This window comes from Nematolebias whitei, chromosome 9, assembly GCF_014905685.2.
Source record: "Nematolebias whitei isolate Nwh7 chromosome 9, NemWhi1, whole genome shotgun sequence".
Taxonomy (NCBI): domain Eukaryota; kingdom Metazoa; phylum Chordata; class Actinopteri; order Cyprinodontiformes; family Rivulidae; genus Nematolebias; species Nematolebias whitei.
In genome coordinates this window covers 32,072,695-32,144,628 of record NC_056506.1, presented here as the reverse complement: position 1 = coordinate 32,144,628, position 71,934 = coordinate 32,072,695, and the positions used below count along the sequence as shown (strand labels likewise).

The following is a 71,934-nucleotide window of genomic DNA, read 5'->3' as shown; positions in this document are numbered from 1 at the left end:
TTTATGTATTTATTTATTTATTAGCACTCCTAAACTTTCAGTTCTTCTTGTAACAGTTCAATGTGGATTTTGTTCAATGTGGATTTTGTTCAATGTGGATTTTGTGGTGTGGTTGTTGTTTTTTTTTATTTTACAAACGAAAACCAAGCTTAGAGCGATAATGATGTTTTTAAATTATGCTTTACTTCAATTTAAGACACAACCAGTAAGTGCTACAGAGATGTGAGTGTGGTTCTTGTTACGAACAAGAGATTTTCTGTGTATGTTGTTGCAGAAAAGTGACATAAATGTGCTCAGCACAAACACTCAGCTCGTCATTACAAAGTAAGCTGCGTGTGTTTTTGTCTCTTGCTGTTGTCATAATTCTGAAAGCATTCACTTAAGGCGTCCCTGCCATCGATCTTTTTGTAGGTATAAGGTTCATCTGGGAGCATCTGGAGGAGGAGAGGCACTTAAATGATTATTTTGCATCTGACAGAAGAAGTCTTGACCCAAACGGATGAATCGATTGTCATTCTACGTAACTATTGCAACTCATATGGTCTCAACAGGCAACGACGCTCTGAATGGATGTTTATGTGTCAGAACAACGTTAAAAAGGATCTGCAAGCAGCTGCTTAAAACATTTGGACCATTTTTCTAGTCATTTGCAAATAAACTTAATATGAGGAAAATGTGAACCCATTTTGCCCCATTAGTTTAGCCCATTTCCAACAAAAGGACCTTGATATGACTCATTCTAGAATGAAAATAATGGTCGGTCAATCACAAGAACAGACTGTGCAAATGGCTGCTGCGGGAAGCATTCAAACTGAAAATGCACTTATTATATCTAATCCTGAATGACAGATCTGGCAGTAAATGGTGCCAGCAGGCTTTAAAACGGATATTCAGAGAGCCCACTAGTGGTCTAGCGAGGGATTTTGACAACCTGTAATCAAGATGGAGCGCTGTCATTATACAGTATATCACGAAAGGAGCAAAAGAACTGCTGCAAATGTGTAAAATAAAATGGATGGAAAGGAATGGTGTCCAAATGTGTAAAAAAAAAATTAAGACAAATGAGAATGAAAGGAAAAAAGAGAGGAAATGGTCATGTGCGTGTGCTACAGTGGTTATTGGTCAACCTTGTGGTGGCTGATGAAGGACAAAGTATTGACAGAGGCAGCACTCTGCCCACAGGCAGCCAGAAAGGGGAACACACACACTGACACAAAAACGGGCCTCTGCATTAATTAAATTCGCTGATGTCAAAGCTCTGATCACAAACGCAAATCCCTCTCCTCCCTCCTGTCACTCATGTTCCCGTGTGTCCCAGGTACACGAGGACGGCTCTGAGCGGAGCGACGGGTAATGTCAAACAGAAACACATTCCCCAGCGCTCTCTCACCACAGTGTTTTACGACACATACAAGCAAGATTTCATTTACTATCTCTCTCACACACACACACACACACACACGCTGGGAGACGTGATTCCAGATATCTATTGATCTGTCATGTGTCTGATGGGACAGTAATCAACCTCCCATGGAACAAATGGCCTCCTGAAGAGAGGATTCTTCTCTGCATGTCCCTGGATCTTTAACATTCTCTCACTGACGGTTTTAAAAGTTTTTATGTCTTCAATTTATTTCAGGTTATTTGTAGCACCAAGTCACAACAGAGTTGCCTCAGGGAACTGTACAAAAACATTCACTTACATTAAAAAAGCCAATTAGCAAAAGTATCTAAGGAAGACAACATATCTCTTAGAGGTTTGTGTAGCCCCCAAAAGAAATGCTGAACAGCTCCAATGGAGACATTCATCCATCCATCCATCCATTTTCTTCCGCTTATTCGGGGTCGGGTCGCAGGAGTAGCAGCCTAAGTAGGGAGACCCAGGCTTCCCTCTCCCCAGCCACTTGGGCCAGCTCCTCCAGGGGAATCCCAAGGCGACTTGAGAGAACATTCTCTCAAGTGAGAGAATGTTCTCTCAAGTCTCTCAAGTGAGAGAATGTTCTCTCAAGTTCCCTCAAGACCTAGGACACTCTGGAGGAACATGGAGGCGTCCAGGAGGCATCCTAACCAGATGCCTGAGCCACCTCATCTGGCTCCACCAACGGAGCCATTTTAGTGACAGTTGTTCACAACGAAGCATCCATCCATTATCTTTACCCACTTCTTCTTTTCCTGGTTGCAGCAGTCATTGGTGCACATATCAGGTAGTCACTGTGCAAGAAGCAGGAGACACCATGGACAGATGGCAAGTCTCTCACAGGGAGACATAGACACAAGCAACCAGGGACGATTTAGAGTTACCAATTAGCCTAACACATGTTTTTGGCATGAGAGGAGACCACAGTTCCTGGAGAAAACCCATACATGAACAGAGAACATGCAAACTCTTCCCAGAAATGTCCACTACCAGGACTTGATCCAGCAACTGAGGTGCAACAGCTCTACCCACTTCACCACCATGCCACCACAACAACGCAAATAAGATGTTTAAACTGAATATATATTTAAGAATTTGACCATTTCCTAACTAACACAGATCGTGTTTCATATGTATGACTGTGTAACCCCCTCATGACAGTAAACCTTTACTTCAGTGCTGCTTTAATGAACGCTGCTCCTGCTTCAGTCCCTGTTTTGGGTTTGTTTGGATTATCACACAGCACCTATACAGAACCTGTCTGTCTCCATACAAATCTGAACAGAGACTCATTTACTCTATTCTCAGATCTTCCTTATCCTTGTTCTTTTGTTGTTATCTTTTTTTTATTATTTTATTTTACAGCAGCTGACAAGTGAAAAGTTGTTTTATATACTTTTATTTGTATGGATACGATGTCTGCACCTTAAAAGCTCAGACGTCTCCTGGATCACGTCTGGACAGTAATTTATGACATTTATTTATTCACAATTTATTTAATGTTTACTTAATAGATTATTAATGGTCATAGATTAGTTGAAGCCAAATTTATAACATCCATTAATGTCAGTTTTAGCAACATTATACATTTCTTGCTAAATTACATTATATATATATATATATTAAATTAAAAAAAGGAACTTTTTACAGACCAGTTTTGTTTGTTTTTTTAACAAAATTTGCACAAAACCCCCATACAAATCCAAAAAGAGGTTATGCATTTCATCACTTTAAACAGTGTATCCTATGGAAAAGTTACAGCAGCAGAGGAAAAATATTTTTTTAATTGGCGGTAAGAATTTGTTACGAGCCAACAAAACCAAAAACTTAGCAAAGTTGTGCCTAATTTCATCCATGAGTTTATTATGATTTGATTAAATTGTCAGTGACTGGTCTGTTGAACTGCTTGCACCTTTTCCTGCTTGCAGATGTATTTTCTACACTATTTATATGCTGTCTCTTGTAAGAAGGTTAGTAAGCTCAATCAATTACAGATTGTCAAAGCTAGTCTCTTTGGATTCCACAGAGGGCTGGCTTGAAACGCATCAAGAAGGTGCTATTTGTGAGACAGATCTGGGTTGGCAGGCCTCAGACTGAAGAAGTCTTTCAGATGACCTTTCTCCCTTAAAGAAACTTATCCAGATGACATGACTTAACCTTTTTTGTTGCTATCTCTTGTAATTTTTCAATTCGTTTTCCAATAACTTCTACTTATTCTGGTAAATGTTTATTATTTCTTTACTTTCGCTTGTTTGTTTCTTACTCTTTACTGGTTGTATATTTAACACTTAGCAGTTTCACTTGCCACATTTTAAAAGCACATCCACATTGACAAAAACACTTTGTACGCTAAATGTTCTTTACAGTTTTATTCATGCGTAAATGTCAGAATTTACCAGCACAGAAAGAAGTTAAACATTATGCAGGAGATGCCAACAAAACTAAAAAAAAAAAATGAAGCCATAAGATTGAACTTGATGTTCTCGGTCTTTTCATCATTAGGCTGAAAGTGTCTGCAGACCGCAGCAGACTGAACATATAGCGTTCCCTCATCCAGAACGTTTGAGGATGAAGGGTCACGTTGGCTCCATGTACAACAAGTCAGCCACTTACATGGATGACCTGAAGTGCTGAAAGGATCATTAAACCCTCTGAAAGTTACCAAAGGATCATGAAATACAACGGTTAGTGCCGACCTTGCGTTTCCTCATTTTAACAGTGCAAGGGAACCACTTCTCTTTGTTTCGTTCTACGCTGTCGTCTGTTCGTCCGACCGCTCCCCCCGACCCCACTGAATCACCGTTTAGGTAATGGAGCTGCTATAGTTGGAGTGTGCGTGTTGCAGAGATGCAGAAAGAGAACATGTGCCCTACATGCCTTCCAGAACTCCACTTGAATTTCAAAACGAGCCAAATAATCTTTATGTTTGGCTCCAGATCGTGGGGACCAAAGTAGCTGTGGATGTAAAGGTGTGTGTGTATGGGGGGGGGGGGGATGTGAACCTCTGTTAAAAACAATGGGATGTAATGCAGGGATGGCATCTTCTTTCATTTTCTACTTCCATCCTGTACCTATGCTTCATCTTTGACATTTTCTTCACATTTCCTGCAGAAAAGCCCATGATTTCTAACTCTGTGACAGATGTGCTTCAGTTAATGCTTCGCCCTGGGCAGCACCTCGACATAAATCTGAAATATTTCTGTGGGATATACATCCAAAGAGGGTTCAAAAGTTGGAAAGTGAGGCTGAATTTGTTTCACAACTCTGTATGATAAAGCCAAAGCCGACTGAATCTTAAATGTATTAATTTTGCCTGCCTCCATCCTCCATCGTTTTTTTTTCTTCTTAGTTGAAAAACAACCTCCAACAAGTCATTTTTAACTTGTCGGGGATCATAGAATTAAACCAACAAATAAAACCCACGCATGTAAAACCCATGTGAACACGTTGTGTCAATCCAACGTGTGCACACGTCAACGTGACATGCAGTTTCACGAGGAGTGTTTGAAGCTTAGGAAAGGATTTACCTTCAGGATTTATCACAAGAGCCCTGTAATAAGACAGAGACAGAGAAGAAAATAGCAAATAGTAAACTGTAAGCAGCACTGAGCTCCAGGCTCTACACTGCTCCACGAGCGGAGAAAACTAAATTATAATTTCAAATATTGCTTCTATATTCTTCCCCTACTCCACTCGATCTTGTGTCCCTCCTGTCTCTCCTCTCCAGTCTGGGTAGATCTCTGCAGCGGGGAGTTCTTTAAAAATGACATCTGTGGGCAGGAAAAGTTGAAGCAACACTCATAGAAGCGTGCAAAAGTCTGAAGGTCCTAAAGGTGGAAGGTGAAGCAGAGGTTTGGGCACCTGCATGTCAGCGCTGAGTGGCAGTCACTTTGGGAGATTTCACAACATTTTGTAGTGAGCTGAAAGACTTCCAGTTCTTATTTGGACAAAAGGCTAGATTTGGAGACACCCCTGAGTTGTGTTGCTTGCAATGCTCTTTTGTCATCTAAAAGACTTTCAATTATGTTGGGACTGTGAGAGCAACAGCCAAACTTTAAAGGGATATAGTTCAAATCTTTTGAAAGTCTGTAAAAAGAATATGAGTAGTTGCCATCTTACCTGTTGTAGATGGTGCTTTGAATGGCTTCAGCTTGAGCAATTTAATTGACAGGATTAACAAAGTGAAGGGTAGTAACGTGGTGGCCAAAGCCAAAGTGAAGCGTGACTGACTCATATGAGTCAAGTGAGCCAGATCTCTTTAATGAGCTCACCAGAGTTACCAGCTCACCTGGCTTCTTTCATGGCGGAGGAACAGAGGCTCTATCTGAGCTCCCCCTGGATGATGGAGCTACTTGCCTTTTATGATCACTGTAGATTACACAAAAAAAAGCACCATTTGTGTTCTTCAAGATAAATGAGTCTATTGTATCTTTATTCACCAAAGTTGATGCGCAATAATAAAGATATAAAATCCAACAATGTTCAGTCAGGTCCTCTGGATGGTTTCTTGTTTGTGCTGAGATGTTTCGTCCATCATTCAAAGGACTTCTTAAATCTGAGGAACCACCAAACAAAACTGATTCTCCACCAACAGCATATTCCAAAGTGGAAAAAAAAACAGTTTGCTGGTGTTAAGATGGCCTCCGGGGCCCCCCCTCTCCCTCGTCAACTGCTCTGAGACAGTCATGTCAAAGCGGTTCAAAACATAAAAGTTCATGCTCAACATCCAATAATGTTAAGTTTTTTTTCTACTTTGGAGTATGCTGTTGGTGGAGAATCAGTTTTGTTTGGTGGTTCCTCAGACTGATCAAGTCCGTTGGATGACGGATGAAACGTCTCAGCTAGGCCTGTCACGATAAACAATAAATCAATACATCGCACGATGAAGGAAAATCGTCGACCTCATTTTCATTTATCGGCTTTATCGTTTCTTCGAGTCTCTCGTTCTACTGAAGACACTGGATGACAAAAGGCTCAACTCCAGTGTTCTTAACTGACCCCCTCCCTGTCTCTTTTCTTAAAAATCTGTTTTAATCATTCAAAATCAAGTTTTTGGATTGTTAAAAGCAGCTAAGCTGAGAAGCTAAGCTACAAGCTAAGCTAACAGGTCAACCTCGGGTAAAAAAAAAAACTCTGTCTTGTCGAAGCTAAAACGTTCATGGTTGAAACCAGTGCCTTTGTGTAAAAAGTTGTTTTTCTTTGCAAAAAGAAGCTGAGAACTTGTTTACTGATTTTTTTTATTAAAAGCTTTGTGTGACAAATGCTACGCTAAATAGCTCAAAACATTCCGAGCGTCCGCCATTTTTAAAACCGAAAAACAAGAACAGAGACAGCCCATGTCACAAGGGGCCTCCCTCCCATTTTTCTTAAAGAGACACGCTGCTGCTTGCTCCCTCACTATCATGAATCCTTCGGTTTAAACAGTCTTATACTGCCATTGAGTGGTCAAAAAAGGTACTACACAGAAATTAACCTATTTTTCGTCTTAAATTTGATCATTACTAATGTCAAATGCCAAACAATATTATCGTTTATCGCAATAATTTCTGAGGCAATTAATCGCCCAGCAAAATTTGATATTGTGACAGGCCTAGTCTCAGCACAAACAAGACACCGTCCAGATGGCTGACTGAACATTGTTGGATTGTATCATTATTGTTTCATCAGACATTAACTTAAAGGAGTTTTAACAGGCTTTAAAATATTTTAGTTTTTTTTTTTTTTTACTTGCCCTAATTGAATTTTCTGTACCTGTAACTGTTTCCTGTACTAACGGTACTAAATAAGTTTAGAAGATTTATTTTTTTTAAACTGAAGTCACAGTTTATACGATGTGCATGGCATGACCCATTTACTCTGAAACTGAAACCCAGCGTTAAATCACAGTTTGTCTCTGCAGTCCAACCCAGTATTATGCCAACAAGGCCACAGTGGGCCAGCGGTGATCATTTTAAAGGACTTATCAAACCCCATTACACACACCATATATCCATTTATATGATCTGTGAATGAACTTTACTGAGGAGGATGCCTACTTTGTCCTTGCTCTAATGGTGTTGTAAGTTGATAGAGTTGCAGCCACAGAGACTATAATGTCCCTGATGTATCATGCTCTCCTCTTGCCTCCTCAGCACACGGGGACTGCAGCATCCATACACCGTGTAAGGTCATCATCGTGACTCAGCTGTGGGTTTGTTTCAAGGAAACGACCCGCAGACATTTAGAAAGTGCCTCTAGGCTTTTGAAAACATTCAGGCCATGATTGAAATTAATCATTTTGACAGCATAGACTGCCAACTTTTATTTTATTTTTTTTACCACACCTATTTTTTTTGTGTCATAACTAATCTTATTCAAAGGCAAACCATTAAAGACGTTTCTTACTGGTTAAAGAAGGTAAGACTCCTAAAGGTTACCTTGAGAATTTTCAACATTTGATCAATGCCCTCTTCTCCAAATATTATTGGCCTCTAAAATGAGAGCAAGAATGCTCTAAAGCAGGAACATCAGCAGAAATATGGCAGAGGTTGAATTTTTATCTTTTATTTTTGGAGGTTATTATACACAGCATATATCGAGTGATGGCAATGAGATGGAAAGAAATCCCTGTCACTTTCTGCACTTTTATCTGTACTCAGCGGAGGTATTTTGCCTGGCAAGTCCTTGTTTGAACGCATATTATATTTTATACATATTCATGATTCCCTTATCCTGTATGTGACCTCTTGAGTTGCTAAATCATCTGCAGACACATGGAGCCTCTGTCTGGGTAGCATGTGCTGTCTCGAGCATTTCAGCCCACAAATATCTACTTTTTTCCAACAAATCTTATTACATCACGTGCGGCTGGTAAAGATGTGGGATTGAATAAAGAGTGAGGTGCATTAGCTGGTGAGGGAATGAAATCATAGAAAAGAGGCAGGCTGCACAAACGTAGGTTAAAAGCCTGAAAAGAAGGCAGGGACAACACGGGGAGAAAGAGAATGAGGGACAGAACCAAAAGAGCTGGGTGTGAAACTGGAAAAATATGAAGCAAAGCAGACAGAGTCCAACACAGACAGAAGGTTCTGCTTGACTCTTACGCAGTTAAAGAGAAATGTGAATTCTTCACGAACTTAAAGCACGTTTTTCTGTACTATGGCCCAGTTTCACTGGTCACAACATTGTACCTTCTTGTGTCAAGTTATTGTGAAAATTGCATAATGTAATGGTCAAAAAACATCATAAAAACTCATAAAAAAATATATTGCAGATGAGCTCTAATATTGTACCAGCTGACAAAATATATGTGGCATGCATGATTTAGTCTTTTTAAAAATTGACTTTTTTTTCTTTTTGCAGGGAGAATAACTTCTCCTGTCATAACTGAAGCATGGATACATTCAGATGTAAAACTGCTGGCTGCTACTAAGTTTTTATTTGTTTTAAACTTTGTTGCATATTTAAACAATAATATAAGATATTTTGGTCGGAACTAAAATAAGCACTCGTCAAACAACATGTCTAAATTTCAGCTTATAAAAAATGAGAAAATTATAGGTATCAAATGTTTTTAATTTGAAGCAGACGCATGCATATACGGATGTATACGCGTCATCTACATGATCAATTTCGACGTAACACCTGTTTTTATTCTAGAATAAGAATATATGGCATTTAATAAACAGAGTCATCCATCCACCTATTTTACTAACACACTTGTCCCCATTCAGGATCATGAGGAACTCTCCAAGGGTCATTGGGCGAGAGGCAGGATGCACCCTATACAGCTCTCCAGTCCATAATAATTCAGTTCAATTCAATTCAGTTTATAGCACCAAGTCACAACAGAAGTCATCTCAGGGCACTGAAACATTCACATATAAAAATAATAAGTTAAAATTATTTATCTGAGGAGCAGACTGCTTTGAATTTAGCTTAATCGCAGAACTCTCATCTTGAGCAAGAAAGGCAAAAGTGGAAAGGAACAATTCTCTCATGAGGAAAACAACTCCAGCAGAAGGACAAGCGGCCATCTGCTTCGACCGTCTGGGTTTGAGAAAACAGGAAGGAGGAACAGATACACAATGGCAGGTCAAGAATCACATGTCAAGATAGAAATAACATCAAATGAAAACTATTCAATTTTAACAATTCATTTAAGGAAATTGGGTCAGTTTGTCCTCCAGTAGTCTAAGCCTATAGCAGCATAACAAGCCAACCCTAACTATAGGATTTATCAAAAAGGAAAGTCTTAATCCCAGTCTTAAAACTGGACAATGTGTCAGCCTCACGGACAGAAACTGGAAGTTGGTTCCACAAGAGAGAAGCCTGATAACTGGAAGGTCTTCCTCCCATTCTGCTTTTGGAAACTCTAGGAACTGCAAGTAAACCTGCAGTCTGAGAGCAAAAAGTGCTCTGTTAGGAAAATATGGAACAATAAAATACCTAAAATAAGGGGAGTGGTGGCATAGAGGCTACAGAATGTGGGCCTGTGATCAGAAGATCGCTGGTTCAACTCTCGGTACTGACAACATCAAAAATGTGGGTGGAATAGGTGAAGCACCCACACCTCTCTTTATACAGTCATTGTTAATTGTTAGTTCGAAATTGTTTTTACCATTTAAGAAACATTTCAAAACTACGATGTATTGTATCACTGAAGGAACTAGAGATGATTGTTCATGCTTTTATTTCCTCTCGTTTAGATTACGGTAACAGCCTTTTAATGGGTCTGAATAAATCTTCCCTAGCTCGCCTTCAGTCCGTGCAGAATGCTGCAGCAAGGCTGCTAACTAGAACCCACATAACTCCTGTTCTGGCCTCTCTGCATTGGCTCCCCGTGCATTTCAGGAATCTTTTTAAATTTTTGGTCCTAACTTTTAGGGCACTTCATGGTCTTAAATATTTATTGGACCTTTTAAAGCCTCTCTGTCCCACCAGGACTTTGAGATCTTCAAATCAAATGTTGCTGATGGTACCAAGAACTTACTTTAAAACATGTGGAGACAGAGCATTCCAAGTGGTGGCCCCATGCAGAGGCTTTGGAACGCTCTCCCTCTGTCACTGCGCTGCTCAGATTCCAGTGACTCTTTTAAAAAAGATCTTAAGACTTATTTATTCAGACTGGTTTTAGTTACATTTTGTTTACTTTTTTCTTTTTTGTTTTGCTTGTGAAGCATTTTGTGATGTTATTGTCTGTGAAAGGTGCTATATAAAAAAAATTACTTACTTACTTGCCTGCCTCCACCCTCATTTGCCTCACTCTGGGCCCTTGAGCAAGGCTCTTAACCTCCACCATCTGCTCCCCCAGGGCGCCCTAGATAGCAGCTCTCTGCTCCACACAGAGGGCTGTGGTGCTCGGTGGTCTGTGGTTGCATCAGGAAGGACATCCGGCGTAAAAACAATTGCCATGTCTTTGTGCGACTTAATTCGCTGTGGCGACCCCTAACACAGGGAGCAGCCAAAAGAAAGAAAGAAAAACAAGATCTCTAATATAAGATGGAGCTAGGTTGTTGAGAGCTTTGTAGGTTAGAAGCAAGATTTTGAATATGACCAATACAGACATAGCAACGGTTTAGAGTTGCCTCTTAACTTAACATGAAGGTTTCTAACGTGGGTGACGAAACTGGAACACTCGGAGAAAATCCACACATGCACAGGGAGAACATGCAAACACCACGCAGAATAACCCCAGCCAGCTGGAAATATAACCTGCGACATTCTTGCTGCAAGGAAACAGTGCTAACCAACTGTTCCATCATGCAGCTCTGAACAATTTGTCTGGTGTGCTGGTAAATTAAGCCGCCACATAAACGCAGTGACTTAAATATAAAACTGCTGTAATTCAGTGACATATAAACCAAAGATCAAGAAACAAAAACTGGTATAAAGACACTGGACACCAGCATCACTTGTCAGTTGCTCTGGTTTAGCGTCTGTTTTGTTTATTTGAATTCAAGGAAAAATAGCAAGTGCATCAATGTCAACTTACAGTGTATTCATCAGAACAAACGTACAAAATGTGTACAGACAGAAAGCTAGTTTGCTGAGAAGAATACACAGTTTAAAATATTACTAACACCTTTTGTGCATGCATGGAAGGTGATTAAAGTAACTGAGCATTAAATCAGATTTATGATCCACAGGGCAATGTCTTGCATCTGTGCAACATTGGTCTTTGGGTAATCTCCATCTATTATATCTCAAAATAAATGTACAAGCCGAATGTTACATATACTTGTTCACTTTACTGTGGCAATGTTTGAACATGTGTGGTATCCAGAGGGATGTGTGAATCTCCTGAGAGACAGGCAACATATGAAACACCGTGTTGATTTGACTACAGTAGCCATGTTCAGACAACCTGTCTTTGACTCGGGCTGGCAGTGTCAGACTCTTGGGGTTTTCTGTCTCCTCTGATATCCCAGAGTGCTGCTGCACACATGTGCAACAAAATGAATTCAAGGCTTCTGTCTTTGCTCAACAATGTGACACAAATTCTGTTAGATTTTATATTAAATTTGAAGAACTACAGGTCACTTGGTAGGTCTTAAATAACCCTGTTCCCTGAACACATCTCAGACTTACTGAACTGGTATACAGCCACTGAGTGCACTTTTCCCAGGTCACAGTATTTAAAAAAAAAAGGGCTGGACCTACAAACATTTTTATATGAGACATCTGAATCAGCAGGATATAAAAAATGTAAAGCAGATACCTCTGCATTACTCACCTCATCTTTAAATTCATGCAAACTAGTTTGTCTCTCGGCTTATTTCATAGATTGTATTCATACTCACGCCTCTTAATGTCTTTATATCATGAATAAGGTGGATCTAGCTCAGATACAGTTCTATTTTCTCTATCAGTATACTCTCTTATCTGCAGGAGTCGGAGGGTTTTTATCCCTGCTGAGGTGAGCAACAGGCGAAAGGATGCTGAATAAATGCAGCTGATATTACCTGTCAGATATTATTAGTTTTACGGATACTTGCAGTTAAAGAACATTGAAAGTGTAGGCAACAATCAGAGTAGGGCTGGACAATGAAACTTCAAATGATTCTGGCATCTTTAACATATGCTGCAACAAGTATTTCCAGTGACACAAATGCATGTGATTAGATGCAAAATGAACACCTGAGGACAGCAAAAGTTTGAAAGCTTGTCAAACCTTTTCCTTATATTTATATAGATGTTATTTATATGTTCAGTCAGTGTAGTGCTGCCAGTACTGAGACTAGCTTTCCCCAGTACCTATGCATATATATATATGTCTGTTGACAAGGAAATGCATGCTCAACAGTATATATTTAGATGCATTTGTGTTATTGGCATCATGTGTGAATATAAAAAATCTTGACAGTATGGATTTTCAAGTCCCTCTCCCATAAACCTTTTGCTCATCTCTGAGATCAAACACATCCCGAGCTAAAAGAGAAGCCTTGCTGACATCTTTGATACTCGGTCCCTGCTGTTTTGAACTGACAATGCCTCAGCTACTGTTTGTGTTAGAGTGAGCGAGCATACGTACCACTCATCCTGGCAGAACAGAGGAAGTGATATTGATGGGAGTAATTCTGCATAAAGAGGAGAGCAGCGAGTGAGGGGGTTGGATAAACAACACAATATAAAGGCTTTTGTGTGAGAAATATGGTATGACAGCAGTCTGTCATTTCTCTTCATAAGGGCAGCACCTGACACTGACAACAAAAACTGAAAAATCAGTCAACAGTATGGATATTTTCCTACAGTCTGGACTTTTAATACAAATTTCTGCACTTATCAGATTTCCTAAAGAAATATGTCAAAGTTGTGGAGCTACAAAGTATTTTGGTTTGCTTGTTTATTTTATAAAAATGGTTGCCATGTGTGACATCAGCTAGATGGTTAGCTTTGTATGTAATCTCGTATAAAGTATGATTAAAAGTAAAGTTAAAGTATAAATCTGGAATGCACAATCAGTTAATTATAAAACCAAAGAAATTAAAAAAAAAAAAAAAATGAATGTCCTAAACAAACAGACAGCTGCAGGGAAGGAGAACAGTCAAAAGGCTAAATGTTTTTCAGTGAACAGGCAAGTTGTCTGAACTGGTGTGAGAAAATGTCACCAGGCCCAGGTGGATGCCAGTCTGTCTGGCTAATGGTGTTTGATGCTCATTTAGGTTCCTGTGTGGGGAAAACAAACCAAAATACCTGTCATGGGGCTTTAGTTTCTTGTGGATCTGCTCCAGTTTCAGCTCTTTTTATTTAATTCTGTCCTCTAAGGTTCTCATCATGTACTGTGGACAGAATCAATGAGAATGCAGGGTGTCTACACTGCCCAATATCCACCTGATTAAATTCATGCTCCCACACTGACAGCGCTACCACTTCAAAACTGCTTTCCCCCTCTGTTCAGGATCTGTAGAATCACTCAAGTTATTAAAATAGGGCAAGCTTTAAATCATTGCACATCAAGATTGAGGCTTAGAAAGAGAGAGTTGATAAACTACATACTGAACAGAGAAGAGTCTGGAGAGGAAAGACTAATGAAAACATAAGGGGGGAGAAGCATATGCAAAGATGTCGGCGTGACGATTTAAATGACAGGCTGCATGAATTGTGCCAGCATCAGCATTTCATACTGACAAGGGCATTTTGCTACCATGCAATTTCAGCCCTTGGATATCTGCAAAACCAGGTGGGCAATGGAGTGGGAGTGCGGTCCTAAAATAACCTTAGTTTTCAAAAGGCAAACAAAGAAAAGAAGAGGAAGGAGGTAGGTCAGCTCCGGCCTCAAAGCATCACTAAACGTTACCATAGTAATTTTACAGAAAGGATGTACTGGGTTTTTAAAATGAGTCAGTATCTGTAGCACTTGGGCGACATCTAGTGGTTATCTACTGATCAGCAGGGCACTGAATGCCTGGTAAACTGGGTTTCACTAAACTGATTGCCTGAAGCTATTAACAGGACAGACAGGCATCCATCTGGACCTGATGACAACTAACCATCAGAGACTTTAAATATCCATAATACCATTGTTCATTGCAAAAAGTGACTAATGTCTATGATAAAATCGAAAAGAGTATGAAAACATTTAATATAAAAAGTCACAATAAATGTATGATGTGAATTCAAGTGCAGTGAACTTGTTTAAAAATTAACTTAGTAGTTTATTATTAGTATTATTTTTATATATAATTGCTGGGTTAAAAACCTACCCAGTGTGTAACCCAGTGCAGGGTTAAACTGTCCAAACCTTCATAGTTTTAACGCTGGTTATCAAACAAAGTTAAGTTTTCTACAAAAAGCTGGGTTCAAATGATCAACATAAACTTAAAAGTTCAGTTTAAAAAAAAAAACTCTACCATATTAGATAATTACAAGTTGAGTTGGCGCTGTAGTACCAAATATTATTAACGTCATCTAGCTATAAACTAACTTATTTTAGGAACCCAAACTGAGCAGCTGGTGCAAACGAAAGTTGTTGAAAACAACCAGGTTAATATAGTCTTGTTGTTTCTATATTCTTATCTTTACTTGTTACAGCCTAAAGCAGAGGTTCAGACGGGTCTGATTTTGAAATTACCTCTCAGATCGAAGGCTTCAACATAACGGTATTTCTTCCAGTTATTTAACTGTCAACAGTGTACCACAAGGCTCAGTCGTAGCATCGAGCCGTCGATGATGAAGCCTTCCGGATCGAAGGCGAAACGTTTCAGCACAAATAAAAAAAGAAACTGTCCAGATGACCGGATTGAAAAATATTGGATCCCAGCAGACAGTGGTTTGTTATGTGAGGCTGCGTTTAAGTAGGACCTTGTTAAGTACATTCACCGCAGACGGAACAAATGTCTTTTTGTACCCATTTTTCTTTGCTAAAGGAAACAGCAGTCTTCTACCAGATGGTACCAACTCTTGCATATGTGGATGACCAGTTCCTATAGGTTAAATCACTTATTGGTTTGCTGACTTCATATATCTCCTTGCATGTCACGTCGTCCATGCAGCTACAGCGTGCACTCTCAAGACATGATGACATGCAGCGTCCTCTCAGTGTGGACTGAATTTGGCAAAAAGGCCTTCTCCTACTCCGCTCCTGTTTCCTGGAACAACTTGCAAAAAGAACTGAAGCTCTCGACCTTGACCTCTCTAAAGGATTTTTAAACAATTGTTAAGTTCAATCAATGCAGACTTGTTCCTGTTTTAATTATTTTACCTCGTTTCATAATGTAGCTGGTTTTTATTTCGTTTTAGAACACTACTTTTATTTGCTTTTCATTGTATATGCTTTTTATGACTGTTTATTGTTGTGTGTACCTCATCTGTTGTTGTTTTGTTTTATTTAAAACAGGTCTCTTTTAAAATCGAGTCCTGTGAACTGTGACTCATCTTCAACCCAGAGTCTTGAACTGTTTGACGCAATATTTGCTTGAACCAGCCAAACGTGTGACCCAACGTCTGTATCCCAATTACTGAGTTATCAGAATAAACAAGCAGTTTTTAATGTGCATTTTTATATTTTATGTGTTTGCCCATGTTGTTTTCCATCACTAAACACAATGACAGAAATATTACATGCAAAGTATGAGGAACACCTTAGCTCCCAATAAATGGGGCACCAGATCAAATGTTTTGATCACCAATATTAAGATCAGTTTAAGTTTTCACCCTTTTTATTCATCAGGTCTCAACACTTGAGTGTGGAATCTGTTTAATGTCAGGGAATTTTCAGTCCTGCCAAGTTATCAATAAAGACAGAATTTGTCTTTTAAGATTACAAAAATGAAAATCAAAAAAAAAAAAAAAAAACCATTTAGGATAAACAAACAACTAACACAACAAAAATTATATTAACACTCAGAATTTGGGGAATAATGCTCTGAATTTAGCACCAATGAATTATTCTGAACAATTTTAATATGATTTAAACAGTTTAACAATAGTTTAATGAAGAAAACATTCAACCCTTTCATGATACAAAGGGAGACTTTGATTTTAGTGACTTTGATTCTTGCAGTTTAATATCTCAGTCTGTATCGAAACGGAACATCTCTGACGGGATGCATCGAGCCAAAGCCCCATCTCTTGATGTCAACGTCAGGAATCTGCTCATCTGGGTTCTTCAGCTCAAACTCAAAATAGACCATCATGAGGAAAACAAACTGTTTCAGCTCGTTGGTGGCAAAGAATCGCCCCGGACACATGGAGACCCCTGCACCCCAGGGCATGCTGTAGTACTTCACCTTCTTCCCTGCTTTGTAAAAAAACTGTTTTCTTGCTGCCGTCTGGGTTGAGAAAGCGGTCGTATTTGAAGGTCAGAGGGTCAGGATGGATCTCTGGATCAATATGGACAGCGCTATAAGGAAAGATTGTCATTCTGTCTCCCTCACGAATGAAGTATTCACGCCCGTCAGCCATCTTGAGAGTCATGTCTTGGAGCACAGTCCTGGTGAGGAAGGGTGCAGCTGTGAGCCGGAGGGTCTCCTCCACAACGCTGTCCAGGACTGGTGTTTTTGTAAGCATTTCACTGGTCAGGTCAATCAGGGGGCCACTGGGTTGTACTTTCTGACCAGTCTCTTTTAGGAGTTTATCAACCTCTTCTCTGACTGCTTTCATGGATTCTGGGTGCTTCAAGAGGAAGAGGAGAAGCCAGAAGGAAGAAGGTCCTGTGTTAAACTGAGAAACCACAAGAAGCATAAACATGTACTTGTTGATATTTGACTCTTTCATGCCCCTCTCCTCTTTGTCTATATACATGTCCCACACCCAGCGACTGATGTTGTCCTTGTTTTTCATCTTCTGCACTGACACAGCGTCCCAGAAGAAGGACTGCAACCTGTAAGATTCCCACTTCTTCTTTGGGGGTAGGACCCCGTAGGCCAGGTTGGGGAAAAGTTGGTCGTATTTACAAAACTGGTAAAACAAAGTGTCAGACTGAGCTCTGTCTTTCTCTTTGGCCTTCTCCTCACTGCTCTCTGACTCGTGTGGCACGTTTCCAAACAAGGCTAAATAGCCTGCTCTGAACACGATGTTGTAGCTGTACATGAACAGGCCATCTTCCTTCCAGGTCTTTTGATCTGAGCCGACGTTCAACATCAGGGCCTGCAAATTGCTCATCATGGCTTGTGTCATCACTGCCAGACCTTCTCCCTTCAGATGCTTATGGCTGGATCTCTGAAGGATTTCAAGATCTTCCTCAATAGCCACATACCCAAAAACTCTATAGACCAGCTGTGTTGCAAACGTGTTGAAGTCCAGCTTTTTTCGACTCTCCGTAACAAAAGCGCCAAAAGACAGAGGGTCCTGAAGGAAAGTGAAGTAATATCCGGCCATCTGCACTGTGAAAACATCACCATGTTTCTTCTTCATTCTTTCTATGAACTTGAAAGTATCTCTGCGAAATTCTAGCACATGACCCAACCAAGGAATGAGACCCTTGTCGAGAGGGGGTTCTCCTGGTCTCTGGGTTCGAAAAACCCCAAGAAGGTACAGCCCTCCGACCAAAGCTAAAAAAAATGCTGAAGAGGACAGTCAGTAAGAGCTCCATGATTGATTCGTCTGACAGCCACAGATAAAATGAGTTAAAGTCCACTTTTATCATGTTAAACTTGTTTTAGCTCCTCCCTTACAGACCAGACGTCTGATTCAGTCTGTAGTTAACGGTTTAAATTGAAGTCAAGTTTAATTGAACAGTAAATAAGCTTGAAACACTGTTCCCTGGTTCATTGGCTTCACTGAAGCCAAATTTAACCTCATGAAAAACAAGCTTGCAGCATTTTAGAAGATTATAAACCTGTACTCTTTATTTTGTATAGTGCTCTAATTTTGTTTTGTTTCAAACTGGTGCATAATTTAAAAAAAAAAAAGAATTAACTTGGAGTAAATAAATCTGAAAGGCTACATGCATTTAGTCTTTCTATTTCAATGTGTTGTTGTTTTCTCCAATGCCCCTTTAGAAACTGACCAGGTGAAATGGTAAATGGACTGTACTTATACAGTATAGTACCTTTCTATTTTATGAAGACACTCAAAGCTCTTTACAATCTGTGCCTCATTTATTCATTCATACAGCACTCTATAGATCTTTACAAAGCTAACTGAACAAATCATTCTAAAGAGACTAATCGGTGCTTTATCACATTCATACACTGACAGGACACATCGGAGGCTATGAGGGGTTCAGTGTCTTGCCCAGGGACACATTGGCATGTGACTGTTGGTGAATTCGAACCCCCAACTCTTGCATTGGAGGACGACTGCTCTAACCACAGTGGTAATGATACTGTGATGGTAAGATTAGATAAAAGAATTAGAAGAACATTAGGTCAGCCTACACAAAACATTTAAAGGTATAGTTATTTTAGGTATTTGGGTCAATCTTATTGGACTTTAAATGTAATTTATCATTAAAATAATAGTTTAAATAATAGTTCTGAATTCAAAATTATAGCACTAAGGGTGAGATTCATTCTGCTTCTTCTTTTTCTTTCAGTTGTTCCCTCTTGGTCTCCACAGCGAGTCATCCTCCTCCATCTCACTCTGTCCTCACCCCAAACACCATGGCCTTTCTAAATACATCCATTTATCTCCTCTTTGTCTTTTTTCTGGCAGCTGCATTTCTAACATCCTTCTACCAGTATACCCACTGTCCATGTTCTGGACATGTCCAAACCATCTCAGTCAGGCCTCTTTTACTTTATCTTCCAGTTGTTCAACCTGTGCTGTACTTCTGATGATCTCATTCCTAATCTTATCCAGCCTTGTCACTCCAAAGAACCTCAACATCTTCATTTCTGCCACTTCCTGTTGTCTTCTGTCTTTTTGACAGTGTCCTTAGACCATGCAACATAGATGGTCTCTCTGCTCACTGGTAAACCTTTCCTTTGACCCTTGCTGCCTCTCTTGGATAACAAATCACTCGTGAAACTTTCCTTCATCCACAAAGACTCTCAAGTTCATTCTGTCCTTCTTTGTACTTTAATGGTACAACGATCACCTCTCTTCTCCCTGGGAGAACTTTATTACTTTTTCTAAATATGTAATCTTTTAGGCCAGCCACAAAGTAAAATCTTTACTTTTGGCTTGCATCTTCCGTTTCCTCTTCAGATGACAGAAAATCACTGTTGGATTCCAGTCTCCATCTGGACTCAATCCGCTTTTATCACCTAGCTCGCTGACATCCAAAGGATTCGATTTTTCATTCAGGAAAGTGACAATCTCTGACAAATCTGCACTGCTGGACACACATCTGTTGAGACAAACTGAGAGAAACACTGAACAGAATGACATCGGAGCATAGATCCAGTCAGACTGGTTTAGATCCACACAGAACCGTAAAGATACTAAATAAAGAGCCACGCAGGAGCATGTTCAAAATGACAGTTACAAAAAAAATCACCTGTGAATGAGTTTGAACAATTAACTAACATTTGGAGGCCCTAATTTGAGAAGGCCACCGAAACTAAACTACCTTGACAAACACAAAAATAGCTTTAAATTTTGAAGTTTGACAAACACTGAGCTGAATTTAATGTGGTAGTAGTTGAGTCATCAACACATGTACTTCAGGAACTATCCGATTACACAATGAGTGAGTGAACATAACTTTTAAGATTTGACCATCTGTCTCATCACTACATGATTTTAGTTTAAAACTCTGCCACACATTCCCTCAAGGAATACTGGGTGTTTCATGTCATTACCAGGCTGCAAGCTACTTATATGCATATTTTAATGCCACAAAATTTAATTAAATCATACGGATTGTCTCGTGCCGTTAGAACTCACCACGCTGACGAGATGCGTTTGAGGGTTCCAGGCTCCTTCACTTATTTATAAAGAAACAAGTATGAACTTAATGGGATCAAATTACTGTATTCCTCAAAAACTGAATATACTGTACATGTGTCTCCATAGCATCCTTAAACATTTATTGTCTTCAGTTTTTTCTCTCAATTTTAGGTTTGATTTGATATTAAGGATTTCCTAATTTTTCTTTTTTAAAGTTACTAACATTCATTGATGGAAGTTTAAAATCACAAAGTTGCTTATGTTGAAATTTTCCAACTACAAACAAAACAATCACAACATGTAGTGAATGTCAAAGAAAAGTTAAGTCTTTCCAAATGATCAGCTCTCCAGAATTAAAATAAAACATTTTAACTTAATTTATTGATTTACATCCATTCACAAAGTCATCTCAAGGCATGTTTTTTTTTTTTTTTACAAACAAGTTAAATTAAATAACATACACATCCTATTCAGTTCCATTTATTCAACCCAATCAAATCCAACTATCTTTGAGTTTCTAACCGTTTTCAAATTACTTTTCAAAAGCATTGAAAACAGATATATTCAGAAACAAAAATGTTGAAAAATATGTAAAAACATGGACAAAATTTTAAGTGTGTAAAAAGGCAGACAAAAATTAATAAATAAAACATAATGCATGACTTCTTCAAAATAAATTTACTCACAAATAAAATGTTTACAATTAAAAAAAATAGATTTTAAAGGATTGACAGCTATATAAAGTTGACCTCATTGTGACCTGTAAATAATAATGGGCTTCATTTAGATCCCCCAGGTCTAGTTTTATGAGCCAATACAGTTCTTCAGTTCATACAATTAAAAAGAAAATGTAACCATTCATAATTCAAACGTTTACAGTATTCACTCATTTTTATGTTTTAATTCAACCCCAGGTTAGAACGTTCGGTCACTATAAATCTACAAATATCCTTCAGATAAATTAAACAGAAAATAAAAGTATATCTGCCTTTTGTGACATTATAGCTCAACATTTTTCTTTTTTTTAGTGTGCAAAACTCAACATATAAGTGTACCAGATCACAAGATTTGTTTTAGTCTACTTCTATTTTAAATCATTTTCAGCTTTACGTAATATTTGAGCCAAAAAAACGAAGCTCTATTTATCACTGCAATATGGTGTGGTATTCATTTTTTCTTTTTTAATTAAAAGGTATTTAAATCCTGCCATCTAGTGGTGTTAAATATGCATTCCTTCGAGGAATACAAGTTTAAAGTTTATATTAGTGTCAGAATAAGAGTTCGAGTCTTTTCGAGGGCCTTCTTTGGTCACTTACTGGTTTCGTGCTCTCTGTTAAATCAGATGATTCCTGACTTGTGGTCAGCTCCTCCTTCCTTTCATCAGTTAGATCGTGTCCACTGACGTCCATGCTTTAGGTGTAACGGTGTTAATGTCCGAGCCCTGTCCTTGCGTTTCTTCTGCTTGAAACGAACCGTCTGTTGTGTTTTTCTTCGGCCGTCCTTTAGGTCTAACTGTGTTTTGTGTGTTTGTTTTGAGACAACGCATTTCTTCCTGCTGCACATCATTATCTGCATCCTGCTCTGACTCTACCAGCCAACAGTCTACATCTTCCTTCTCACAATAAGCTTGGGAATCACCGCAGTCATGGTTCCTTTGGTTTGTCTTCTTCTGTCGACAGTCGGCGCTGGGTGATGTGTGGCAACGCTGGACGTGACTCTTCAAGCTCACGTTGTGATTGAAGCCTTGGTCACAGTGCTGACACCTGAAAGGCTTCTCCCCGGTGTGCAGGCGCATGTGGGACTTCAGATTCCCAGCCTGGTTGAAGCCACGCTCGCACACTGGACACTTATGAGGCTTTTCACCGGTGTGCACAACCAGATGCCTCCGGAGTCGAGAATGGAGGCGGAATTCAATCCCACAGATGTGACATTTTAACTGCGTTAGCCCTCTGTGATCTTCCAGGTGCGTTCTGTACTCCGGATATTTGGCAAATGCCTCCGAACAGTCGGGACATTTATACGGCTTCTCTTGAGTTAAATGGATCTGCTGGTGAGTGATTTTGGCGGTCTTGGTTTTAAACTTTACGTGGCAGAACTTGCACGGATATTCGTAGTTTGCATCGTGTATTCTTGCGTGAGCCTTCAACGCGATCTCATTAATTAACCTCTTTCCACAAATAATGCATGAAAAGGGTTTCATTTTGTGCTCGCACACGTGAGGCTTTCGTTTGTGAATAGATGTTCCACAGTCTGTGCAGAGCTCTCTGAATTTAGAACCAATTTTCTTCTCGTCATCAGAGATCTCCTCATCCGACTCAGCCGGAAGCTCTTCGTGAGACGAAAGCTCCTCGTCCGGGTCCCAGTTTTCATCTGAACCTATGTCACAGGGGTCACTAGATGCATCTGATGCCTCATTCTCCGGGACACCACTTTGCTCATTTGCAGGCTGTGTCTGTGGAAACAAAGTAAGTTTAGAGTTCAGTAGTGCAACACGAAATCTGTACAGCTCTACTAAAAATCCTATAGTGTGTGTGTATCCATATCCAACATCACTTTTACCAAAGAGTCCAGAGGCCTCATGTTTAATCTGCATTTACTAACATTTGTACAATAAAGTTTAAAATGGTCTGAGAATGTGTGATTGAGGCCACAAAGTTTAGGAAAGCAATGAAAATGAGCAGACCTACAATTTCCATTTGATTATTCCCGACTGTTCCACATTTCTCTGCTGATTTTTTTAGGTCACAGTTGACAAACAAGAACACATTTTACATTTAAGTGAATGTTTACCGGGAATCAAATGGTTAAGAACCGAACAGTTACTGTGTTTATTATCTTCTGACTCTGCATTTTGTAATTTTAGCAAACACTTGCTAGACGGTTGTAATTACAAACCCATACAGATCTGCTAGACAACCCAAAACACAATTTAATTTGAGTCCCACTTCCATTTTATTCAGTTTTGTAAGCATTCTTTTGTTTTAGTGGAAGTGTCCCTACTCTATAAAGTGGAGGCTCCCAACTTGTGAGACCTGCCTATGAGCAAACCGTAGCAAAAAGTTAACCAGCTTTGTGAAACTAAAAATCCCAGACTGAACCTGAAGCCAATCGTTGTATTATATTTCCATAATACCCCACGTGGCATTGCTGCCATCAGTGGAAGTAAGCAAGGCCACAACTTCATGATCTAATCAGAGGGGATGCCCAGTGATTCACACTTAAATGGCATCATCACTTCAAAATGATTGAACTATTCCTTTAATAATGTCTCAAGGACTGAAATAAATTTTCAAATGGGACAACAATGTTAAAAGTGTGTGCATAAGAATGGATGTATTTACAACTTAAGAATGTAATGATGTGCAAAGAATAAGCAAAGCAGTAACCTGAGTGTTGTGCTCCCCTCAACTCGTAAAAAAAAAGTTTACCTTAATGTAATGAACCCTATTACTATTCGAGACACCATTTACAAATATTGAATGAATTTGCACACAACTATCCATTTCCTTACCACAGATTTGGATGTGGGCTTTGCCAGGTTCTGTCCAGAGGCTGAAGGTTTCTGTGAGGAGTGTTCAGGACCACCATGCAGAACAAGCTTTACTTTACATGCTAATCTTCTTCTGGTCTCCTTGGGGGCGGTGCAAACCTGAAATTGTTTTTTGTTTTTTTAAAGCTAATAAAACGTGCAGATACATTTGAAGTATAAAGTATCTCACTGACTGTGCATGAAGACCTAAAAATGTCAGCTGTACATGTGAATAGAAAAAGGCCTCATTATTGATTTGACGTTATTAGCAAGCTAACCTGAATGGATGGAGCTGCATGCTCCTTCAGGAAGCGCTGGCCTTTTTCATTCCCTGTTGGCTCGATGTAATCCTCGTCTGTGAAATGAGCACTGCAAACCCGAAGTCGTCTCAGTGCAGCCGGCGGGGTGTTGACATCCTTATTCAGTGCAGACAGCCACAACTTTCGGAGGTCCACGTCCTTCATTGGAATTCGGTGAAATTTAAATGGTGAGCAGGACTTCGCTTTATTCGGGCACCCTGGAAAAGCACAAGTACAGACCATTTTCTTTGCTGTGGCAAAAGAAAGCCAGCAGTGCTGATTCAAAAGTTTACGCCACTGCCTTTTCTTCTTCGTCTTCTTCTCGGGTTTTTTTACGGTTGGGTCAAGATTGGCCACGGACACTGGCTATACACCATTTGTAGCTCGGCTGACAAAGCGTATAGCGAACGAGAGGTAAAACTACTGTGTGATTTGCAGCAGGTTTGTATGAACCAGAAGTTGTAAGCTTCTCATAACTTGTGAAACGTAGATAACTTTGACGAGTTTGTCGTTGATTTTAAGCTGACACCTCTTTCTGCCAGATAACGCTTTGCTTTCCGTGTAGGGAGAAGCTCCTCTCTTCGCTGCTTGTCGGTTCACCCGGGTAATCGCACGGCTGTCCGAAAAGGAGCGCGCCGTTTGCATCTGTGGAGCGCCACAACCGGCACGTGACCAAGGTTTTTTGTTTGTTTTTTACCGAAAACCTTTATTTAAAAGACTCAATCTCATATTAACAACCACATACATAGAATATTAAACAGGCACAGATGTGTATTTTTTTTCTTCACGAACTTGCAATAATATAGTCTCCAACAAGGTCAGGATTTTTTTTTCAATTATAATTTAATTACATACTTAATTATAATTGGATGCCTCTAATTTTCCCCTGGGATTAATAAAATATCTATCTAATAATAATAATAATGTCATCACAATGTCAGCACTGTATGTTTCCATACAATGACGAAATTAGTCTCTGCATTTAACCCATCCACCACCAGGTGGTGCAGTGGGCAGCTATTGAAAGCGCCCGGGGGGCATTTTGGGGATGAGACGTGCTGCCCAGAGACGCCACGTGATGTGCAGTGACTGGGGATCGAACCTGGGACTTTCGGGTCCCAAGCCGCTTGGAAACTATTTAGACCAATCCTATATATTTCTTAAATACATTTACCGACATTTTTCTGTTTTTTAAGTGCTTTGGAACTAAAGCTAAATATGTACTTAAAAATTGTACATTAAAACTGAAAAAAAAATAATTTTCTTTTGAACAAGTGTTTTAAAATGTATTTGATTCAGTTCTATACATCTTTTTATAAATGTATTCCCATATAAAACAAATAAGGCAGTTCAAGTCTTATGGTTCTGAGAAGGACATGAAGTTCTCATAACTGGACACTTTCTCTAGGGAGATCTAAGCTCCAGGGATGCACATATTTATTTTTAAATAAGTTGTCATATTAAATAAATAAATAAAATAAAATAAAATAAAATATATATAATGTCATATTAAATAATATAAATAGTGTGATATTATTAAAATTGTATGTCTAAAAAAAATTACTTACCAAAGGGTCAGCTCTCCATAATTAAAACAAAATCCAAAGAACTTTTAACTTACTGGTACTTTATTTTTTTACACCAATTCGGTCATTTCAGGGCGTTTTAGCAGGTGAAAGGTTTGATTCAATCTCATACATTGTACAATTTGTTTCCAACATTACCTAAACTAATTATTTTAAACAATTTTCCACAATGCTACTGAGATTTATTTAGCAAAAGCAATCACAGAAACTGCCCCGATGTAAAAAATTAGAAAAAATAAAGTTTAACCAAGAATTCAATATCATACAAAAAAGATGCACAGGTGTGTAAAAACGGCAATAAAAATTTATACAAATTATCAAACGGACATTTTCAAAAAAGTCCCATTTGTTGATGACCAGTTTGTGTTCATCAGCCTTCAAAGAGACACTAAAAAACGAGACTTTTTTTAAAGAGCAAATGATGCCAAACAGAAATTAAATATATATGAATTCAGATGGCGGCACGATGGTACAGTTGGTAGAGCTGCTGCCCCTCAGTGACGTCACTGGCTCAAATACCGGCCTGGGGCCTTTATGGATGGAGTTTGCATGTTCTCTCCGTGAATGCGTGGTTTTTCTCCGGGTACTCGTTTCCTCCCACAAACCAAAAACATGCATGTTAGGCTGATTGGTAACCAAATTGTCCCTAGGTGTGAGTGAGAGAGTGAATAGTTGTTTGTCTCTATGCGATGGACTTGCGACCTGTCCGGGGTGTACCTGCCTCTTGCAGTGACTGCTGGATATGAGCACCAGTGACCCGAAAAGGAAGCAGCGGGTAAAAGATAATGGATGGATGAACATTTTCATTTGCATTTTATGAACACCAGTGAACGTCCACTGCTCTTTAAAGAATATTAGTTTCATTTAGCAGTGTTGGTGTCTGAACCCCGTTTTATTCTCCAGCTACCTGCAGTTTTTCCTCTTCGGCCTTCCTTTTGATCTGACTGTATTCTTCCCATTAGTTTTGCCCCGAGACTTTTGTTTCGATTGCACATCATCCGTTTCCTGTTCTGCTTCAAAGAGTAAAGAGTCTGCCACCTCCATGTTCCCATTAGCTCGAGAATCACCACTGCCACGTTTCCTTTTGTTTGTCTTCTGTTGATTTTCAGAGCTGGGTGTGTGGAAACGCTTGACGTGACTCTTCAAGCTCACGTTGTGACTGAAGATTTGGTCACAGTGCTGACACCTGAAAGGCTTCTCCCCGGTGTGCAGGCGCATGTGGACCTTCAGATTTCCAGCCTGGGTGAAGCCACGCTCGCACACCGGACACTTGTAAGGCTTTTCAGCTGAGTGCACAACCAAATGCCTCTGGAGGTGAAATGAGTTACTGAATTCCACCCCACAAAAGTAACATTTTAACTGCGTTAGTCCTCCATGACCTTCCAGGTGTGCTTTGTACTCCGGATATCTGGCAAATGTTTCGGAACATTTGGGACATTTATACGGCTTCTCTTCAGTTAGGTGGACCTGCTCGTGAGCGGTTTTGTTGAACCTTGTTTTAAAAGTCACGTGGCAGTATTTGCATGAAAATTCATAGTCTGTGCTGTGTATTCTCGTATGAAGTCCTAAAGCCAACTCATTTGCAAACCTCTTCCCACAAACATTACATGGTAAAGGCTTTATTTTATGCTCGCACGTGTGGGGCTTTTTCTTCTTCAAAAAGGTCCCACAGTCTGCGCAGAGCTCTCCGTGTTCGGGAACAATATCCTCATCGTCAGAGGCCACCTCATCAGATTCAGTCTGAAGCTCTTCATCCAAAAGAAGCTCGTTCTCAGGGTCCCAGTCTTCACCTGAATCCATGTCGCCAGGGTCACTGGAGTCGTCCGAGAACTCCACGGGATCGCTCTCCTCTCCAACAAAATAAACCAGCTCGGGGACGCCGTCCGAGTCAGTCTGTGAAAATCCAGCAAGAATAAATGTAAGCGTTTCAAAACAAATCTGCTCGCCGCAGCACACACAAAACTACACTTTTGCTTAAAGTTTTGAAATGTAAAGTTGTTTAAAATAAAGCAGATTAGAAAAAAAACAACACCAACCTCTAAGGTTGTTTTTGTGCATTTTGTCTGAGTATCAGCAGCTGCTGGGATGCTCATATGGTTCAGACTTTTCCACTGCTTACTGTAGTCACACCGAGGGCACTGCAGGTTCAAGATGAAGAGAACTCCACAGACAACGGTCTCTGTCTTCACCGTCGACTGACATAAGGGGCACTGGCTACCAAACAACCGGAGGAGCTGCTTTTCATTCACAACATACCTACCGGTATGTGCCAGCTGAAGCAAAGCAGATCTGAGAGAAACAAAAAATTACATTGAATATTTTTACCGACCGTATAACAAAAAAACTTTTACCGTATTTTTCAGACTATAAGGCACACTTAAAATCCTTTAATTATCTCAAAATTCAACAGTGAGCCTTATGATCCGGTGCGCCTTATATATTAATTCTGGTTGTGCTTACTGACCTCAAACTGATTTTATATGGTACACGGCGCTAAAAAAAAAAATCTGTCAAAATGCTTTGGTTTCGCTTAATGCGCCTTATAATCCGGTGCGCCTTATAGTCCGAAAAATACGGTACAATGTAAATTGCTTCGGTGAAACTTACTTTTCATTAATGTTTTCAATGTTTTGCAGGATCTGATTATTCGCTGACATGGAAGAATCCGAAGCATCGCTTGGTTTGGGATTTACTGGAACACCTAGAAAACAGTTAATTAATAACATAAAAAGAACACATTCTAATCAAAGTTTCATTTTATCTTGAAAGTTAGGTTTCCTACTATTTAAGCTTGACGTTTTGTCTTTATCAGGTGCAGGGGCGCCACTTGTTGTAAGATATTCACGTTCTAAAGAAGAACCCGTGTTTCTTGTGGCCTCCTGTAGAAAATCAAGCGCAAAATTTAAAAACTTTCTGCTATAATTAAATAGATGTTAACTTAGTCATCTTCAAATTATTTTCAGAGCTAGGTGTATTCTATAACAACCTTCACAGTGAATTTCTCATCGAATGAAAAACTGTGACATTATCACATCTTTAATATTTTATTGTTCGTACAGAGTTACGAGCAATAACTGGACAGTGGCATTATCTAAATTTATACCAGTTAAACGCAATATCATAAACAACAACTCGGGTAATGTTAGCTTTCCTAAAAATAAAATAAAAATGTTAGTTTTCAAGTGTTTACTGTAGATTTCTTCTTCTTCTTGTATTTTTGTATGGCAGTTGGCCAGTGGTGGGATGTAACTAAGTACAAATACTTCGTTACTGTACTTAAGTACATTTTTCATGTATCTGTACTTTACTTAAGTAGAGTTAAATGTGGGTACTTTATACTTTTACTCCACTATATTTTACATAAAGTATCTGTACTTTCTACTACAATACATTTCTATAATGCGTTGCATTACAAGTTACATTCATGTTGCGGCTTTTTGATTTGTTCGTTAGTTTGAAAGTAACCAATGGTGAGAGGGGAGCTGGTCCATGGAATCACTGTAAAGTGGACAGGTAACGTTAGGCCCGCCTTAAAGAAGAGCTGGACCAATGACATATATTCTAGTATATATGTCACTGAGCTGGGTGCACCCACAGCACCGCTAACACACCCAAAATGTATTCCACAGTAAAAGAGTCAGCCAGAAGATATGCTCCACCCATGGCCTTATTGAAAGACTGCTCAGTACAACAGGACAGATTCTCTCTCTCAAAAGAGCCAGACTGGACTCAGAGAACTTTGAAAACCAACTTCTTCTGAACTTGAACAAGAAATTCTTGCTGCAATATTAAAATGTTGTCAGTTCATGATGTTAGGAGACAAGAGATGTCTCCAAATGGCTCGACACTCGGGTCCAAGTTTTAAAAATGGTGTCAGGAAGTTAACATATTGTTCAATATTGACCCATTACAAGGTTGAATAGACGGTATTTTAACAAGTTGATGACAAACTGGAGTTGAAATATCAGTTGAAATGATCAGAGCCTATTCGTTTATTAGTTGTGTCTAATGTCCCTTTTGTTCAGGCAGACAACTTTTACTTAAATGTGTTCACTGCAGTTAAATTACACACTGGTTTTGATTTGTGTTAAATAAAAACTTTCAAAAGGTATAATCATTCACCATTCTTATTTTGATTAATGATATTTAACTCTGCAGGTCATCCCTGAAATTCTGACGCACAGAATCACAAGTCCAAGTGTGAACTGTGTCACTGAGTAAACACAATAAAAACTTGTATTATCTGCAGCATTGTTCATTAAAATGGAACAACACTATTAATGTATTACAGAAAATATACACATGGTACGCAGACTTAACGATATTGTAGACCATTGCATTAAGTAATACATTCAGCAAGTACTTTTACTTTTAATACTTTAAGTATTTTAAAAGTAAGTACTTATTTACTTTTACTCAAGTAAAAATGTTTATGTGGTACTTCTACTTTTACTAGAGTACATTTTTGTCTGTTTATTTATACTTTTACTTGAGTACAGTGTTTGAGTACTTTCTCCACCACTGCGGTTGGCAGACCATATGTTACGGTGCATTACCACCACCTACTGAACAGTTTCTCTAACAAGTTTGTATTTTTCAAGAAAATAATAATTTCATCTTTTACTTTACTGATATCACTACCAAAACAGTCACTAACTGTAAATTTAATATTTATTTTATTTATATATTTTTGGAAATGCCTTCTTTCTGCTTCATAACCAGGACATTCCATAAAAACATGCTGAACAGTTTCAGTGAGATTACTGGTACATCTGTCAAAAACTTAAGAGCAGCAAATACAATTAAAGCTGCAAGCAGCGTTGAAGGCCCTCGCAGCGAAGCGCCGCTGCGGCCTTATGGCGACCGCGGGAACTGCAGCGACCCTTCCCGGTCGCCATCGAGAACGCTCACGCTACCGTGACGTGCCCGTTCCCCGGAATGCGCATTCGCCGAACCTTTCACATAAGCTGCGACCGCATATATATCTATTGTAATAATGTAGGGGGCGCACTTGAGTCAAATATTAAACAACAACACCACTGCGTCCATAAGTCCTCACTAGTCAAGCACCAAAAATCTGGTCCAGATTGGACGATATATCACTGAGATATAACAGTTTGAATTATCTAGGGGGCACACTTGAGTCAAATATTAAACAACAACACCACTGCGTCCAGAAGTCCTCACTAGTCAAGCACCAAAAATCTGATGCAGATCGGACGATATATCACTGAGCTATAACAGTTTGATTTACCTAGGGGGCGCACTTGAGTCAAAAGTAAAACAACAATACCATTGTGTGTTTAAGTGCTCACTAATCACACACCAAAAATCTGGTCCAGATCGGATGACACGTCACTGAGATATAACAGTTTGAATAATGTAGGGGGCGCCCTTGAGTCAAATATTAAACAACAAAACTAAAATGTCCATCAGCTCTCAGTAATGATGCACCCAAAATCTGGTCCAGATCGGATGACATATCACTGAGATATAACAGTTTGAATAATCTAGGGGGCGCACTTGAGTCAAATATTAAACAACACTAACAATGTGTTTAGACATGGTCACACATTATGCCATAAAAATCTGGTGCAGATCGGATGATATATCATTGAGATATAAGGGTTGGAATATTATAGGGGGCGCTCTTGAGTCAAAAGTTAAAAAACATTACTAATGTGTCCATCAGGGCTACATAATAATATACCAAAAATTTGGTGCAGATCGGATGATATATCATTGAGATATAACTGTTGCAAGATTGAAGGGGGCGCTATAGAGTCAAAATTTAAAAAACTCTACTACTGTGTCCACCAGGGCTAAATAATAACACACCATAAATTTGGTGCAGATCGGCTGATATATCACTGAGACAAAACAGTTTGAATAATGTAGGGGGCGCCCTTGAGTCAAATATTAAACAACACAACTAAAATGTCCATCAGTTCTCAGTAATGACGCACCAAAAATCTGGTTCAGATCGGATGTTGTATCACTGAGATATAACTGTAAGAAGAATGTAGGTGGCGCTGTGGATGCTCTTGGCCACTTATCATGGAAACCTGTTCAGAGGTGGATAATGATCAATCATAGTGATTTTGGTTCATCTGGGTTCAAATCTGTGCAATTTAGAGCCAAACGTATTGCAACGGCGTCACTTTTTAATTCGCCATGGCGCCACGCCCACATTCTCCAGCTATAACTGTTTTGTTGTTTAAATCAAGTCAGACCATCTTATCTGTCTTCTAACACAGGATCATCCTGATTATGTTAAGGGTGTCAAAGAAGGACCATTCCAAGCCAAAAAAGTCACTTCCTGTTCTGAGGGGGCGGGGCTTTGATGACGTCACAATATGACCTCAGGGTATCGTCGGGCATGGGAGAGGGATGACTCATGCCAAATTTGGTGCAAATCTGTCATTCAATGTGAAAGTTGTAACGTTTGGAAATTTATGGCGTGAAGCTCAACTTTGAGGCCTGGCCACGCCCCTTTAACAAAACGAAACCGAAAGCTTTTGATAACTTTTACTCTCCAATGTCTTAAGGGCCTAATAACCAAGTTTTAAGTCAATCCTTCAAAATCCCTAGGAGGAGTTCGTTAAAATTCGCCGATAAAAACGCCCAAAAATTAACCTTTGACCCAAAATGGCCGACTTCCTTTTGGTTTTGGACCGGAGCGCCAAGAGACTTTTTCATAGGTCCTGAGAAGATACACATGTTCACCGAGTTTCAGATTTATCGGTTGAAAAATGGCTCGGGGCTGAGGTTTTAAAATATTCTAGGGGGCGCTAGAGAGGCTATTGCGCAATCATCATGGTTTCCTGTTCAAGGGGCGGGCAATGATCGATCATAGTGATTTTCATGAACCTCGGATCAAATCTGTGGAATTCAGAGCCAAACGTATTGTAACGGCGTCACTTCTGACTTCGCCACGCCGCCACGCCCACATCCTTCAGGGGAAACGCTTTGCGCTTCAAAGCAAGTCAGACCAACTTGTTATCTGCCTTCTAACACAGGATCATCCTGATTGGGTCAAGAGTGTCAGGGAGGGAGCATTCCAAGCAAAAAAAGTCACTTCCTGTTCTGAGGGGGCGGGGCTTTGATGGCGTCAAAATTTGACCTCAGGGTATCGTCGGGCATGGGACAGGGATGACTCATGCCAAATTTGGTACAATTCTGTTTTTCAACGTGAAAGTTGTAGCGTTTGGAAATTTTTGGCGTGAAGCATAATTTTGAGGTCCGGCCCCGCCCCCTCAGCATGCGTCGGTTTGCACCGTTTTGATAACTTTTGGTCCCCCATGCCTACTGAGCAAAATGGCAAAGGTTTGAAAACGATTGAGCAAAATCCCTAGGAGGAGTTCGTTCAAATTCGCCGTGTACGAAAAGTGAAAAACGGCCAAAATTGACCCTTTGACCCAAAATGGCCGACTTCCTGTTGGATTTAAGGCATACCTCCAAGAGACTTTTTTTCATGATTCTGTGGGTTCTACATATGTACCAAATTTCAGCTCTCTAGGACTTACCAGTTGTCATATCTCACGTTAGGGGGCGCTGTAGAGCAGTTTGGCCACGCCCACTTTTGGTTCCATTATCATACTACTATTTCTCGCGGGGGACAATTTTGGGTCAAATATGGTGAGTTTTCGAATATGTTAAGGCCTCAAAATTAGCGCTCTTTGACGGAAAAAAATTTGAAACGACACAATAACAATAGGCCTTCGCAGCGCGGCCTTCGCAGCGCTTAGCTGCTCGGGCCTAAAATAGGCCTTCGCAGCGCTTAGCTGCTCGGGCCTAACTAGCCAATCAGCGTTTGCCCCCTGGAAACATCTATTCTCCAGAAACGCCCACTTTTGGTCTGCAGAGAACCCCTTCTCTCCAAGGGTGGAAAATATAACAAAAGATATAGCGTTTTTTGAAGTAATGATGAGCTTTTACATATAACAAAAAGCAATTTTTAAGTTAATAGAAAAATTACAACATATTTAGGCCAACGTGGATCCATAAAGTTCATGTCATGAATACGAACGCATTACTATTAAGATAACATAAATAACAGATCATTTAAAGAAAGCTCATGTCGCATGAACAGTGGTTGAGATACCTGGTCACAAATGTCACTACAAAGGCCAGGCTTGAGATGCAGCAGAGCTTAATTGCGCATGCGCAATAAACGGAAGCGGCGAGAAAGAGGAATTATGATTAAGCAGACAGTAACAAGGGAGAAATTTAATTTCACGTTACCTCTAAACATACATGGCAATATTAAAAGTTGCACCAATATCTTAAAAAGTAATTTCGCGAGGAGAAAGTATCACCTGCTGAGCCTGGATCCGTTTCGCAAAGGCTTGTGACAAGTTGTCTGGCGAGCGTTCATTATTAGATGCACTAAACAGCACGGGTACAGCATCTGCTTTCAAAGACGTTCTCCGTCTGTAGGTTATCCCCATCTCTGACATCATTTCTCTTGCGAATTCAGAGGTTTGTTGTTCGAAGCACTCCGCAGGAAAGTGCTCGGAGCACAAAACGCTGTGCTTCGTGGGTCCAGCCCATCCGTCTCTCGTGAGCTTTACGGCACTGGTCCAGGCGCTTCTCATCTCCTCATCCACAGGAAAGTAGTGCAAACTCACATGTGCTGACGCAGTGTTACTGCAACCACCAGCAACACACCGTTTCACCATCTTAACAAGGATTTTTTTACAACAACTTCACCACTCGCTCGTTAGTTTCGCGTTTCCGCTCGCAGATCAAGGAATTCCCCTTTTTGTCGTCACTTCCGGCTTCTCTTTGACAAGCCGTGTTCAAAACAAAATGACATTTTTTTATTACGTTTTTGTATCCTAAAATTATATATATTAGTCCAAATTGCTTAATTATTGCGGTGTTTTCTTCTAACTTATGCATTTGTAGGCAATGTACGTCACAGACACTTTTAATTTAAAAGAAACCAGAACTTTAAAGAAATTTAAATATAAACAATGCAAAACTCAGGTCCTTTTTCAGTAATATTTAAAGTAGCTGTGTCTCGGTAGTGTCTAAAACTTTTCCATAACTCGCCTGGTGCAGCTCGGATTCCCGGAGTCCGCTTTGGGACAGCACCGTTCACCTGAGTCATCTCTGAGCCTCCGGTTGTTGACCCCGAAGACAAACAAACTCCACTCGGTTCTCCACCGGGTCCTCCGGCAGGACGAACCGCCGCGGCTCAAAGTTTCACAGCCGACAACGGAGCACATTTCTGGTTTAAAATCAGTTACTCCTGCACTTTAAGCCTACCGCAGCACGGCTACACAAACTGTTAAGCTAGTACAGAGCTCACAGCTAGCCCTTGTTGCTATGGCGACGCCGGAAAAGGCGGGGCATCATGCCAGGGTTGGCGCGGTTTGCTTACCGGTGTACACCGGTGTAACCTCTGTGTATTTCCCAAAGCTAGGGCCCCCACCTGGAGAAGTTAAACAAGTGTGACCTAAAACGTACAGACATCAAGTTAATTTTCTAGAATTCTAGTTCTAGAATTCTAGAATTCTAGTTCTAGAATTGCGCCGCTCAAGGTGGCTGCATGTTGGAGCAGCTCTGTTACTTTCATTTTGATAATTTGCTTTTGGAAACTTTAATTCCTCTTTTTCTGGATGTAAATCACTTTTTTTTTTTTTTGGATGATTGTTTCCTCTGGTATCGGATGCTGTGCAGCTGGAAGGATTTTTACTGAAACTTTTTTAGTTTTGGACATTTGTTATGATGCGTAACCATGGCAACAAGGCAGTTTTCTACAACCAACAGCAGCTGATTAACATCTCAAAAGCTCAAATAATATCTCAACTACAGCCCCAAATCTCAAGTGAGTTGAAAAGGATGTTCTGTGGATGGATTCTCATCTACCTGCCAGCTGTGCTCGAGTGCCTGACCACTGAGATCCTGGAACTAGCAGGAAACATGGGTCATGACAGCAGAAGGACAGGATCGTCTTTCAGCACCTACAGCTGGCTGTCCGCAGCTACGAGGAGCTCGGCAGACTGCTGGGAGCAGCGGCCATCGCTCTGGGAGGAGTTCTGCCCAGCATTTGGACGGTCCTACAGCCCTAGGGGAACCGAGAGGCCAGCCGAGTCTGGGTGGATGGATCGGCCGGCATCTGCAGCCAGTTTCTTAGGATCCACTGTGGGATGGACCTTTACAAGAGATCCTTCCTGTCTACAGCCATCAGCATCTGTAACATCTCTTAATGAAATGAGGATAACGAGTTACAACAACAAATAATTTCCCTCTGGGATTAATAAAGTATTTTTGATTTGATTTGATTTAAAACTAATGGCAAAAAGAATATTTTTATATGAAACGAGATGTGAAAGAACACTGAATTGAAATTGATATTAAACTTCTGCATCTCTTGAAGTTTCATAACCCTCTCCGTTATTTCAACTGACATCTGGCGTTGGAGCCATGATTCGTAACGATCTGCTGTGTCCAACAGCTCTCCAAAGTGTGAGCACTTTTTTTACAAACTACAGATTAGCCGATTTTAAATGGATGCAGGTGTTATTTAGAACTGCAAGTAACGTTTCTTCAAATTTGAATGATTTCTTTGACTTGGTGTTTGATTGTAATGTGACGCACCATTCTTCTCTCATTTGTGAATTAAACCCAGCGGTACTTGAACTCCCTTCACTTGAAGCATCACTTCATTCCCAACCCAGAGAGAGCAATCGACTCTTCTACCATGGAGGACCATGGCCTCAGATTTGGAGGTGCTGATTCTCACCCCAGCTGCTTCTCTGCTGCGAACTTCTCTAGTTAGAGCAGATCACGACAGATGACACCAATTATCATCTGCAAATAGTGTTGGGAGTCCTGAGGCAGCCAAATTGGACTCCTTCTGCGTCCTGGCTGCACCGATAAATTCTGTCCATAAAAATTATGAACAGAATTATTGAAAATGGGCAGCCCTGGCAGAGTCTAACTCCCACACTTATGGGGTCTGACTTTCTGCGTGCAATGAGAACCAAACTCTCTCATTGCTTTTATAAGGACTGAAAGGCCCGTAGCAACAGGCCCTCCAATCCATACTCGCCAAGCACCACAGAGTACCTTGAGAAATAGGGTTACCATCTCCACGTCCACAAAACACATGTAGACTGGTTGGGCAAACTCCCATGCTTCCTCGAAGACCCTAGTCTCAGTATGAGTTTGTCCGGTGTTCCATGGTGGACGATAGGCCTGTCACAATAACAAATGTTGCTGGGCAATTGTCTCAGAAATTATTGCGATAAACGATAATATTGTTTGAAATTTGGCAATTAGTAATTATTGTCAAATTTAAGAGATGTTTAATTTGTTTTGCATGTAGTAACTTTTTTCAACCACCAGATGGCAGTATAAGCCTGTTCGAAGGACAGACAGTGAGGGAGCGAGCAGCGTCTCTTAAGAAAAACGGGAGGGAGGCCCCTTGACGTGACATGGGCTGTTCTCTCTTCAGTTCTCAAAATGGCAGACGCTCGGTGTGGTTTGAGCTCTTTAACAGCATTTTTCACACAAAGCTTTTAATAAAAAAAACAGTAAACACATTTTCAGCTTCTTTTTGCAGAGAAAAACGTTTTACACGAAGGCACGGGTTTCAACCGTAAATTTTGGAGCTCCGACAAGACGGAGGTTTTTTTCCCCCAAGGTCGGCCTGTTAGCTTAGCTCGTAGCTAGCTTCTCTGCTTAGCTGCTTTTATCAATCCAAAAACACCATTTTGGACGGTTAAAATGGATTTTAAAGAGAAAAGAGAAGGGTCAGTGAAGAGCACCGGAATCGAGCTTTATGTCATCCAGTGTCTTCAGTAGAGACACGAAATGATAAAGCTGATAAATGAAAATGAGGTTGATCATTTTCATTTATCATGCAATTAATTGATTTATTGTTTATCGCGACAGGCCTATTGGATGAAAACCATAATTTCCTCCAGAATCTGAGGTTCGACCACTGACCAGACCATCTTCTCCAGCACCCCTGAACAGACCTTAAGGAGTGATGCGCCTGTAACTGGAACGAACCCTCCGGTCCCCCTTTTTAGAACATATAAACCAAGACTGCTCAACATCCAGAGCTTTGAGAAACAGTGCAGATCTTGTCCACCCTGGAGCCCAGAACACAACTTATAGGGGTTCAAGCCAACGGATGCAAGGAGCACGAGGCTGCAAAGCAGCAGTGTTTCCATGCATCCAGCAGCTTCCAACCCTATGTTTTGTTTATTATTATTCTTTTTATCATCCATAAGGAGCTGTGATAGTTTGGTGGTCAGTGTTGTGGTCTTGCAATCCTGAGGTTGCAGGTTCAAGCCCAGGTGGTATCAGGAAATGCATCCTGCGTAAAACAAATCGCCAAACCTTTCATACAAATTCACTCGCTATGGCAACCCCTGAAGAGGGAGCTGCCGAAAGAAACTACCGGTAGTTTTTTTTTTTTTTTCCATTTTCCACCTATTTGATTCAATAGCTATTGTAATCGACTACTACAAAATTTGTTTTTGTTTCTGTATGCCAGAAGGTTAGAATTTTGAAAAATGAGTTTTGTGGCATGTCTGATTTTTATTTGTATACAAAATTATGGAAATGATTGAAAGAACATCGAGTGGTGCTTACACGTTTTTTCCTGGGGGTTGTACCAGTCACTGTACATAAAAATCAAAATGTTGGATTAACTTTTAACCTTAAAGTGGGCTTCAACCAACTCATTTAATCTGATGTTTTAACAGAGGCCAGATGTTTTCCAGCAGCTTTGTTCAGTCTCATCTGACCCCACTGTACAGCACACACATCCACTGATTGAAAACAAACTGCTTTCTTCACTTTACAAGAGAAAATATAAATGAAAAACAATCATTGACAACCTTTTAAGTTATTTTAAACAATTGTCAAGACAGTCCAGGCATACTTCCTGAATTTAGTTCATTTTATAAATCACTTCAAATTTTTCCGTGGTCTTCCTTTGCGCTTTCCTGACTTGTTTCTGCTGCAGACCTTCATGTCAGGTTTTGCTCCTCTTGTTTGTCTCTCCGTGTTCATGGTCCACATTTCCTCCTCTTCTGCAGAATCAAAGGATGCGTTACTGTCAGATGGTGTATTTTTACTGTCTTCATCAGTCATCTTTTGCCTTTTCACATGTGCTTTACTTCTAATGTTTGACCCATGGTACTTTGCATCGTCTTCCAGAACAATGTTTCTAGATCCAGAGTTTCGAGGCCTTCCTTTTGATCCACTTGTGCTCTTCTTTTTAATTTTGGGAAGACGCCGTTGGTCCATCTGCACATCATTTGCGTCCTGTTCTTCTTTTATACTGTCAAACCCAAAATCTTCACCCGTCTCGTCTCCATTAGCTCGAGCATCATCACTGTCGTGTTCCTGTTCGTTTGAGCGCTCGAGTTCAGGTCCAGAGCTAAACGTGTGGCAACGCTGGATGTGAAGCTTTAAACTCACGTTTTGAGTGAAGCATTTGTCGCAAAGCTGACACTTGTAAGGTTTCTCTCCTGTGTGCAGGCGCATGTGGGTCTTCAGATTTCCCTTCTGGTTGAAAGTGCGCTGGCAAACAAAGCAGGTGAACCGCTTTACTCCTGTATGCACCGTCATGTGTCTCCGGAGACTCGATAATGAGACAAACTCCATCTCACAGAGGTGGCATTTTACCTGCATTTGCATTTTGTGCTCTTCCAGGTGGATCCTGAGCTCCTTGTTTGTGGCAAACGTCCTCGAACAGTCAGGACATTTGTAAGAATTTCTTTCAGCTATGTGGATCTGCTCATGGGTGAATTTGTCTGCCTTTGCCTTAAATGAAACATGGCAGAATTTGCAGGAAAACTCGTAGTTTTCATTGTGGATTTCGTTGTGGTGATTCAGTGCCACTTTGCTAACAAATCGTTTCCCGCAAATATTGCAGGAATACGGCTTAACTTTGTGATTGCACATGTGAGGCGTTCGCCTGTCAAAAAACGTTCCGCAGTCCGTGCAGAGCCGATTGTACGGAGGAGCCGCTTCCAGGTAGTCGCTGTAACCAGCACGTTTGTCGACTTCTTCATTTCGTTTTGCGGGAAACAGTTCGACAGTGAAGGCGCCCGCAGCTGGTTTCCAGTCTTCATCAGAGTCCACGTCATCAGGATCACTGGATTCCTCCGGTTCATCTTCAGAGTCGCTCTCCTCATTCATTACAGCAGCCATCTCTGGAGCCTCTGAGACGCTGCTGGAAGTTTCATCTGCAGCTGCAGCCTGTGATACAAGAACAAGGAGGTTTGTCATTTCGGATTTTGTTTAAGAGAATCGCAGCTTTACAGAAATAATTCGGACGTTTCTTGCAACGAAATGCAAAAATTCTGTGTAATGACACTTCCTAAACATTATTTCCACATTAAGTCAGCAAAAAATACCAATCCATACGATTTATTCTGATTTTTGAATATGGATGTCCTACCTTTGAGCTTCCTGTCCTGTGTCTATCTTCAGCTGCTGGGACGTTACCATCTACCAGGCTTTTCCACTCATACGTGTAGTCACACTGAAGGCACAGCTGGTGCAAGAAGATGACAACGCCACGACTGGCTTTGTGCATCTTCAGTTTACCTCCACACGATGGACACATGCGGCTGAACAACCGGACCAGGCGTTTCTCATTCACGGGAAATTTTCCTTTTGTCTTCAGAAGAGCCACTCTACAAAAAAGGTCAACTTTTCATTCAGCTTAAATGTTGCTTTTAACGAATCCTCAATAAACAGGTTGGACACTTACTTTTTCTTGATCAAATCTATATCTACTGGTTTTGCTTTGGGCTGGAAACAAACTGAAGAATCAGAGGAACATGAAGCTCTTGCTGACACCGGACCATTGTGAGAACCTGCAAATTCAATTAGATGCGAGTATGCGTCAGGGAACATCAATACGCTTCATTTTCCAAGAACATATTGTATTTGTACCCAGCAAAGTCTGCATTGATTCTTCCGAACAGGAAGTTGCACCAATCCGTATTTTGGCTTGATCACTCAGACGAACAACTTCTGCGTTACCCACAGAATTCTGCAAAAAGAAGCAACAAAATTTTAATTAATTTTAAAAAGTACATATTGGCCATTTCTCTTGTCTCCAAGTAACTCTAATATAAACCTCTTGTTGACATCTCACTCTTACAATGCATGTAAACTATCTGATGTAAGAAAGAAATAGTAACAGTATTATAAAAACCTAACAAGGTTACGTCAGGTCAAACGTTTCGTCTTTTATCCAAATGACTTCTTCAGTCTGAAACCCTGCAAGAAAACAGTCTTATAAATAGCTCCTCGTCATAGGGGACCAACCAGTTTGCTGCTGACAACCAGAACTACGGTATTTGTTCACGTGCAAAAAACGAGAACCATCAGCCTCACAGTAGATCGTTAGAGCCCCCAAGACAAAACCTACTGTTGGGGCTCTAACGATCTACTGTGAGGCTGATGGTCCTCCTTTTGCATGTGAACAGCTTTTTCTGGCCATCAGCAGCAAACTGGTTGGTCCACAATGACGTTGTTGGGGCTTTAACGATCTATTGTTAGCTGATGGTCCTCCTTTTGCATGTGAACAACTAGTTCTGGTTGGTTCACTATGACAAGGAGCTATTTATAACATGTTTTCTTGCAGGTTTTCTTGTTTTTGTCTTGGAACTTTTTTTTTTTTTTTTTTTTAATCTTGCAGGGTTTCAAACAAGAAGTCTTTAGGATAAAAGATGCAACGTTTCAACAAAGAAAAATCTGTCCAGATGACCTGACTTAACCTTATTAGATTTTTCTACCTGGATTATTGAGCATGCATCAGGGCGGTATTATAAAAAGTCACGTTGAGTGAATTGTCCATGAATCTGCAGACATTACTGGGTCATGGCAATGGCCTAGACAAAACTTCAGCCTTAGTTCCACCCCCAACACTGAGGAAGTTTTAATGATGTTGCTGTTCAAGCAACAACAACAAAAAAGGAAAAGCTTTTGCAGTTAAGACTCCCTGGATGATGAGATAATAGTATTCATTCAGCTAGTATCACAAATTTTTATGGGATTTACACGTAGTACTTGCACATCTCCACACAAATTTATGGACTTTACATTAAAAATGTTTGAGACAAAACTTCAGCATCAGCTTGCACTTATATGCATGAATATGAGGCGTCTCTAAAATGACCATAATACCACAATTATCATCTGAAATGGCCAGTTTACATGTATTTATCCTTGTGGAAATGTCTGCTTAGAATTTATTCACTCCATTCTTCTCCCACCAGTGACCATACTATACTATATTCATTCATTTTCATATTTCATATTCCACCCAAAAACCAGAGTCCTACAAATGCAAATAGTGAAAGTAATTTTGAGCTGTAGGAAGTGTAACTACAGTATGGCTGCCTAAACCTTTAAAGGTCTTTGTTTTAAACTGGTAAACCCTCACCTCACAAATGGAGCTCATCACAGGAGCGTCTGGTCCACAACTCAAACACACCGATGGGACAGAACCGGGCTTCAGCTGGACCGGGTCAGCCTCATGAACAAAGCAGTCTTCAGTGAAGTGTTCACTGCAAACACTGATCTCGGTCCAGCAGGATTCTTTAAAACGCTGCTTGTTAGCTTTAGCTAAAAACACGACCCACTCCAGTCTCTCCTCTGGGTCTTCGGGTAGCTTGAAGCGTTCCGCGGTTCTTCGTCCTGAATAACACCCGAAAACGGAACACATCCTGGTTCAGGTTTGGGTCCTTTGAGTCCTGATAAAGGTTTATTTAAACAAGAACCGCGCATGCATTTTATACAAATGCAGCACTGAGCTAACCTAGCTGTTTAAATATTCGTGTTAAAGGCAGGAAGGCCGTGATTTACCGCACGGTTTCGAGTCTACAACCCCGTAAAAGTAAACGAGTGGAAAAGTACATGCAACTTATATGTAGGGTCGAACATGTGTCTTTGTTATCTGGACTACACTGGTGTTGTATCGCGTTGTGTTCCGCCTACCAGAAGCTTGCGTTGCTTTCTTCTTCTTCGGTTTTGTTTGGCGGTCGGTAGACGATATTTTGGAGCGATACCGCCATCTGCTGGTTAAGAGCGTCAACTAGAATTGCGCTCAAATTAAGATTCCATCCATACGAATTAATAACAATTAAATTTAAATAAACAAAAAAATAATTAAATAGAACTCGTATTCTTTCAAACAAACGAGTCTGTGTCACACATCTTAAATGTTGGTACTTGCATAGTCTGAGCTTTCCTGTGTAACAGTTCAAATCTTACTTTTTTATGTTATTGAGACTGCTAATCATTTGAGTTCTTTCATGTCTGTATTTCTGGTCGTTCAGTAACACATGCTCTATGGTCACATCTTCTCCACAGTACGTAGTCACATTTACATTCTTCTCTGCTATGTCTTCGTTTCTCTTACATGCTTGCTTTTAGTCTTAAACCTCTTAAACCTCGTAAACCTCGATCTCTCGCAGAGATCGGATGCTTCTCCTCTCCCTCTCTGCTTTGCGCTCTGTCTGTGAAACTGCTTCTGAGCCTCTCTTGCATTTCTTCCGAACCATAATTATGGACTTGTTTTGATCAAGTTGGTCCCTCAACTCAATTTACAACATTTCTTCAAAGAGAAGACAGGCTTTAGGCGAGCCGATTTGCCCTGTTGGCACGCAAACAGCTGGATATCTCATCGACTGGAAGACTTGATGATGTGTCTATCTCTGCTGCCATCTGTGGATTTTAAGGACACATATTTAATTGGATTTACGATAACTGTTTCCTGCTTTTTGGATTCAGCTGGTGGCTGGTTTTATCTACAATCAAGGAAGTCGTCGACAGTAAATTTGGACCCGATCATGCTGCTTGCCTTTATGATGGCTTGGTTCGTGTCTCGAGTACCTGGAATCAAATTATTTGGGCTGAATGGATCAGATCTTGGGGATTTTACTCAGTCATGTTCCATCGGTGTGGCCATGTATTTTGGACATTTCGGAACCGAGTGGACCAACACAGACTCAAGGTAGATGTCATTAAGTCCTGCCTGTCCCCAAAACAACTTTGTGTTCATCTGAAGTTGGCTCCCTTGGCTGGACTTGAAGGCCATCTTATCTGAATTCGCCTGGAGAACGTGATCCGACGCTCACCACCCCCTGAGGAATTTCCAACTGATAACCAGATGGAACCAGCTGAATAAACTTTGTGTCATTATTTCAGGACTCTTGGATTCTCATAGACGTTATTCTTGGCCATTCCTCGACATACCTCGAGAATGTTTATGGATCTCACCGGAGGACATTGACCGATTTTCCATCCTTATCAGAACTCTTGCAGTGACCTCGAGAGCATCTATGAACATTGCTGACCACTCTCGTCTCCTCCGTCTGCAGATTGTCTACGTAAATACGTGCTTGTTTGTGCGAGGTGTTTTTTTTAATATTAGAGGGGTTTTTTCCTCAGGCAGGAAAAAAAAAAGTCTGATAGAAATTTTTTCGCCTCTAACTCCTACGTGTCCAGTTAATCGCTGTTTTTGTCTGTTCAAACAGGTCTCACTTGTAAATGAGTCTTCGAGGCTCAATGTGATTTATCTGTTTAAATAAAGGTTGAATGAATGAAAAAAAAAAAACATGTTCCTGTTCCCCCCCACCCCACCTATGTTGCATTGTTCCTTGTACCTGTACGAGATATTGTATATTGTTTGTTGAACGATAAATAATAATATAAAAATAATAAAAAATAAACTTTCTTTTTGGAGGTTGTCATTCATCTTAAAGGTGCATTAGCGCCACCTACAGGTCTGGAGTGTTTATAGTAAATTGACAGGAAAGCCAGGGCGCACAATCTTCCATGGATTGTTCTCTTTGGGCACTTAATAAGTAAACTCAAGATGGTTTGAGATTATTCTTCTAAGTAATTTATTTCATTCTTTTTAACTTCTTCAAATGCATCAATTCCCATTCAGGACCTGTTTCCTCATCTAGTTTTACTGGATTTCCAGCCCTCGTGCAACATACACATTTTAGCATAGAAGAATAAAAATCTCAAGATATGTATGTCATGAGATAACAAGTCAGTTGTAAGTATTTGACAAATGTGTGAGCGTGTTTTCCTGCTTGGGGGGGGGGGGGCAGTCTCTAATGCTGGTGTTCAGTCATCAGGATGCATTTCTCGCTACAAGGACAGTCTGAAGATCAAAATATTTTCTATTATTTTGCTGAAAGCAGACATTAAATATAGAAATTGCGCACAGCTTGGAACACAACTTAACATAACACCAATCTATTTCACAATTAATATTTAAACCTGACAAGTAAAAACTGAAGCAATTAACATAAGCGGTAAAATGTTGATACTGTTGTAATACAGTAATTGTTTGAACCAAAGCTGACGTTTTATGCTTTAACACAAAATTTGTAGCATTCTACGTATATTTTCTTTTCTTTATTTATATTTCTCACAAGACAGCATACCTCCAGGTTCATGCTCAATAATACAGGTTAAAAAAAAAAAAATCAACAATGTTCAGTCAGGTCATCTGGACAGTTTTGTTGAGAGACGTTTCACCCTTCATCCGAAGGACTTCATCAATCTGCGGAATGACAAACAAACCGTTTCCCCACTAAGTAGTACACTCTTATAGTGGACCAACCAGTATGATGGTGACAAGACTCCTCTGAGGCAGCCAAAGTGGTTCAAGATGTACATATGTACCAGTGTTTCAAGTAGAGAACACAAGATTAACTTAGCATGTTAGCTTCAATAATCATATTACATAAGCGTTACTCAAAATGAAATTGTAAATTTGTATCAGCAGGGATACCAAGTATTTAGCACCAAATCTGTTTATCACACTCAATCTGATGCCATAATAAAGTTCACACATTAGTGAATGGACACTCTTAAGTCAAAGTATTCATTTCTCTCCACATTAATGAGCAATTCTTGCTGATGTTTAAAGTTTTTATTGATATATAAATATTTCTATAAAACCAATACGATATTATTAGTTTCACATAGTGTTTTTTTTTCCTAATGAAACTATTGTAAAGTTGTCTTCAGTTTATTTCTTCCCGTTTTTACTACAGTTCCTTTTTTAGATCTCACGGTATTCTTCATGGTCTTCCTGCAGCCTTCTTCAGAATCAAATGTGTTGCTGTCAGACAGCCTGTCCTCATCACTCAGTTGTTTTTGACTCCTAACTTGTGGTTTTCTAGCCCCTGTGTTTGACCCTTCTGCTTGATTGTCCACAGGACATTTTCCTGATCCAAACACTTTAGGCCTTCCTATCGGTCTACCGGTGCTCCTTTTAGTTTTACATCTGTGCTGTCCCTCCATCTCATCATCTGTATCCTGTTCCTCAACTTCACTGTCAAGGTCCAGGTCTGCTGCACCAATCTGGTGCCCATTAATCTGAGCACTATTAGCCTCACTTTCCTTTTTGCTTTTTGTCTCTTTGTCCTGATCTGGTCCAGAGCTGGGTGTGTGGTAACGCTTAACATGACTCTTCAAGCTGACGTTGTGATTGAAGCTCTTGCCACAGCGCTGACACTCGTAAGGCCGCTCCCCTGTGTGCAGCCGCATGTGGGACTTTAGATGACTCGCCTGGTTGAAGCCGCGTTGGCACACCGAACACTTGTATGGTTTTACGCCCGTGTGCACTAATAAATGTCTCTGAATGGAGAGAGGACGGTAAAATTCGATCCCACAGAAGCGGCATTTTAACTCCACCGTGCCTCTGTGCTCTTCCAAATGAACTCGACGTTCATCATTTGTAGCAAATGTCTTTGAACAGTCCGGACATTTGTACGGTTTCCCTTCGGCTCCATGGATCTGCTCGTGGGTGAATTTGTCTGCCTTTAACTTGAACGGAACGTGACAGAACTTGCAGCGAAACTCGTAGTTTTCGTTGTGGACTCGGCTGTGAAAACTCAACGCCACTTCACTCACGCACCGTTTCCCACAAATGTTGCAGGAGTACGGCTTCACTTTGTGCTCGCAAACGTGAGGCTTTCGTCCGTCAACAAACCTTCCACAGTCTGTGCAGAGCTGACTGTATACTGGGGTGAGTGAAAGGTAGTCGCAGTATTCAACATGCTCGCTGGATTCCCTCTGTGTTGCAGGGTACAGTTTGATAGGGAAAACATCCTTCTCTGGTTTCCACTCTTCATGTGAATCCACGTCCCTAAGATCACTGGATTTCTCTTTGGGGTCACTCTCATGCGTTACTGCAACGATTTCAGGAACCTCTGAGGTGCTGCTGGGGGTTTCATTATCTATTGCTGTCTGTAATATGAGTTACAAGAACAAGTGAAAGGTACAGTCCAGCTTAAAAACCTCTCAAAAACTGAAATAAAACATGTTTTATGTTTAAGTCTTGTAATCTTACATTTAAGCCTGCTTTCAAGTGTCCATCTTCAGCTGCTGGGACGCTGTCGTCCACCTGACTTTTCCATCCGTACGTGTAGTCGCACTGAAGGCACAGCTGGTTATAGCTAACAACAACGCCACAAATGACTTTGTGCATCTTGAGTTTACCTCCACATGATGGACAACTGTGGCCGAACAACTGGAGAAGGTGCTCTTTCTTTGCAGGAAACTTTCCTCTGTTCTTTAAAAGTTCAGATCTTAAAGAGAAAAAAAAAAGGTTAAATTGACAAACTGATTGTAAAATGTAGCCAAAATAAATAAATAAATAAAAGACATTTAGACAGAACTTTAAAAGGAAACTTACTTTTTCTTAATCAAGTCAGTATTTACATTTTCTGAACATGAAGCTCCTGTTGGAACTGGATCATTACTAGAACCTGCACATTAGAAAAACGTTTGTTAACACACGCGAGTCACATCATTGCCATTAACTCTTAGACGCACGCTTCACTTGTACCTAACGGTTTCAGGCTTGGTCCTTTGAAATACCGAGTTGAATCAGGACGAGTACGGCGCAGATCTTTTAGCTCAGAACCTTCGGGATTTTCCACAAGCTCCTACACAAAAATGTAATTCTAAGGTTTGGTTAGCAGAAAACAAAAATATGGCAACTGTGTTCAGCTGAAACTACCATTAAGTTTTACTGAAATACACAAAAGCATTGGAACTGACTTACAAATCACTAAGCAAGAACAATGTACAATTGTGCTGGCAACAAGTTTTCTTTACTTTGTAAAAAAAATACTCTACTTAGCTTCGTGATTGACACAATAAACACAAAGAATTGCTGCATCCATGACTTATGATAAGGCTGTGTCTAAAAATGGATCATTCATATAGATCTGTAGCCAAACTGCACACAAGACAAACATAAATGGTATGTAACAATAAAACTGAAATTTTTTTCCAACTATTTTCTGTGTGCTACTCTGAGCTCATTTTACTCAGTGTGATGAGCTGTCAGGCTAGATAATTTAGTCCTATAGCAGTTGTTGTGTGTAATGTGTGCCTGTACAACCTTATAATGCCACAAAGAAGGAGAGGAGTGTTCTGTAAAGATAGATGAGTGCTGTGGGACTGACACATTTCAGTCTTTTCTAGTAAAAGGGTTATTGAGTTGAATGCCCTGGAAGTGTGTTATTTGTAGCCACATGAAGAGATGTTTAAATTATGTGAAATGCCTAGGAAAACAATGTTTACATATTCTATTCAGGGTCTGAACCCTCACCTCAGGGTCGTCTGGTCCACAACTCAAATACACCGATGGGACAGAACCTGGTTTCAGCTGGACCGGGTCAGCCTCATGAACAAAACAGTCTTGAATGAAGTGTTCACTGCAAACACTGATCTCGGTCCAGCAGGATTCTTTAAAACGCTGCTTGTTAGCTTTAGCTAAAAACACGACCCACTCCAGTCTCTCCTCTGGGTCTTCAGGCAGCTTGAATCGTTCCGCGGTTCTTCGTCCTGAATAACACCCCAGGACGGAACACATCCTGGTTTAAGTTTGGTCCTTTTCACGTCCATTCAAAGAACAAATGTCTTTATATTTCTCATTAGCAGCACGCTAGTTAGCTAGCCAGATGTTTTGTGTGTTGTTTCGTGGAGGCTGGATGGGCGGAGTTTAACGAGCGGGTTCGAATGGTTTGTTGTCCGGCGTACACCGGAAGGCGCGCGGTCATTATTAATAAGAGTTATTATTAAAATTATTATTACTATTTTTGCTGTTGTAGCCGAAGGTTATCGACGCGATTATACTGGACAAATCGTAACAGCACATCACGTTTATTTTACTTGCCCAGTTTGAAGTGCACCGTTAACAGCAACCACGGAAGTCAAAGAACGGAAATCAAAGAACTTCTCTTCCGTCCTTCACAATAAGAGTGTCTAATTAAAACTCAGTCCAATGCTTCATAATAAAAGTCAAACAGTAGACACTGCTGATCCAAGAATTCCTCTCAAAATATCAGCTTATAAAATAGTTTAAATTATTGTCATCTGGACTTCTGAGGCTAGGCCTCAGACTGACGAAGCCTCTTGGATGAGGGGCGAAACGTTTCTTTTTAACAAAAAAACGAAGTCCAGATGACATGATTCAACCTTTTTTGTTGTTATATACCTGGATGACTGAGAAAACAAACTTTGAATTTAAATTATTATTCATATTATAAATTCCTAAAATATAAAATAAAACACAAATGAATGATCAGCACATTAATATGCCTATTAACAACAAAAAATGTGACAAAGTTAATCATTGGCTTCTCTTTGTGTTCATTTTGTGCTTTGATAATATCAGAACCTGAGCCACTTCAACTGTTGATGGTGGTGACTAATCAGTACTTGTTCTTTTTAGAATATTTTATATTGCAGTGACCCACAAAATTATTCCCATATTATTCCGTGATGACAGAAGTAAATCTAGCCTAATATCGAACAGTATTGGAGGAAAAATAAAAAACTTCTAAAACCATAAAAACACCTATGCCACATTTATTGAATGGTTTTTGTTTTGTTTTGCATTTTGACAAAACCATGAGAGTATTATTTGCATTATAGCTCCAGAATACTTTATCATTATGAAGTTTTTAAAGGGATTGTGTCATAGCATGTATAAAAAAAACTATGTAAAGCGCAAAAAGGTGCTACTGTATAGTCAAATTTATTAATACTGTATACCACTAGGTGATGTTGTTTAGCTTTTAAAGCTGTGGACTTTAAGATTTAGTATGACCAGTTTAATACTGCTGAGGCCTGAAGCGGAATGACGGATTCTTTAAAAGAAAACAAGCACATTTCTGTATAGATAAAACTTGTTTTTTTAAGTCTGAGTTCTATTCAATTATCAGAACACACTGAGACGTTTTAACAAAAGATGACAAATGTAACATAAACCTAATAAATCAGGCTTAAGTGACTTGTTTTGTATTTGTGACATATATTTTACCTCATTCACACAAAGAATCACTCCCATTAGAGGTGCAGCAGCCATATCATGACGTCATACATGCCATATGACCGTGTTCCTGTGAGGAACGTGTGGGAATTTGTGCAGCAGTTGGACGACCTCCATCTCCCCAATTCAGAGAACTCATTTTCCAGGAAGCGGAGCGCACACTGTAGCAGCAGAACATGCTTTAGGGGTTCTGTAAGTGTAAATAATCCCCGCTGAAACCTGATGTTAACCATTACATTTGTTGCTGTATGAACAAGAACATCAACAGTTCTGAAAGGCATGATGAGAAGGGGCTTGTGCAAGAGCAGAAAAAGCTGCATTGTTCATTTAGTCCAGTTTCTGATTAATCCCAAAAAATGCTGTGAGGTTAACACATGTGTTGAGGGTCTATGTTGAATGGGTGTGCAGGCCTGGAAAATGTGTACACCATTTGTTTACGTGTTAGACTTTATTTTCCTTTCTCAAAGACAGACAAACCCCCAACACACACACACACACACACACACACACACACACACACACACACAGTGTAAGATCATTTTAACAACACATCAGTTAGGTTTATAGTGATTTCAGCTTGATAAGGCATTCCAGCATGACTGAGCAAGATAAATCAGGGAAAACTTGCCAAAAATGTGTAGAAATATCAAATTTATTTTTTTTAGCAAACAGGAATTTTTTTCCTCCCAGACCAGCATTTACATCCTTCTTCATCATATTAACTCTGGGAAAAGTTGCAGTTGAAACATGTCAGCTGCCTTTCACATCCTCCGAGGAATGTTGGCAAGTCTTCACAACGCTGTCAGTCATTAAGCCAGATAAGAGTCCGCTCAGAGATTGATGGCGTTGCATTCCACTAGTTCCTTCTCTGTTTTTTTCCCATACAAAAGCATCTGTGCTATCTCACCAGTTCATATCCTCTCTGTCCAAGTCCAGACCTGCTCAAGTGTTTTTATCATAAGTCCTGATCCACTTATCAAACCCACTGTAGCAGCAGGCTCTGACTTCGTTCACTCAATTGTGCCTGATGTGTGTAAATGACACAATGTTTGTTTAGTTGTAAAGATAATTTTAAAAGACTGGGCATTAACTCGTCATATCTGATATTTTATACACTAAAGCAAGTTCCTTTACAGGACAACCTACTCGTTCAAACATATTATTATTAAACCTTTATTTTACCAGGAAGAAATCCATTGAGATTATTAATCTCTTTTACAAGGATGTCCTGGACAATATGCAAATACACCAACACGGTCTTAAGAACAGTAACAGTATTAAAATATTTACAACGAAACATCCGTTAATAAAACATAAAATACAATGCAAGTTGATCACAATTTAAAAAACTTATATATTACAGGTGCAAGATGTGACTAAAACCTCAAGCAGTTTTTGTTTAAAACTTGTTAAAATAATAAGAGTCCAACCTCAGCTTAAGCTGCAGATCATTCCAAGACCACGGGCCGAAATAGGTCAAATTCATCTTTGCTGACTCTGTGTGCACAAAGAGTACCTTAAACCACAGCCAGCTACTGGCCCTGAGACTGTGTGTTGTGAAATGAACTGGGAGTTGATATATGATGGTAATTTTCCTAAAATGGCTTTGTATATGAAAATATACCAATGTGTCATCCTTCGAATACTGAGTGAAGTAAGTCCAGCAAGGGTACACAGTACAATGGTGAGTCCTAAAGGGTTATATACCTCAGAGCAGCATGGTAAATGGGGTCCAGTAAGGTAGTGGGGGAGGCAAATCTATAGAATGTGTCTCCTTAGTCCAGCTGTGATAAAAACAAACTTGTTACAAGCTGCTTAAGAGAAGAAATAGAAAAACACGATTTCAGTCTATACAAAATGAGTTAATTTGAGCTTTTCAAGGTTCAAGGATTCAAGGTTCTTTATTTGTCATTCCACCACATGTGGTACATGTGGTGCAACAAAATTGTGTACACAGGGTCCCAGTTACATCCAACAAAAGTATTAAAATGCAAAAGAAAAACAGTAAGATCTAAGGTATGAACTAAAAAAACATTAATAAAAAGTACACTAATCACTAGTAGTATAAAAACAATACACTGAGCAGCCAAACTTTTTTATTAGATATATAATGTGATGTTTAAAATTAAGATCTTTATCCAGTCAAATACCAGGGTGGGAGTGGTAGCGTAGAGGTTAGAGAAGGTGGGCATGTGATCAGAAGATCGTTGGTTCATCTGCCAGTACCGACAACATCAATATGTGGTTGGGATTGGTGAAGCACCCACACCTGTCTCCATTTGCCCCACTCTGGGCCCTTGAGCAAGGCCCTTAACCTCCATCATCTGCTCCCCTGGGTGCCCTAGATAGCAGCTCTCTGCTCCACACAGAGGGCTGTGATAGCTCAGTGGTCTGTGGTTGTGTCAGGAAGGACATCTGGCATAAAAATAATTGCCAAGTCTTTGTGTGACTCATTTCACTGTGGTGACCCCTGAGAAAGGGAGAAGCTGAAAGAATAAAGAAAAATCCAGCCAAATACCAAGATATTTTTTATTATATATATTTGTTTTCTACAAGTTCTATCATATCACCATTCAGTGTTTTAATAGAAGGAACGGTTATCACAGAATTATGGAAAAACAACAGTTGGTTTTGCTAACAATCAGAACTAATTTTGAATCATGGAGAGCATTCTGTAAGGTGTTGAAATCAGTCTGAAGATTTGAGTGTACTGTATCTAGAGAGGACACTGACAAGAATAGAACTGTATCATCTGCATACATATGGCAAGAGGAGAATTTAAGCTGATCACAGATTTGATTGATATAGAGTAAAAAGAGCAAGGGCTCTAAAATAGACCCTTGTGGGACCCCCTTGTTCAGTGTGACCGCACCTGACAAAACAGAGCCAAATCGAACAAACTGAATGTGTTTAGTTAAGTAGCTGTTAAACCAGGCAACCATGTTTGTATTTAAGCCAAGTTTTTGTATGATGTTGATTAGGTAACAGTGTCAAACGCCTTAGTTAGATCAATAAACAACGCTAAACAAGCATGTTTACTTTCAAGTGCTATTGAAACATATATTTAGATGTTTAAAATCAAAAAGGTTAACATTCTTGAGATATTTTTGATAACGGACACACGTGTGCAACCCAAAATAAGAAATAAGCTGAAATAAACCAGAAAAGTTTTTAAGGACTACTATTTGTGTATATTACTTTTCAAGACCAACACCAATCAGATATTTTTATGACATTTAGTGTTCGATGGGTGTACCGTTTGAAACTTTTCAAGGATCCACAGGTTCTACTGCTCATAAAATCCTCCAGTGAATCCATGATGCTCCGGATCCTTGCTTATTGACATAACCTGCAGTTCTTGCTGTTCTACAGAATCTGGAAAGCTTAAACTGGGGCTAAATGTTATTTAACTGATAACACTGTAACATCCACGACCCTCATCATTCTCTTTGTGCTTTGAAGCCTCGTTGTGAGGGCCGCTCAGCCGCTTTCAACCAGTTCTAGTCAATATCTGTGGATCTGTTGTTCTGTGTGGAGCAGAGATCTATTCTTCCCTCATCATATCCAGTGGCATGTCAGATAACAGCTCATCAGCACCTTTGGGTGGGGGCTGAACGAAGGCAATAAAGGGATTCAGGAATGCAACGTGTTAGCGAAGGTGGCTTGGTATTTTCAAAATGGCATTAACGACTTATCTTCGAAAACCCGGCCTTTTGTCACGTATAGGGTTACGTGTCCCTCCGAGAATGTGATCTATGTGAAGCATGCTCTCTGTGGCAAGAAGAGAACAAGAGAGCAGGCCACCCGAGAAAGTTGAACCTGAAAGAATGCAGCTCTGGTATTTATTAATGAAGAGAGCTCATTTCTGTGCTGGAACAAGAGGGCAGGAATGAGCGGATGGGATGACAACACAGAAAGGGTGGAAAAGAAAAAATAAACCTCGCACTAGTTCGTCTGTTTACACCGTGTAGTAAAAAGCAATAACTCACCAGTCCATAAACATATATTAAACCAGTTTTATTACTTTATGAAATGTTGCATGAATTGGCCTGTGAAAACGTTCACATCGTCAAGTTCACAGAAATGTTTGTTTGAAGACGACACATTTATTAGTTGTGTACAGTTTGACACGATTGTCAGCACATAACTTACAAATAACATTCACAAACTCTTTGGCGTTGTCCTGAAAGCACTGCTGTATCTAAAAATAATATCTGTATAAAATATATAATAACAATAATTAACCTGTTTGTTAGTTTGAAGCTCACAGTAAACACAAAAGAACGGACAGAACACCTCATTGCCCCTCAGTGGTAACCAAACCAGCAGGATCACCACATCAGGACACACACACACGATATCACGCATGCAAACATCCTTGGAGAGGAAAAACACAACCAACAACACCACAAAGCTACATCCCAAAAGTACAAACTTACAAAATTAAGTAAAATCATATATTAAGCAGCTCGCTGTTCACATACGTCAAAAACCTGAGCAGAACCAGCTCCTCAGGCTGAAGAAATATGACCAGGGAGAGCTTTAAATCTTGTGTTTTCAGCTTAAATTATTAAAACAAAGTCAGGGAAGTTTTCCAAAGAGATCTCATCTGTATTGGGAATGAAATTATTCAAGATTAAATCCACTTTTTGTTTAAAAAAAAAAAAAAGAAGAAGGGAATGCAGGTCACATAGCTAACCCTCAACTGAATATTTATGTAGACAAGGCTGACGTTAATATTTAGGGAATGTGGAAACCACATTAGATTCAGCTTTTTAACTGGGAAAGAAATAAAGGGGGTAATAAAGAAAGGGAAGCAGCATTTTTTATATATAAATCGATTTATATAAATATTTTTTTGGCATATACTCTGAGAATATGTATTAGAATCCACAATACTGTCCAACAAGTACCTCAGAAGATTCATGTTTCTCACTGTGCCAGGCAGAACCGCCTGCAGCTGCCCAGCTCAGTGAGAAGAAAGTAGGTCAGAGCACAGCTCACAGTCTCTTTTTTTAAGCAACTCTTTCTTTTTTAACATTCTTGGATCCAGTAATTTGTCTGTATTCTTGCAGTCTTCACAGATAGTCCAGATTTTGTCTGCTTGCCTCATCCCGGTCCTTTAAATAAAGATTTCCACCGCCTCCGGCTCCACGTCATCCAGTCCCCTGAATGGATTCACCAGCATCTTTTTAGTTGCTGAATTATCTGAAAATTAAAACAAAGAAGAAGAAACAGTTATTTTTTGGGGACATTTCAAGGGAGTGAGCTCAAAGTGCAAGTGGCCAACAGTTTATGACATTTTCCACTGACACACAGAACGCTCCGGTGAATGTGCTCAGTCGACAGAATCACGTTACTTCCTAACGAAGCACATTCCACAGGGCGAACTTTATAAACCATGAGCTGGACTGAGTCACTATGACCAGCTGATTGATGGTGAATCTGTGTGAGGATCCATGCACACATTTTGTAAAATGTTTGTGCACGTTTGTTAACTCTCTGTGCTCAGCGTGTGGAAATTTGTCATTTTTAAATAGGGTACAAACTCACCGTCGTTAAGCTTAGCTGTGCTGGCGATCTCTTTGGATTTGATTCCTTCCAGCTGTCGTTCTAGTGTCGACGGCTCCGACTGAGCAGAGAACTGACAGACTGGCAAAGTTTGATCGTCTGACAGATTTTTATCTGAAAAAAAAAAAATCACCACAGATTATGTCAATAACTGGTTGTTGGGTGTTGTGGATATTTCAGAACATACGCACACATTTATGAAACGTAAAGAAACGCAGTGCTGCTAACCTCGACTCATAGCGCTGAAGGTGCAAATGGAGGGAGTGGAGGAGGCCGGGCGGAGGGGAGCTCCTGTGTTAATGAGGTTTGTTCGGAGACTCCTCTCATCCTTTGGATTTTGATCGTGGTGCAGCCTCTGGTTGAGGATCTTGATCACAGCATCTTTTTCCAAAATTTGAGCATACAGAGCGCGGATCCTTGTGTGGAGAGGAAGAATAAAACGTGTCAGAAAAATCAACAATCGAACATCCGAGTTTTATTCTGTTGCAGTCAAAAAGAAAAATAAGCACCTATTCTCCATCTCCTGGTTCCTGTAGTCAGCGACGGGCAGGTCCTCGTTGAAGCTGTTGCTGGAGGAGTGGCAGGGCGAGTGGTTAATGATGGTAGTGTCTCTGCAAGAGAAACATATATATATTTTTTTAATCATACAAACTGGAATGTATGTGCGGTCAAAACACCCCGGTAAATGTGAAGATGAACGGTACCTCTGAGCAGCAGCGGTGGCAGCCACCTCCATGGCAAACTGCCTCATGGTACTTTCTTCCAGGTACTTCTGCTCCCAGCGCACCATGTCGGTTTCCAGGGCCAGGATTCGCTCCTCGCGCTCTCGCAGCCGCTCCTGGAGCGAGTTCATGGTCAGTCCTGGAGGCTGGGACTGCCTCTGATGTAAATAAAGGAAATATTTAGCGGTAACTCACTGTTACATTACATAAGAACATCAATTCAAAGCTGCCTTGGGTTGGGAGCGTTACCTGCTGTGCCCTCAGACTCTTCAGCTCCTGCTCTAGCCTCGTCCTCAGCTTCATCTCCAGGCTCTCCCTCTTCTCGCAGGTGGACTGCAGCTGAGCCAGCGCGCTCTGAAGCCTCTCCACCTTCTCCACATAGGCCCTCTTCCTCCTCAGCTCCTCTTCGAGCTGGCGGCCTCGTCCCCGAGCTGCCTCCAGGGCCTCCTCGAGCCGCTTCGCTCTGACACCCTGCTCTTCTGCGGCCACTCGCAAACGCTGCAGCTCCCGCTCGACGCGCTCGCGCTCGTAGTTCTGCTCCTCATCTGAAGGAAAATAAAAGCACAAGCGGGTCAGGGTAAGTACATGTTGCGTGTGGTTCAGCACTGTGTAACTGGTCGCTTGAAACAGCTTCAATCCGTTTCTAAAACATGTAATAAGACGTAGAGTTGCTTGGCGGCCTGTGTTTTTCATTTAGCAAAGCACTCCTGGAATGCTGAGGACGAACACGAAGGAAGGGGGAAACGCTGCCCCCATCCCTTTGATCCGCAAAGCTCGGAGCATTCCTCATCAAGGCCATACAAACACCAGCTCTCTGCTTGAGTCCAGTTCCTCAAACAGACACCGTAAATCACGCTCACAACAGGTGGTGGGGGGGAACCTCCTAGCATTTTTCATCGCACCATTTCCTTTTGCAGAGTTGCGTGGATTGAATTTGCTGTTATTAAGCTTTCTTGGTGTGAAAGCTGAGGTTATGCAAGTGAAATTCCTGCATGTGAAAATACTCTTGGATCCAAAACAGGGCCCCATGCTATGCTGCGACTGTGCCTATTGAAGAGGAGAACTGCCCGACAAAGGGACGTACTCACTTTGTTCAAGGAGTTTCGCCATGATGTGCTGGTTGTGGTCGGCTGCCTTTACTTCTTTTGCAACGTGGGTTCTGGCGTTGTCCAGGTTTTCTGTAACGCAGGAAACATTTTTTTTTAATGAGTTTTAAAAGTGAACTAGAAATCAGTTGGATCTGGGATGACTGCATTCTGCCTCTGTCTTGCTGCTGGGATGGTTTTTTACCTCTGAGGTCTCTGTTGAAATCCTGCAGCCGCCTGAGTTCAGCCACCAACCGCCTCCTCAGCGTCTGCTCCAGGTTTTCTCTCTTACTGCTGCCCTGCATCAGTGTCTCATAGGCCTCTGAAATACGCTGGATCTCCTGCTCCAGCTGAAAGCGAAGGAGGTCGGGGAAGGTTGGAAAAGAGGAGAAAATAAAAGAACTTGAGGTTAGCCCACTTCACAAGCCAAAAAAAAGGAGCTGGAATGTTAATTCATGTTTTTACTGTGTGCTTATAAAAGCTGTAAGCGGTATTGCTCAAGTAACTTGGTGTAAGAGTTTGGCTTAACTAGTGTAGAATAGGAGCAGCTCTCCAGGAATTAATATAAGCTAGTGTGTCATTTTTTTCTGAAGTCTACACAAGTGTGTGAATGTGTGTGCGGTTTATTTCTGAGAAGGAAATTAAGCCGGCACCACTCCCTGTGAGCCTGATTTATATCTGCATTCCTGAGCCACATTTCCAGGTGTGTGTGTGTGTGTGTGTGTGTGTGTGTGTGTACAACACACTGCAAGTAAATGCTCATAAACAAAGACTGTCTCTTTCTTTATCACACACACACACACACACATAAAAAAAAAAAGGATTGGGAAGGACGCCAGCGGAGGGAAGGTGTACATGCCTGAGCCTGGGTTGTGGAAACAGCAAAAAGACACCCACCATTACAGCAGTCACTCAGGCATGTTTACTCAGGGCCGCGGCCCGACGGGGAAAAACTTTCCAACCCCGGCAATTATCATTCTTTTGGGCTGAGACATGGCGAGAGCCATGTGACATAAGTACAGCGGAGAGCGGAGTTGATTTTACAAAAACTGGTTGAGGTGTCAAGTGTCGCTGAGGCGGTTTCCACCGCGCTGAACAAGGATAGCTGGGAAGTGTGGGTTTGATCGTAAAAGGGCAGGAAGAGAGTTTGAAGTGAAAGCATGGGAAGAATTGCAGGCTTCTAAAAAAATAACCTTTTACTTGTCTTAACCGAATCCTACTAATTGCTTTAGATTCCTCCCAAACTGCATTTTAACTGTCTCGAGGTCAAACGTGCTGTAAGACAAGGCCCAGATTACTCTGACAATCTATCCTCCCTGGAACTAAGCACACATCGGGCTCCACTATGTCAGCTACACAATGAAGGGAGTGTGTAAACACAGTAGCAGGCGGTGACCTCTTGTTTGTGGCCCGCTGATCTCATATGTTTGTTCAAATGAAGGGGTGTGTCTGCAGTTGGATATCAGGGAGGCAACTGTCGAGTGGCGTTGTGTTTCATAGGCAGCTGGTTAAGTGGAGGAATGTCGCCTGGACGTTCACCAGGCATTCTACTTTAAACTGGGAGGTTTATTTACCTTTGTTTTTTCATTGCCTGTTCGTTTGGTGTTCACAGAAACGGATGTGGCAACATTGGGAACTCTTTAAATCGTAAAGTTTAACCAAAGGTTTTAATTCCTTCGTTGTGACCTGTCAACGTTGTCAGCTTCTCACCTTCTGAATGCGGCCAGTCTTCTCCCTGTGCATGTCCAGCTCCTGCCTCAGTCTCTCATTTTCCATCATTAGCAGCTCCACCTGGTTGGGTTCCTCCAGGCCAGCAGGGGGCAGGCTGTTAAATGTGTTGTAGCTGGGGGCTTCTGCTGCCTGAGCAGACTGAACATACCTATGAGGGAGACATTGTTTTTGTAAGTAACAACCACTTGAAGTGCACAGGTAGTGATGATTCTACAGATCTAATATATGAATATAGATTACCATCTATTATAAACTCCAGCAGTTGTTGACAATATAAAAGCCAATGATGTGCCTCATACTATGAATATTCTGATGCTGAATGCCAAATATTACAAACATTTACAGGGCTGGACATGTTCCTCTGTAAGTATTTTGAAATATGATGTTGCTGCAGCGTGACTCACAACCATAAGTATGTGTTTACGCATGAGAAATACAAAGGCGAGGATTGGGCGGGCTCAAAAAATAATACCAAAGAATATGATGTCATGCTAAAGCGGTGTAGAAAAACACGAAAGCTTAAACACAGGTAGGGTGATGCAAACCAAGTCTTTACCTGTGCTGCTGAGGCTGCACTGGCTCCTGGATAAATGCCGGACCCTGGATGGGGGCGGTGTACTCCGGCGGCGGGTTGCGTTTGTCCATGCTTTGCCCTGTGCTCTGAATGTACTGTGGTGTGTAGTAGGGAAGCTCCGGGTAGCTGTGGTAGTTGGCCTTGATGGCCTCGGCTTTAGCCGCAGCATCCCTCCTCTCCAGAGAAATCTGCATGAGGTGCTCACTGAGTGAGCGCACGTGGCCGCACTTCTGCTGCAGCAGATCTGCTCCCTGATGGAAGGTCCCATCGTGGAGCAGAAGCTGTCCCTGAGCCCAGTTGGAGGACAGGTACTGAGAGTGCACCTTGGCCTGCTCATAGGTCGGCAGCATCTCTCCGTGCAGCTGGTAGCTGCTTTCCGAGTGATGGTAGTCTCCCTGGTGCTCTTGGCCTTGAGGCTCCTGCCTCGCGGAGAGCTGAGGGAGCGCTGGGTCCTCCTGGGTCAGGCTTTCCAGTGAGGACTGTGGGCTCCTGCTCATTTCACTGGGTCCACTGTTGCTTCCGCTGCTGCCTCCACGCAGGGCCTGCTGCTGGATGGCCAACAAGGTGCGGGTGTCTGTGGGGTTTCCATAGCGGAGCTGCTCCTGGATGAGCCGGTGCAGGACCGTGCCGGACGGCTCCTCAGTGGACGACATTATTATACAGCGTGAACAAAGTTCTCTCTCCGAGTATCAACTAAGTTGCTTCTTCTTTTCAATGTGGAAAAATGTTTATCTAATGTGAACCTGGAACATAAAAGTACAGACAAATCAGAAGAAGGCAACAGATTCATGTTAATAATGAAGCCGCCTATTTTACTGTGCTTCATTTGATATTAAAAGAAAAGAAAAGACCATTTTACACAGGAACAATGAGAAATGTGTAGAAACAATGCAGAAGTGAGTTTACTCAACAGCGACAACGATGCGATGTGGACACTTTTAACAACGCAGGCAAAACTGAAAAAAGTCGCTCACGGTGAAGCAAAAGCGCAAAAAAAAAAACTTTACTTTCATAACTCGACACTAAAAATAGTTTAAATAGCGCCCCAACACACTCCAGTCTCAGAAGTTTTACCTTCATGTTACAAGAGACTTATCCAGGTTTTATCTGAAGCGGTAAAGATCGCACGAGCGCCTCTTACCAGCTCACGCGCTCTTCATGTCGCCTCAGTGTGGACGTGAAATTCCGTATTTCCAGTATTCCCCTTGAGTTTTGTGGAGTCAAACGTGTCTCATGCTGTCTCTGTCCCCCAGGACGGGCTGCCTCGCTCCTCTTGTCGCTGTGAAATGATTGTGGAGGCAGAGCAGGCGGCGGTAATAAGTAACTGAGGAGGGACTGAGGTCGGAATGTCAGGAATGTGAAGCGCGAGGTCCCCTCGGGGATCAGGAGCGTAAAAAACACGCAGGAGGAGGAATGAAAACGCAGCACAGCAAAGAGGGGGGAAAAAAGTTTCACATAGCTTTAAGAAATTTATCAAAGGGAAATAGACTTTTTGATTATTATAAAGCAAACCCCCCCCCCCCGCCCCCCTTCCCTTAAATCAGACAATCAGTTTTCTATATACAGTATTGTGCTTGGAAGATTGAAGCGAAACAGCATGTGAATAAAAATGTTGCTTTTGAAAAAGACACACATTCAAAATTCAAATACAGAAATATGAATAAGTTCCAAACATAAACTGTTAAAGACCTTGATATGCAGTGTGATCAAAGATAACCTCTAATGACATTATTAGTGGAGTGGTGGCACAGAGGTTAGAGGAGATAATAATAATAATATGTCATAACAATGTCATCACTGTGTGTTTCCATACAATGAGACTAATTTTGCAAATTAGTCTCTGCATTTAACACATCCATTGGGCATTTTGGGGATGAGGTGTGCTGCCCAGAGACACCACGAGGTGTGCAGTGACCAGGGATTGAAACTGGGACTTTTGAGTCCCGGGCCGGCTGCCATCTCGGCCCCCAGATGGACCTGTGACCGGAAAATCGCAGGTTCAACTCCCGGTACCGTCAACATCAAAATGTGGGTGGAAAAGGTGAAACACCCACACTTGACTCCACCCTCATTTGCCCCACTGTGTACCCCTGAGCAAGGCCCTTAACCCCCACCATTTGCTCTCAAAAAACAGGTTTCTCTTGAAACTTAGTTCTCGTGACTCAATAGCTATGTTTACATGCGCAAAATTCTTTGATCGGATTGAAATGTTTTCAGATTAAATAATTCAAATGTATTGTTTACATGGGCACAATCTGTTCATGATGAGCGTTTACATGCAGCGGGCTTTGTTCTGAACAGAAGTACTGACATGCACAAAGTGGCAATCTTTCCTTAAAAAAAATACACAGAAGATGTTCTACTTCCGGTTTACTTCCAGGATGAGCGTAAACAAACCTGAGCACCTAAAATGGACCCGCGACAGGTTTTAATGACGCTGGAGACGTTGCTGCACTCCCTGACTGAGCTACAGGTAATACAGATCATTTTGAGCTCTTTCAAAGTTTCTGGTAGAAATATTGTGTCGCTCACCGACCAGTTTTGCTTCCCTGACATGCTAATAGTATTAGCATTACCCAGGCGGAAAATGACAAAGTCGCACATGCGCAGTCAGGTCAGTTTTTCACGATCAGATAAAAACGAACAGATCAAGCGTTTACATGCGCACCGTTCGGGTTATGAATCGGTGTAAACCACCCGTTTCATTCTGATCACAAATTATTTCGGATCACGCTGAATAAACAAAAAATAACCCGAACTGGGTGTTTACATGACGCGTTTTTATTCCAAACGGCCATTTGATCCGGTTACTTATGTCTATGTAAACACAGCTAACGAGACTACCTGTATAAATAAAGTAAATGAAATAAATAAAAAAGTGTCTGTATTTTATTTTGATTAAAATTCTTGCTCTAAATAATATAAAAATACTCACTTGAGGGTATCAATGTTTAAACTGACCTTTGCTAATTCACATACTCTATCACGATGCACTGTGATCTTGCCTGAACCGGTTTGTTGAAATAAAATGTTTATATCTATGTTTCAGCTGCTCTGCAGTCATTCTGCCACCAGACAATCCCTGTGCAAACTACCATTAAAATGTAAATATAAATACAGCTGTCCCTCTCTACTTCATGTTTCGGCTTTCGCGGACTCGCTCTCTTGTGGGTTTTTCAATGATTGTCAACTTTAATATTGCTCATGTGATTGGGACGTACAAGATTAAAAAAAGTTAATGAAAAAAATACTTTGGACAGGCACCGCCATTTTGTAGTTTTCTTTCAGTAAGCCTTCTGTCAAAAGAACTGCATGACCCAGAAACCAACAGTGCACTACCCAGAAGCCAACAGTACTTCCGACCGCTGCTTTCTGCTGAAATGGAGGGAAAGTTTTGCAACACAAATCTACGCTATCTATTAATCTCACAGAACTGGCAGGAAAGTCTCAAATAATCCTGGAGCTTCCTGAAGCTCAATAAAGTAAAAATTACATAGGTTAAAGAGTTTAGAACATTGTAAGAGTGTTGGAAGGGTTTATAAAGCCTTAATATATATAAATACATATAAATACTAAAATAAATATAACATTCCTACTTTGTGGTTTTTCACCTATCACGGGGGTGTTTGGAACGTAACCCCTGCGATAATTGAGGGAGTACTCTACATTTGTGTATAAAAGCCATTTAAAAGCAGGTGTAAAGGACCAAAACAGTAGAGTTGAATGTCATCTGAAAACAGCTACATATGACCACTTGGTCGGTGTCCGATTTTACATGTGCACAATAGTAACTGTAAAAAGGTTCATATGTGTTGTTCCTAGGAATACACACCAAACACATCTAGGTTCAAACCCAACCAGCACTGGGTCAAATTTGGACTGAGCCAACCCTGGATTGTTTTACATCAGCAGGGTTTGAGTTTGACCAAGCAAACTGGGTTAAGTTTTCTGCTCATTGAGGTGTTAAAATTAATATGCTGTTGACCTGATGCATGCTCAATAGAAAAACGCAACAAGGTTAAGTCACGTCCTCTGGATAGATTCTTCTTTGTTGAAACATTTCGTCTTTTATCCAAAAGATGTCTTCAGTCTGAAACACTGCAGCGAACTCAGTTTTTTTAAACAGCACCTTTTCATAACATTTTCACATTTTGGACCGAGAAGACAGATGGTTTGAGAGGGGGATGAAGGAAGCCATTTATGTACAATGAGAGAAACCATCCTTAAACAGAGGAGGAGGTCTCACATTTCAACTTTCAAAAACTTTTAATGCTGCTTTAGGCATGATACCCAGCCAGTGTCACACCTATCGGGAATTTCATCCATGTGACCAGAGTGGCCCATCTGTGAGTCAGACTAACAAAGACCCTAACGAACCTCTATTGTGAGGAGTGATATGGCGATCTGCATATGTTTCAGGATGCTCTTCACTGCACATGTGTAGAAGGAGGTGAGGACTGAGCTTCATAGTTGCCAAGTCCGCTTATTATTAGTGACTTTGGGCTTGGGTTTTTTTTCAAGTCGCTTGCAAATCTTGTGAGTCACGGGTTGCGGTTTTTTGGGCTTGTTTATAACGTGAAGTTGCTTATTTGGGCTTGAATTTCTTTCTGAGTGCAACTAGTTGACTATGTCCCAGCTCCGCACAATAAAGCAAAAGACGAGTGGTAATAGGTAGTTTGTCCCTTCCAAGCCCCGGTTTCCTGTTTATCACTTTCGTCCAAGTTGGCAAGGCAACACTTAGACATAAACAAACATGTCTGTGGGCGCACACCCTAAAAACTCATACTATGGCCGACCATTAGGGGCCTCCACTAATGCAAATGTCAGGATGTTTTGTTTTTAAAAATATGTAGAATAAATTACATAAACAAAATGTTTTTTTTTTTATTTATCAGAGCTTAAATGTATGTTATTCAAAGTGTTTTGCATAATTTTGCTGTTGTTTATGTGTAATGCCATAATAAATGTATGTTTATACTGTTTCAAAACGGCCTCTGTTTTACAAAATGTGGTGGGTTGCCAGTTGGGCTTGTTTTGGGCTTGTTTTCATAGAACTGGTTGCTTGTTTCTATCGCGAGATCTGGCAACACTGTGGAGCTTCCCAGTCCAGCTTGCCTCAGCCGCCTGAGGAAGTGGAGTCTCTGATGAGCTTTTTTACCATACCATACCATACCATACTATACCATACCATACCATACCATACCATACCATACCATACCATACCATACCATACCATACCATACCAATTTATTTATAGAGCACTTAAAACAGCAACAAGGCCAACCAAAGTGCTGTACAAAAGAAAACAAACATGCACAGTGGACAGGAAAACATAAAATAGAAATACAGATACAAATAGCAGCAGAAGCTAACTAAAATGGCCAACAGAGTAGAGAACAGACCGGACCAAAACAAATCACACCGTGTTAAAGGCAAGCGAATAGAAGTGGGTCTTCAAGCGAGACTTAAAGACTGAGAGTGTGGGAGCCTGCCGGACACTCAGTGGCAACTCATTCCACAGTCGTGGACCTGCAACAGAGAAAGCCCTGTCACCTCTGAGCTTACGACGGGTTTCTGGGACTGAGAGAAGCATCTGGTCTGCTGACCTCAGAGAGCGCGGTGGGACATATGGCTGCAGAAGATCAGTGAGATAGGATGGGTCGGAACTGTTCAGTGATTTAAAAACATACATGAGAATTTTGAATTGGATCCCAAGGTGAATGGGTAGCCAGTGCAGGGAGGCCAAAACTGGCGTGATGTGCTCTCTATAACCTGTACCAGTTAAAAATCGGGCTGCAGCTTTTTGGACCAGTTGTAGACGAGCAATGGAGGACTGACTGATTCCAAACAGAAGTGAATTGCAGTAATCAAGCCTAGATGTTATGAAGGCGTGGATCACTGTCTCAAGATTCTTTTTGGAGAGTATAGGCTTCAGCTTAGACAGCCGTCTCAGCTGAAAAAACAGGATTTGACCATCATGTTTGCGTGACTGTTGAGTTTTAAGGACGGGTCCATTATCACCCCCAGATTAGTGACCTTTTGTTTCTCTAGCGGGGCTAGAGAGAAAAGGTCAATGTCATGGTTCATGAGTGAGCCACTGGGATGGAACAGCATGACTTCAGACTTCTTCTCATTGAATCTTAAGAAGTTTAAAGCCATCCAGTCCCGGATGTCAGCCAGGCAGTCAAGAAGAGGCTGAATAGAGCGTGTGCCTCTGTGCCTCAGGGGGAAGTAAATTTGGCAATCATCGGTGTAGAAATGAAAGGGTATGTTGTGTTTGCGGAAGATAGCACCTAGTGGCAGCAGGTATAAAGAAAAGAGAAGGGGACCGAGGATGGACCCCTGTGGTACCCCCCACTGGAGCGCTGTCGATGCCGAACTAAAATCTTTGATATTGACACAGAAGGTTCTGTCAGAGAGGTAGGACCCAAACCATTTAAGGGCTGACCCTGTGATGCCCACCCACTGCTCCAGTCTAGAAATGAGGATCTTGTGGTCGATGGTGTCAAAAGCAGATGTAAGGTCCAATAGGACAAGCAGCACAGAATCACCTGCGTCTGTGGATATGAAAATGTCGTTAAAAACCTTCAGTAGAGCAGTTTCAGTGCTATGGAGAGATTTGAAGCCAGATTGGAATAACTCTAGGATAGCGTGATCCCCCAAAAACTGTTTCAACTGAGACTCCACAATTTTTTCCAGTAGTTTAGAGGTGAATGGGAGTCTGGAGACAGGCCGGAAGTTGGACATGACTGAGGGGTCAAGGTTAGGTTTTTTCAGGAGGGGCTGGACAGCAGCATGTTTAAAAGTCTTTGGCACCACACCTGAGGATAAACTGCTATTCAGAATAGCGAGAATAAAAGGACCCAGGGTAGGAAAAACTTCCTTTAGTAGTCGAGGGGGGACCACATCAAAGGGGGAACCAGATGGCTTCATGCTGCACATTACCTGCTCCAGAGAGGACAGAGAGATGGGCTCAAAGTGGTCAAACACAGCCACACACTGAGATGGGATGGACAGATCATGAGCTGGTGGAGAAATGAGTGCCTGGGTGTTTGCCACTTTTTCTAAAAAGAAATGGAGGAAGTTTTCACACAGCTCAGTTGAGGCTTCCAGAGGTGAAGGCTCACTGAGGTGTAGAACTGAGTTCAGGGTGGAGAAAAGAACTCGGGGGTTGTGGGAGTTGGAGACAATTAAATTTTTGATCAGGCTGGTGGTGTTGTTGCCCCAGCTGAGGTTGTCATTCAGGTCTACACCCAAGTACTTGTAGCTGGAGACCATTTCCACCACAGATCCTCCTACGTTAAGGGGTGGGTAGGTGTGTTTGTTCTGTCTGAAATCCACGACCATCTCCTTCGTCTTCTTCACACTGATGTGAAGGTTGTTCTTCCTGCACCAGCTCCCCAGGTGTTCCACGGATGGACTAACTAGTCCTAATGGTGCAGAGACTAAAGTGAACTGCTATCATCTTAAACCAACTCCAGTATCAAAATTTCTATAGCGGTGCAAACAAATGCTGATTTATAAACTTTTACAATTCCAATAATTATTTTTATTTATTTTATTTGGTCACATATTCATTTCTCCTGTTATTTACCAATCCAAGTGACAGCAGCAGCTTGTATCAATTCTGTTGCATCCTGGGGTACTTTCAGCTGTAATATCATCATATTTTGTAAAATGTGTAATGTAATATTAAGGAGAGTGTCAAAGTTTATTAAATTAATTTTGGTCCCACTCTTTGGCTTCAGCTCATCAGCGAAATTAAACTCTGTTTCTCAAACCGAGGTCAATCAAAGTGCTATCTACAAAAATATTTTAAATATTTGTAACTTCCTCAGAAATCCATCTCAAAACATCTGAACTATTCTCTTAAGCCCTTCCTAATAAGATTTCACATTCTTCTGCGGTTTCTTTAGAACCACAGGATGTTTTGTTAATACCTTGTGCTTTAAAGCAGTCACACTGTACACGAGTCTTACGGCATAGTTCGCTCGTTTTTGTGCGTTTACCCGAGTTGCTAAATTATTTAAATATTTTTTGAACCACATTATTTGAATTAATCGCTTGGCGATTCGCCTTTTGACTGCTGCACCTTTGAATGCGCGCCCACTGAATTCCTTCCCGGAAGATTCCTGGAAATCTATCTGAAAAAAAACAACCAAAAAAAAACATTCTTATGAAAAAAAAATGTGTCTTGAAACTCTCGTATCAAGGAGAGTTTATTCTGTACACAGTGCTGTTGGCTCAAACAGATATAATGGATATATTAAAAGCAGCTACATCTGTTCAATATATGATGGAGCAGAGGGGGGTGGGGGGTGAAACACAAGTTGACATTTTGTCACCAACCTGAAGGAATCCAGGCTTTTGGCTTTCACCTCTGCCGTTTCAACTGGCTGCTACACATGCCTTAAATATGCATGTCTGAGGGAGTGTGTGCCCAGCTGTCCTCTGGAATCTGAGGCCTTTGTAACCCTGTTACTATGAACATAAAGCCTCTTTGTACCCAACATGGAGCAGAAGCCAGGAGGATGGATGCCCCACTTTGACTCTTGTCTTTCTGATTTAAGTGTCCAAACCTCAAACCTGCATGTGGCTGATACCTCGGTGCTCTGATCAGGTTCCACACTGAAGCAAGAGAAGGGTGCACGCAATGAGTCATGACATGGCCAGACCACAACTCATTCTGACATACGTGTGTTATAGAAACCTCAGTTTTTGTGTCCTTAAGGAGATGAATCTCTCACCTCGAGAGAAGAAATCAAATCTTTATGACTGGTCTTATTTCAGCCAGAGGAAAAAGGGCTATTTATTACCTGGTAGGAGCAAATTACTACTATTTTAAGAACCTAAAACATGAATCTGACCTTTATTGCAGGTGCTGCAAATAGCAGGGGTGTCTGTCACAGCTTCTAATTATATCTTTAAGAAGAAGACAGAGAGGTGGGAAAACTAGGAGGTGGGTGGGTTTTAAATGCAGATATGTCTCTACTTAATTCATATTTACTCAATCCAAAGTAATTGTAAACTTCAGCTGACTTGGTGAAGAAAACGAGTTCAATCGAAGCGCAGCTGTCCGATGGATCGCTGTGTGTGTGGCAACTGACCTCAGGCTTATCAGATGTAAAAAATCCATAAGCCATGAGATAGCATTGAGCTGCTGATGCAGTCATGTGTCTTGCTCTTCAATTATTCTTAATTAGGCACACGTTCTCGTCATGTTTCAAACGATTTTCAGTCTCGATTCGTTCAATTAATGCAAAGCAGACGCGGCGTTTATGTGGAGCTCATGGAGGTGAGAGGTAAGTAAAGTAAAACATGTTTGCCTTTAGAGCCACCCTGTGAAGCAGCACTGTTTTTAAAAGCTCCAACATGCCATTTAACACCACTGCTTTATATCGCTCCATAGCTTTACTTCCTCTGCACTGTGTGTGTGTGTGTGTGTGTGTGTGTGGGTGGGTGGTGAGGGACAACACCTCGGGTCATTTTGTCCCCCATTGTAGCACACTTCCTGTGAACTTGCAGAGGAATTTGAGGCTTTGAGAGTTATGGATGTTTTCAAAAAGTCATTACAGGAAATCAACCTTGAAAATCCTATAACAAATAAAAGTCGCAGTGTTTGTCTGGATACCAATGCTTCGGGCTAAACAAAACTTCTATTTTATGAGCTTAAAAACGTGTCATCAAGGAATATCTGGAGAAAAAAAGATCCTAAACATAACGGTGTTGTTGCTATGAAAAGTAAACTTGTGTCTCTTGAGGTTTTAGTGGGAATGTGAGCACAAACACAACAGTGAGAGAAGTTAAATTACCAGTTAGACGGTAAAACTGGAAACAGTCTGATTCTAAATTTATTCAACTAACTTGTGTTTTTAAATAAACCAAGGAGTAGGAAGACAAATGGGTGAATGATGTTCCTGAATGAACCCATTTCTGGTTTTAGATCTCTCTACTTTTTGTTTTCTTTCATTCCATGCTGAAACACTTCAAAACTCACAGATACTGTTTTTCTTCTTAAGAATTAATACATTAGTACTACATTACTACAATTAGTAATACATTATTTGTAATAGATTTAACTTGTTTAATTGATGACCACAAATTAAAGCATTAGTTTACACAACTCTAAATGTCTTGTCACTCAGGTTGGTGCTGATCTTGCCAAGGTCACTGAAATCAGATTTTTTTCTTCTGCCATCGTCTTGTAAACCTTTGACATGATTGGGGGTCACCGCTCTGCTTCATGAACTTGTTTGAGCCAGGACTCAGCTGTCAGACTTTTGGCCTCACATTTGACTCAACAGTACTGATGGTTTCATGGTTGTCTGTCACTGCGAGAAGATGCTCAGGTCCTGTGGCTGAAAAACAAGCCCAAATTATCAACTCTCTGCTTCCGTGCTTGAAAACAGATACGCTGACTTTGATTTTTGTCAAACAAAGTGCTGGTGCATTTTGGGAAAAGAGCTCCACTATGGTTTGATTTTTCCAATTCACATACCGATAGTTCAGGAAGTTTATTTTTTGTTCAGATTATGTTTTTGCAAAACGCAAATAACCTGATTTGTAGGTCGTGTCTTCACAAAGATGATTTTTTTTCCCACCCAAAGCAAAGGCAGAGCGATAATGTTGTTGCCATGTCTGTGTGTGCCTGAGTGTGTGTGTGTTTTCATTTGTGTATCTGTTATTAAAATATCTCAAGAACCACCAGATGATTTTGATTGAAACTCACAGAAAGTAATCACTGGATGTATATCTATCCAGTATCCATCAATTTTCTCTACCTGGATTTCCTTTCCAGGTCGCTGGAGAAGCTGGTGCTCATCTTCAGAGGTCACTGTGTGGGAGGCGAGGTACACCATCACAGGGCCACGTAGAGACAAATGAGACAAACAACCATTCACACAAGGACAATTTAGAGTTACCAATTAGCCTAACATGCATGTTTTTGGTCTGTGGGAGGAAACTGGAGTACCTGGAGAAAACCCACGCATGCACGAAGGGAACATGCAAACTCCCCTCTGAGGCTGGGAGGTGAACCTGTGATCTTCTTGCTATAAAGTGACAAAACTAACTGTGCCACCCTGTACATTTACTACTAGTTATCTTTTGGGGTCAGTTCGAGTCAAGATGGCCACCACAACAAACAAATGCATGTAACTCTGTCAGTTTTACACATATCAGAATAAAACTGGGTGTGATAGTAGAGTCATTCACAACACACGCTTAGCATGAGATTTTGCAATATCGCATGAGATTGTGTAATTGCATAATGTTATTTTCAAGGTTTGACCAAAACCTCTTCAACTCTGGCGCGAAAGGCAATGAGCAATATGCCTTTACTTCTTTCTTCTTTGTAGCTGGTTGTGTCAAAAAAGGCCAACAGTTTTTATTGTGTCTAGTTTTTTTGCTTATCCCCGAACTGATTATTATTAAATTAGCATAAAAATGTCTTCACTACAGAAATTAAACAAACCTAGGTTTTATGTTGTAGATTAAAAAATAAAATAAAAACAGGGGCAACTTTTCGTAATTTTTTCACCTGTTACTCTAACTAGTTTCTTTAATCATAGCATATCCTAAACTGGGGAATTTCAGTTTGATTGCTCAAGTTTTAAAAAGTGACTGACTGAAGAGGAATGTGTGTTGATGTTAGCATTAACCCTTTTTGACTCATTGTCTGACTGTCTCACTTTCTGTCTTTTGTTAAAGTCTTTGGTCTCAGACATGGGAGGAATCTTAGATCAGTGTGTCTGTCTTGAGACAGACGGTTAAAAAAAACCAAACAAACAAAAAAAGCCAGTACAGGACAGCAAGCACGCTGCACTCTTGAACTGGTGGGAAAGTGCGAGCCATAATAGCGGACGAGGTCATCTGATAGGGCAGAAATAGTGAGGAATGTAACTGATAGTGCTGGAAGGAGTGGGATGGATTCCTCTCCTTGGATCTCACATCCCTGCATGGCTTCCTCTTTCACCCAAACACAATAGACAAAGACGAGGTGTGCTGATCCCGAGCCATATCCGGTTCTCAGGAAATCGCTGACGATGAGCTTCCCATGTATTTGCATTTCATACCGGCTCCTAACGTCGGAGTTGGTTTTCCTGTGAAGTTATGTCAAAGGAAGCATACTTTCTCATTCTCACCGGAACAAATGTATTCAAAAGACACACAATGGCGTTTGGTTCCTCAAGGCGGCCTGCATGTTGCTGCATGCCGGGCCGGGGCTGGGGAAATTCTCAGACTTTCATGGCAACCAGATTTCAGGCATGACTCATTAGAAATAAATCTGTTCAAATGCTAAAA

At 40.8% G+C, this 71,934-nt stretch overlaps 3 protein-coding genes and 1 pseudogene across 3 annotated transcripts; all 4 read right to left on the bottom strand.

The window, feature by feature from the left end:
• Positions 1–16,401: 16,401 nt before the first annotated feature.
• LOC119415085 lies at positions 16,402–17,930 on the bottom strand (annotated as a pseudogene).
• A 20,205-nt stretch (positions 17,931–38,135) lies between these two features.
• On the bottom strand, positions 38,136–40,309 carry LOC119415087 (zinc finger protein 239). The gene is made up of 2 exons (XM_037682228.1): positions 40,022–40,309; positions 38,136–39,819 (listed from the first exon to the last, which is right to left on the bottom strand). Exons 1-2 carry the CDS (start codon positions 40,187–40,189, stop codon positions 38,521–38,523), a joined length of 1,467 nt encoding a protein of 488 aa, XP_037538156.1. The 5' UTR covers positions 40,190–40,309; the 3' UTR covers positions 38,136–38,520.
• A 5,288-nt stretch (positions 40,310–45,597) lies between these two features.
• Positions 45,598–47,363, bottom strand: LOC119414223 (zinc finger and SCAN domain-containing protein 2). The gene is made up of 4 exons (XM_037681323.1): positions 47,326–47,363; positions 47,104–47,176; positions 46,955–47,038; positions 45,598–46,851 (listed from the first exon to the last, which is right to left on the bottom strand). The coding sequence occupies exons 1-4, from the start codon at positions 47,361–47,363 to the stop codon at positions 45,607–45,609; spliced, it is 1,440 nt and encodes a 479-aa protein (XP_037537251.1). The 3' UTR covers positions 45,598–45,606.
• Positions 47,364–54,123: 6,760 nt separating this feature from the next.
• On the bottom strand, positions 54,124–60,984 carry amotl2b (angiomotin like 2b). The gene is made up of 11 exons (XM_037682225.1): positions 60,773–60,984; positions 59,614–60,374; positions 59,037–59,205; positions 57,532–57,676; positions 57,330–57,419; positions 56,491–56,786; positions 56,224–56,399; positions 56,029–56,130; positions 55,748–55,935; positions 55,502–55,633; positions 54,124–55,156 (listed from the first exon to the last, which is right to left on the bottom strand). The coding sequence occupies exons 2-11, from the start codon at positions 60,282–60,284 to the stop codon at positions 55,071–55,073; spliced, it is 2,055 nt and encodes a 684-aa protein (XP_037538153.1). The 5' UTR covers positions 60,285–60,374; positions 60,773–60,984; the 3' UTR covers positions 54,124–55,070.
• Between the last annotated feature and the right edge of the window lie 10,950 nt (positions 60,985–71,934).

What these genes read in the sequence shown, in the direction of transcription:
- amotl2b (XM_037682225.1), bottom strand. Translation starts at nt 60,284, where the DNA reads ATGTCGTCCACTGAGGAGCCGTCCGGCACGGTCCTGCACCGGCTCATC. An exon ending in TTTCAACAGAGACCTCAGAG is followed by an intron (nt 57,420 to 57,531) that starts GTAAAAAACCAT and finishes CCTGCGTTACAG; the next exon opens with AAAACCTGGACAACGCCAGA. An exon ending in CACAGCTAAGCTTAACGACG is followed by an intron (nt 55,157 to 55,501) that starts GTGAGTTTGTAC and finishes TTTAATTTTCAG; the next exon opens with ATAATTCAGCAACTAAAAAG.
- LOC119415087 (XM_037682228.1), bottom strand. Translation starts at nt 40,189, where the DNA reads ATGTGTCCATCGTGTGGAGGTAAACTGAAGATGCACAAAGCCAGTCGT. An exon ending in ACAGGACAGGAAGCTCAAAG is followed by an intron (nt 39,820 to 40,021) that starts GTAGGACATCCA and finishes CTTGTATCACAG; the next exon opens with GCTGCAGCTGCAGATGAAAC.
- LOC119414223 (XM_037681323.1), bottom strand. Translation starts at nt 47,363, where the DNA reads ATGATCCAGTTCCAACAGGAGCTTCATGTTCAGAAAAT. An exon ending in CAGTTGTCCATCATGTGGAG is followed by an intron (nt 47,039 to 47,103) that starts GTAAACTCAAGA and finishes CTGTGCCTTCAG; the next exon opens with TGCGACTACACGTACGGATG. An exon ending in ACTTGAAAGCAGGCTTAAAT is followed by an intron (nt 46,852 to 46,954) that starts GTAAGATTACAA and finishes CTCATATTACAG; the next exon opens with ACAGCAATAGATAATGAAAC.